General features: G+C 52.5%; 1 pseudogene; it reads left to right on the top strand.

The window, feature by feature from the left end:
- The first annotated feature begins 20,930 nt into the window (after nt 1-20,930).
- LOC148218174 (uncharacterized) lies at nt 20,931-43,886 on the top strand (annotated as a pseudogene).
- The last annotated feature ends 27,286 nt before the right edge of the window (nt 43,887-71,172 follow it).

Raw genomic sequence — 71,172 nt, 5'->3', positions numbered from 1 at the left:
GGCAGGGAGGGAGCGTGGCAGCACGCTCAGGGGCTGACATGGCAGCACTGGCAAACGGAGGCTCCTGGGACTGTCCCCCTGTCTGGCAGTCACCAGGGACAGGCTCTACAGGGTAATGGGCCAGGGAACCCTAAACCCTCAAGGCAGGTGGGGCTGCCGTACCTGTCACCTGATGGGGCCCAGCGCAGGAGAGTCATCAGCACATCGCAGGGGTATTCCCTGGTCAGCTCCAGAAGGGGCCTGTCCAGCCTGTGCCCAGCAGACTCGTTGGCCGTGAGCCACTTGTGGATGTACCTCACCATGGCTGGCACCTGCAGAAGGCCCGGGGAGACTTGGACACCTGCCCGAGCAGCAGGTTCCCCAGCTTCCCCTGAGAAGTGCTGCCCTTCCCACCCTATTGGGCTGGGCCTCAAAGACTGAAGGAACCCAGCAGAGCTGGCTTGAGGCGCCACACAATTCCTGGGGTGATCAAGCCCTGGCCACAGGCTGCTTACTTGCTTTGGATTGGAGACACCCTTCTCCACAAGCAAATCCAGCATGGCAGCCCCGGTCTCAGCAGTGAAGAGGGGAAAGTTTGCCAAGAGCCCAGTGCCCACACCGGTGGTCTCTTCCCGCCAAATGCACATGATGAATTCATAGATCATCTGCAGGAGAAGGGCAGGAAGAGAGGGAGAATCCATGGAGTGCTCCAAGCACGGTGCTGGGCTGAGCAATGACAGCAGGCCCAGCCCAGGTGGGGATGGCTGCAGTACCTGCGCTGTTCTGCGGAAGCGGCCACGGGCAGGGTCCTGCTCTTGTGTCGGGTCCATGGCGGCACCTGGCAAAGAGCGAGCGCAGCCAGGGCTGAGGGGCTGTGGGAGAGGCCAGAGAACACAGGCCAGCCCTGCATTCCCAGGCAGGGACAGCCCTGGGATGCTCCAGGGATGGGGTGTGGCTGCCTGGGGGTTCAGCCCCAGCTCCTCTTCTGTCCTATCCATGGGCATGTTGGATGGGATGGGATGGGATGGGATGGGATGGGATGGGATGGGATGGGATGGGATGGGATGGGATGGGGCTAAGCTGGCTGCAGGCACCAGCTCTGTGGCCCAGCTCTGCTACTCACCCTCCTCCAGCAGCTGGATCTGCTCCAGCTCTTCAGGCTGCTGTGCTGAGGGAGCTGCAGCCTCCTCCTCCTCCTTCACCCAGGCCAGCTTGGGCACTCTGGGTGGTGTCTGCTCCATGTCACTGTTTAGAGTTGGGACTGCTTGCAGGAGAGATGTCTTGGAAAAGCTCCAGATGAGCAAGTGCTGCAGTTGTGCCTTGTAGGCAGCTGCAACAGAGAAGCCTTGGGAAGGCTACAGGACACCGTGTCCTGCAGTCTGTCCTCGAGGCCACCTGCAGAGGAAACGCTTTGGAAAAGCTCCGGGTCAGTAGGGAACAAGCTGGCTGTGTGGGGGCTCCTCACAGCACCGCTCTCTCCGTCCTGTCCCGACGAGTGCACCGAGCACTGTGGTGTGGCCGTGTCACCGCCAGCACCTATGTCACGATGTGTCACAAAGGGTCACCCTTGTACGTTGTGTCCCTTTCCTATTGCACGGTGACCATGGTGCACTGTGTCACAAAGAGCCCTAGGACACACCTCTACGTGCCCTGGGGACACCCCCCCCCCCCCCCCAAAGTGGCCCAGCTTGCAAGGAAGACGTTCCCCCAAGGTTCGAGGACAGCCCAACAGGAATTTTAGGAATGGCTCAAACAACAAGCAGATGCTCCTCTGCTCTGCCTGCTCAGGGCAGCAGAAGGAGCCCCCACGGTTGCCGATGCAGCTGCAGCAGGAAGGGCATCGGGGCCTTCCACAGCAGCTGCCAGGGCCGCTCTGGGACAAGACCCGGTGCTGGGTGGCCGTCACACACACAGGAGTGTGACACAGACACGGGACATATGGCCCAGGGCACGAATGCTGCTCTGAGTCCTGGGAGCAGTGAAATCAGCAGGTGTGGCAGAGTCCCTGCCAAAGGAGACCTGCCGCCCCCAAGGCCTGCCAATGCTGGTGCCTGCTCCTGCCACAGAGACCTGTGTCCCCTGGGGACTTCTCTGCCAGAGGACAGCCAAAGCCCACGTGCGTTGGTGTGTGTGCTCCTTTCTGCAGGCGGCTGTTGGCAGGAGCACCTGGTGGCAACACTTGGTCTCTGTCAGAAGCTGTTACTCCTTCCTGGAATGATTTTTGCTTGGAAGTGATTATGTGCAGTGTCCACGCATCTCCCCAGCCCATCACTGCCTCACACACGAGGTGACCACCAAGCCACTCTCCGGCCATCTGACCCGCAGCTGAGCCCTTCCCAGAGTGCCCGCACCCGCAGGGAGCGCAGGGCTGGATTTGGCCGCCAGAGAGTTGGTGACCCTCGTGAGATCCTCGGTGCATTTAGTTCCTACAGGAGTGTGGGCACCGCTGGGAAATGATCTGCATGCCTTGTTAATTGGATGTTCTTCCACCGCTAGCCTGGGGCAGGATCTCTCCCGGTCCTCCTCTCAACTCCCGGGCCTCTCCTCAGCCAATCAGAGAAGGCACCAAAATAATTGAGCCAATCAGAGCGCGCGGCGCTGATGACTCCTCAGGCAGTCCCAGAGCGCCCAGAGCTCCTCACCTGGACTCCACCCGCGCCCCGCCCCCAGCGCCCCCCGCCAGGAGAATTTGGGGAGGGGAGTATCGCGTTTTGTCATCTTTTTTATTCTTCCAGAGTCGGGATTAAATGCTCGAGAGACAGAATTTCGTGTTTGGACTCAGATATTTATTAATTCTTATCAATATTCCAGTGAGTTCTACAGCACTTACAGCTAACAGGCTAAAAATGGTGACGTACCTCTCTCTACAAGGCCTTTTAAGGGCCAATGAGTCCAATTAAAAAAAGACACCATAATAGCCCAAGAACCAATCACCCGTGACCTGCAATGTGGAATTTTCTATCTAATTACAAAAGTACCACCTAGACCCATGAAGAAATGAAGAAGAAAGAAACCTCCGCCCTAAAATCTCCATCTTGTTTAATATGTATTACTACATTCTAAAATCACAAATCACTACTTGGCACTGCAAATTTCTATTCAAACCACACACCAGTGATCCCAGTTCTATCACACAATTCTGGAAACCTTCTTCACAGCCTCTGGTAAAAAGCAGTGTTTTCCTGGGGGTCAGTTCCTGCCAGCACAGAAAGCCCAAACCCCTCAGTTTCCAGGGTTCCAACAGGGGGGAGGTGTCAGACCCTGCCCGGCGCTGGCCATGGGGCGTGTGGGGCAGCTGGGGCCCTACTGGTGCCACTGGGAGCCCCCTTGGCTGGGGGCGCGGAGCTCTCGGGTGAGCGGGAGGGGCGGGAAGGGAAGTGGTGGGAACGGTGGGGAGAGAAAGGGAAATGGGGAGGTGGGACCCCCAAACAGATGTTGGGGGGGGGCTGGAGACTGGGGAGTGTTGGGAAAGGGGGAGGAAAAGACAGAGAAGGGTGGAAAAGAGGAACTGGGACTGCGGGAAGAAGGGTCCCATGGCAGCCGTGGGGCACTGAGGGTGCAGAGTCGGGGTTGCCCTGCAGCTCTTGGCTACTGTGGGCTGCTGGGGGGCTGCTGGGGGGACACCCCCGGACCTGTGTCCTGCACACACAGCGCTGTTCCAGGAGATGGTTTAGTCCGAGTGTCACTTCATTCACGGCACCGACCGGCTGAGGTTCGTGGAGAGGAACATCTCCAACCGGGAGCAGTTCCTGCACTTGGGCAGCGATGTGGGGCTGCACGTGGGGACACCTCCTTTGGGGACAAGGCTGCCAGGCACTGGAACAGCGACCCGCAATGGATGGAGTACAGACGGGCTGCGGTGGACAGGCACTGCCGGCACAACTACGAGTTGTCCAGCCCGTTCCTCGTGGAGCGCAGAGGTGAGCGTGGGGCAGAGCGTGTCCCCTCGGGCCCTGCCCTGGGAATGACCCTGGAGCCCCTCAAAACCTCCCTGGGAATCACCCGAGACACGTCAGCCCTTCTTGTGCCCATCCCCGGGGCCTCCTGCCCCCTCACCCCAAGTGACTCCAGTGGCTCTTCCAGTCCATCCCAGTCTCTCCTAGTATCCTCATAGTCCTTCCCAGTGTCACCAGAGTCCCTCCAAATTCTTCTCAGTCCACAGCCATTCCATTCCATTTCCAAGTCCTTTTTTAGTCCAATCACCACCCTATCACCCATTGCCCCAATCCACTCCACTCTCTCTCGATGTTTCCCCATTCTCTCCAGTTTCATTCCCAGTCCCTCTCAGTGCCACACCAGCCCTCTCCCAGTTCCCCCCAGCTGATCCCAGTGTGTCCTCACTCTCTCCTAGTGTCCCCCCGTGTATCCATCTCACCATGGCATTCGATCTCCCAGCCCGGCCCCGGCTGTCTGCTCTGCTCCCTGATGGATTTCTACCCTGTCGAGATCCAGCTGAGATGGTTCCAGGTGGCTCCAGCAGGAGCTCTCAGGGCATGTGGTGGCCACCAACCTGGTCCCCAATTGGGACTGGATTTCTACCAGCTCCTGGTGCTGCTGGAAACCCCCCCGGCACGGGGTCAGCTCCAGCTCCAGGTGGAGCACGTCAGCCTGGAGCACCCCCTGAGCCGGCACTGGGGCACGGCCCGGACCCCACAGTGTGGGGGGAGTGAGGAAGGTATTGGGCGGGCTGGTAGGGGAATTGAGGTGTGCTGGGAGTAACTGGGAGAGAGTTTGAGATAGCCTGGTTTAAACTGGGAGTAAGGCTGGGGGTTCTAGAATGGCTAAGGAGTCTGAAGGATGTTGGGGAGGGAGGGGTGGGGTTCCGGGGGTCCTGGTGGGCACTGGGAGGGAGTCGGGGGTTGCTGGGTGTAACTGGGAGGGATTTGAGTGAGCCTGGAGGCGATGGAAGAAGATCAGGGATGGAAAAGCAGAGGCTGGTTGTGCTGGAAAGTGACTGGGAGAAGATTTTAAGGGGTCCTGCTTGGGCTGGAGGCAATTGGGAGGGTGCTTAGAGGGGTTTCGGGTATCTGTGACAGATTTTGGGGGGTTCTGACCCTTGTGAACCCCCAGAGATGTTGCCAGACACCGTCGACACCAAGGTGCTGATGGGGACTGGGGACTCCGTGCTGGGCTTCATCTTCCTGGCACTGGAGTTCGGCTTCTACCTGTGCAAGAAGGTGAGAGGGGGTCCTAGCGAGTCGTGTGCCCCCTCCTCCAGAGCCTGTGTGCTCCCCCTGGGGAACCCTGGCTCAGTGTTACCCCCTTTTCTCTGCCCACAAAGCTCCTGTCCCAGCAGCCGCTGCAGACCCTGCCCAGGTGGGGAACACTGGGTGCTGCGGGTCTGCCCGGCAACCGCTGAGTCATCATAGCTGCTCTCTCTCATTGGCTGAATTTCTCCATCGCATTCTCTGATTGGATGAGGAGAGGCCCGGGAGCTGAGAGAAGGAACAGGAGAGATCCCGCCCCGAGCACCGGCACGGGAACAACAGAGCCAGCCTGGGCACAGCGAGGGAATTTATTACCAACCACATCACAGCAGCACAAGGAGAAGGGAAAGAAATCTCTCCAACACCTTCCCTCCACCCAACAGGGATCACCAGGACCACGGATCACCAGGGCTCTGCCCAACGGGGGTCACTGGGGATCATCCAACACCGATCCTCCCATGGGGATGGAGCTGGAGCAGAGCACGAAGCTCTTCCCACACACAGGAAACTCACAGGGCTTCCCTTAGTGGAGACTCCGTTGGTGTTTGGTCAAGGTTGAGCTGTGTGAGAAGCTCTTCCCACACTCACGACACTCGTAGGGCCTCTCCCCAGTGTGGATGCGCCGGTGGGCAGTGAGGGTGCCATTTTGCTTGAAACCTTTCCTGCAGTCGGGACAGCGGAAGGGCCTCTCCTCTGTGTGAATCCGCTCATGTAAAAGGACATGGGAGCTTGTCTGAAACCTCTTCCCGCACTTGGGACACTCGTAGGGCCTCTCTCCAGTGTGGATGCGCTGGTGTCTTCTCAGGTGAGAACTCCACCCAAAGCTCTTCCCACATTCCAAGCAGGTGTAGGGCCGGTCTCCAGCATGGATCCTCTGGTGCGAGATCAGGCTAGAGCTATGGCTGAAACCCTTCCCACATTCTCCACACTTGTGGGGCTTTTCCCCAGTGTGGATCCTCTGGTGTTCGATCAGCCTGCACCTGTAGCTGAAACCCTTCCCACATTCCAAGCACTTGTGGGGCTTCTCCCCTCCAGGAGGCTTCTCCACCAGCTCTGAGCTCTGCCTGGATCTCCGGCCACCTTCCCGGCTCAGGGAGGGTCTTTCCTCCTCGCAGCTCCCTGGGCTCAGTTTGCAGCCCCTCCTCAAGAGAGATCTCCGGGGCTTTTCCTCCTCCTCCATCTGCCAACGCCTTGGGAATGAAAAATTCTGGTTTGGGGAAAAAACAAGAGCCAAGTGCCTTGAGCTGGCTGTTCCCCCTTGCCCAAGTTCATCCCAGAAAATTATTGGCCATATTGTGTCTGTAAGAACCTCTGAAACACCAAGATTCAGCCCCAAAATCCTCCAAACCTCAAGATACACATCAAAAACGCCCCACAAAGCAAGATTCAGCCAAAATCCCCTGAAATACAAAGATTCAGTCCCAGCAAAAGAAATAAAGCACCAACTTTTACCCCAATGAAGCTTTCAAACACCAAGATTGACCCTTCAGAAAATCATAGATCCCCCTCTCTGGTCACCTGCTGCATTTGGAGGGGGACACTGAACTTGGGGCTGCAGGGGTGAGGCTGTAGATAGAGGGAGGGATGGAAACTTCTGTTGCTTCTCTTTTCTGCTCCTCCTTCTCCTGTGTCCCTGCTTTTCCTCACATTTCTCTTCCTCCTACTATTCCTCCTCATGCACAATCCCACCTGCTCCTCCCATATGCATTATTTGACCATTTTGTTCTTCAACCCTGCTTCTCCTTCCCTTCTCCTGCTGCCCCCAGGCCCAGCACCCACTGCCGGCTCCCTCTTCCCCCCAAACCCACAGCATCCCAGCGCAGGGGCAGCGATGGAGCTGGGGCAGCTCGGGCTGGGGCAGCGCTGGGCTCTCGGCCGCTCCCGCCCGCACTCGCTCCCCACTGCAGCCGCTGCCGCCACCACAGCGCGGGGGGGCCCGGCCTTGGCGCTCCCCCCCTCCCACCTCCCCAAATTCCCCTGCCGGGGGGCGCTGGGGCCAGGAGACAGACGAGTGACAGATCAGGGGGGCTGGGAAGAGTCGGCAGCCAGAGAGCACTGAAAATCTCAGCAGTGACTACAGTGGGATCCTCGGGGACTAAACATGGCTGGGCACCCATTGAAGATAGAAAGGGAAAGCCAGGAAGGGATCCCGGAAAAAGGGATGATGATCCCAAAATATCTCTGAAGGGGCCCTTGGAAGCATGTTGAGGAAGTTTGCCCATTCTCCCAGAGGTAATCAAGGACAGGGAGACACAGGGGAGCAATAAGGGAAGTCCAGAAGGGATTTAGACAACAGGGGATGGATGCTGTTGGTGTGATGAGAAGTGCAGGGAATATGGTTCAGGCAAGAAGCAGCAGCAGCAGGAATCTATGTGGGAAGACAAAGAATGATGGAAAAGAGGAGGAAGAGAAAAATACTGAGGATGGGGATGTTTTCCAGCGGGCTCTTATCCTCAAAAGCTGCCAGCTGATGCAGATCCTTTGTATCCCCGGTTGCCAGGACAGGCACACAAGGAGGTCAGGATTGCAGGGGGTTTCTCTGTGCTGGGCAGCGGCAGGAGCGGGCGCAGAGGGGCGGCACCGGGAGCACGGGCTGGGGGCCTGTGGGGAGCTGCGGGGCCGGGCCGGGGCTGTGGGGCAGCCGGGGCTCAGCGCCGGGCGCTGCCTGAGCCCAGCACCCCCCGGCAATTGCAGGCCCGGCAGTGGCCCCCGGCCCCCAGGAGGCTGCGGGACGCCCCGGCCGCTGCCCGGCCCCGTGGAGCTGCCGGCCCTGCCCGCCGGGGGGGCCGCGTTTGGACACTGCGGCAGGACAGGCACCGGCTCTGGGATACGGGCTGGCCACGGCAGCCACAGCACAAGGAGCAGCACGAAGGAACAGCTGGGAAATGGGCATTGGACGTGCAAGGATCCAGATCAGCTTTTAAGCATTTTCCTTGGGTTACTGCAGAAAGGAATGATTTAGCAGAAAGCTCAGCAGCTGTCAGAGGATGAGCACCCCCAGGCACTGAGGGGGCTGCAGGAGGGGCAGAAGAAGCCCCTGGAGCAGTTGGTCACAAAGGCACAGCAGGGGAATGCAAGAAGGGAGGAGGAAAAGGCCAAGGGGAAGGCAAAGGCCATGGCAGAGTTTCTACAGCCCCTGAGGGATGAACCCCAGGGCCCAAGGCGTCACTGTTTTCCCAGGGAAAATGGAAAAGACATGGACGGTCCTTCTGCAGGGATGCAGGGAAGCACCAGCCTTATTGGGGCAAGACTTGCAGAAAATATCACAAGAATTTACCCCATCCCCAGGGATTGGGTTAATGCAGGATGTGGATGACTTGCTCCAATAAGAAGGACAAGAAGTGGTAGAAGAAGCCTCTGTGAATTGGCTGAATGTTCAGGCTAAATAGCATCTTTGATTATTTGAAAAAAAAGTGCAAATGCTGGAGAAAAAGATTATATATTTGGGACATACTTTGACTGAAGGTTTGTGGTGTATTGACCCAGGGAGGGACCAGGCAACCTCAGAACTAACATTACCCATCACTAAAATGGAGCTGGGACAATTCAGGGGATTAAGAGTGAATTGCAGGACCTGCATTGAGGATTCTCTGTTCCAGCCTGAATATTGTATGACTTTTTAACCCCAGACAGCCTTAATATTATGCTCTGGACATAAGAAAAAGTACAAAACTTGAGAAAATGAAAAAACAAAGTGATTGAACCCCTGCCATGGCTCTACCCGAGTCAGAAAAGAAATTGGAATGGGATGTGGATGTTAAACAGGGCCATGCCAAAGTAATTTGGAATTCCCGGCTGCAGGAGCAGCATGGGAGGGCACCACTGACCCTGCACTGAAGGCAACGCAGCAGCAGCCAGGGCTCCACATCGGGCCAAGCCCCTGGGCCTGCCCACAGATCCTCTGCTGAAATCCTCTGCCTGGGCACCCTCCTTTGGCATCTCCACACACTGGGGCCAATCCTTGCTGCCACTGCTGGAGCTTCGCTGCTTTCTGTGCCTGCACTGCCACAGCTGCTGGGGAAGACAACGGCACAATTCCACTCTGCCCCTCAGTTACACTCACACACTGGGCTGACGGGGATTCCATGGTCGGAAAATATACCTAGTTTTAAACTGTTTTAAAAATTATTTCTCTAGTCAGGCTTGATTTGCCTTTGTCCTCAAAAAAGGGATTTTTAAGTGGTTTTCTAAGAGATGTTACACTCAGTGGAGATGAGTTTAACATCTCAACAGACTGGGAATAGCCCAAAAGATAACACACATCAACAAAACATCAAGGAAACAGAAGCAAACGACAAGAAAGACCCATCCCAGACACTGCACCCGGCATAGATGGAGACACCTGGTCTGTAAAAGGCTGAGAAGGAAATCCAGGAGTGGGACCTAATTAACATCACAGGAGGAGAAATCCGGGTACAATAGGAAATTAAATACTAAGAACTACACAACTTGGAAGCAATGAACATTAAACCAATGGATTTCTATGGGTTCAAACTGCAAAAAGTTAAGGGAAAATCTAGTAAAACTCACATATCATGGAATGATTTTCTCTGCACACCCGGGCTATTTGTGGATGAAATGATTTCTGCTGCACATCCTGGCCAGAATCAAGCAATTCGTTGATTCTCTAACAGTAGAAATGCTGTTGAAGAGTTTTAGTTCTTCCCGCAGTTTTGGTGACAAGACTACACCATTAAAAGGTTTTTTCTTAATAATCCTACTTTTATAAGATTCATTCCAGGCAGAGTCAGGAGAGCAGCTTTAGAAATGCAAATTAACTCTGCTGAAGAAATGTATGGACAATTTACCAAACTATTCTTGCCTGGGGGAGGAATTTTGCAGATTTCCTCTGTCCCCCACTCCAAGCTCTGCCTCCCTGCACAGATGGAATTTGCACAACTAAAGGCAGAGCCCACAGTGAGGATATCTGACTGCAACAGAAATTGGTTAAGCTGCAAAGGGAAACAGCAAACGCAGAATTTTGTGCAACCTTCATGAAAAATAGTGGGGTGGGGGGGGAAATCATCCCTCTCTCCAGAGCACTGGGGTGTTTTTGCTAATCCAGAGAAACCAGTTGGGGATCCAAGTATTTGATGATTTCATAAGATTAACGTGGTCAATTGATGCAGCCCTGGCTGCAGGGAGCACCCCAAAACTGGGAAAAAGATGAACAGACACCAGAACAAATCCTACACCACCATGGACCAGCCCCTAGGAGCCCTAACGAATTCATATCAGGAGACAGAGAAGTCATTTATCATTTCAATGGCATAATTAGATAACACAATGTCCTCGAAATAACACCCAACCAGACAGCTCCAGCTCCTCACCTTCTTCCCGACCAATCCACTCAGATAAGGAATGCAACGTTTCCCGATGGAATGGAATCAGATGATCTATTAACAGAAAGTGGAGAAGTTTGTGGAAAATTAAATGACTCAAACTGCTGTTTGCAAACAGATCACAAAGGAAAAGTGGTTAAACAGATAACAAAGGAAGTGAGAAAGTAGATCATGTACCAGACCAAATAAGGAAACGATGGGAATGGGACACGTTTTCGTGGTTCCCTGGCAGACCATGGGTTAAACGAATGCTGCTCCTCCTCTGACGTGCTGCAGCAACTCTCAGCTTTTTACCATGCACGACACCTTGCGCCAAAGAGGATGCAGGAAAAGAGATTGAGTCAATGGAAATTAAAAGTTTATAAAGGCAATTCCTGAGAAAATGAGAAAAGGAGGGATTGCAAGCAGCAAGATTAATATCGTAGTAGGAGTGCATATTAACGAGGACATGCAGTAGGTGGATCGGGAAGTCTGAACCTTCAAAAAACGTCAGCCAGAGGGGAATGGGAGAGGGAGGTGCAAACGGGAAAATGAGGATAAAAAGGAGGCTGCGTTTTAGAGACCGCATGGCAAATGCCGCATGGGGTCTCTCTTTGTTCATCAATAAAGTCACTTTTACAGGACTCCTCCGTCTCCTTTGCGCACACAAACCTCTGGCCACGGGAATTTTCCCGCACAGCCCCGGGCACAGGGCAGACACCTCTGTGCCACCCACAGCAACCGGGACGAGCCAGCGCTGCTCCGGCACCGGCTCCTGCCGAGGCCCCAGCGGGAAGGAGACCGCGGGCAGCCGCTCCCGCAGAGCCCTCAGCCCAGCGCCAACACGGGCCGGCACCGGCACAACCAACCCGCCAGAGCCCCCTGCCGCCCCCTCGGCCCGCAGCGAGCCCCGAGCCCCCGCACAACCGAGCGCGGCTCCCACCTGCGCTGGGGCCGCCTCCGAGCTCCGCCGCCGCCTCCCCGGGCTCCGGCCGCTGCCGCCGCTGCCGGGCCCGCACAGACGCTGCCACAATGGCGCCTTTGCTGCTCTGCCCAATCAGCGCGCGACAACCAGGAGTGACATTGGCACAATCAGCCAATGGCAGCGAGGGCCGGGCTCTGCACACGGCCCAGCCTCGGCCCGCGCTCTCAGGGCCCCCCGGGCTGTGGGAGGGCAAAGGCGGAGATGAGGAACAGCCCTGGAACGGGCCCGGGCCCGAGCCGCCATTGGCCTGGAAACACAAACAAAGTTCTCCGCAGCTCCCGGCACGCCTTTCCCAGCCCTGCGTGTTCGCTGGCTCCGGCTCAGCGGGAAGCCCTGGAGCCTCACTGCTGCTACCTCTTAATTAGGCGCGTCTGTGCTTGGCTTTAATTTCCCCCAAAACGGGAAAACTGCCCCAAACCCCTGTGGATGAGTAGGAGAGGGGAGAGATTTCTGGCAGAAAACTCCAAAACCTCAGAGCAGGATAATGAGAAGTAAATGAAGAGCCTTCAATCCCGCTTTCCACACGGCTCCCTCCTTCCAGCTGCACCTCCTACCCCGGCAGTGCAGGGCTGGAGAAACGACGCTCACTTTATAAAATTATAAAGGTTTATTAAACCTTAGCAAAAAAAAATACAACAAAAGACTGAATTAGGAGAAAAATCAGCGCTGGTAGCACAGGACTAAAGCAGCAGACCTGGGTGTGATTTGGGGGCCCCGGGCCGCCCCCGCCCCCCCCCTTCGATCTCGGCCAACGGGTGCGAGCGGCGCGGCCCCGCTGCTGAGCACTGACCCCGCCCCGGGGGCCGCCGGGATCCCCCCGGAAAAAACCCCACACCTGCACCCCCCCTTCCGTCCCTCCGACCTTCCCAGTCCTGGGGGAAAAGGGGGAAAGGGAAGGACATGGGGCGGGATCACCCGGAGACCCCCGGGGTGAGGAGCAGGAGGAGGGGGTTGGGCTCGCGCTGAGTGGGGGGTCCCGCGTGAGGATTTCGGGGGGGTTCGCTCGAGGAATTTTGGGGATCCTCGTGCGACGGATCCTCGTGCATAGGGCTCCTCTCGTGCCACCGTCTCCTCATGTCACCCAGACGAGTTTGGGGAGCTTTTTCTGTCACCCAGAGGAATCTGGGGGATCCTAGTGTCACTGAGAGCCCCGCGAGTGTCACCAAGAGCTCCTCGAGTGCCACCAGGAGGAACGGGGGGATTCCTCGTGTCACCGAGAGGCCTGCGAGTGACATTGAGAGCCCTGTGTCACCAAGAGCCCCTCAAGTGCCCCCAGCTCTTTGTGCCACCAGGAGCCCCTGGAGTGCCACCAGCTCCTCGTGTCACCGAGAGCCCCTCGTGCCACCAGGACCTCGTGCCAGAGAATTTGGGCAGAGTCTCTGTGCCACCCGGAGCCCCTGAGTGTCACCAGCCCCGTGCCAGGGTCCCCATTTTCACCGCGGTCTCTCTCTGTGTCACACACCAGACCCCCCCTCCGAGCACCAGGACCCCCGAATTTAACCGTCCTCGTGCACCGGGACCCCCTCAGGACCCTCGAGTTTCCTCTCTCCCCTCCTCGTGCACCGGCATCACCGGACCGCCCCCCCTTTCCCGAGGAATCGCCGGAGACCCCCTCCATCAATCACTGGGCACCGGGACCACCAGAGGACCTCCCCCATCAATCAGCACCGTCACCGTGCACCGGGACTCCCCCCCCCATCGAGCAGTGACACCCCCTCATCGTGCACCGGGACCGCCGGACCCCCCCTCAAACATCGCCAGCCTCGGGCACCGAGATCACCGGAGACCCCTCCATGAGTCACCGGGACCCCCCGTCATGCACCAGGACCACCGGAGACCTCCCCAGGAATCACCGGACACCCCCTCACGAATCACCGGGTACCGGGACGCCCCCTCGGGCACCGGGACTGGAACCCCCCTCGTGTACCGACCACCCTCCGGTGCACAGGGCCCGGACCCCCCTTTGTGCCCCCCCTGCCCATCCCGGGGATTCCGCCCCTCCCCTTTGACTTCCCCCGGGAACAGGAGCGGGAATGGGGGGGCCGTGCGCTGGGGGGGCACTGGGGTGTCCCCAGCATCGGGGGGCGTCCCTTGGGGCTCGCTCCTTTCCCCCCTCTCCTCCTCTGGTTATCATCAGGGACCCCCCTAATTTACCGGGGCTCCCCCTATTCACTGCCCCCCCGTTCACCGACCGCCCCAAAGCGCTGGGACCCCCCCGGCTACTTGGGACCACCCCAGGGCGCCAGGACCCCCCCCTCACTCACCGCCCCTCCCCCATCCATGGGACACCCCCCACTCACCGCTCCCCCCCCGTCACCAGGACCCCAAAATCCATGGGACTCCCCCCACACTCATCAAGATTCCCCCCAAATCCATGGGACCCCTCCCTCCCCCCCACTCCCCACCCCCTTCTCAGCACTCCCCGGGCCCTCCCCATTGATCGAACGCCCCCATGGCCCCCCCAGCCCTTCGCCCTCGCATTGGGCCCCCCCGGGGCCGAGGCAGAGCCCTCCCTGAGGGACACCCCTCATCCCCGGCCTGCAGCCGCCCATGGAGCCGCTGACCACAACTCCCTGCCTGCGTCCATCCGGCCAATTCCTCTGGCCCCGCACAGCCCAGCCTGCAAAGCCAGGCCTGGCACTGTGGGGCTCGGGGGGGTCTGTCCTGGGCCACTGGGCCTCACAGGGCTCTGGGCACAGCAGCGGTGTCACACACTGAAATGTTATGGGGAATGGCTTAAACGCTGCCAGGAAGGAGATTTGCACATTATGGCTAAACTGAATAAAGAGGCTGAGACCACCCCAGCCCAGCCCTCCTTCACCTGACTGCAGCTTTGGCCTGGGACTTGAGCGGCCTAACAGCACCTGAGGTACCATCAAGGTGACACCATTGATCAATTGCCTCTGGTCTAGGGACAAGGACACGAGACTGAGGCAGGAGAATGTATCCAAAGCAAGGCAAAGCCAGCAGCTGTCCTGAAAATCAGCTTGGGCCAGGCTGGGGCTGGGGGAGGCCGTAGCCCACAGGCTCATCTGCTGAGGCCACGTTTGCACACACTGCCCACAGCCAGCCAGGGAGGAGGAGAGTTCTGGGGCTGTGGGGGAACCTCTGCCCACAGGCACTGAACACCCATCCTCCCTCACACAAACTGGCTCCGCTGGAAAATCCCCAGCCCGGGAAGGCCACATCCACGGCACATTGCCGTGAGGGGCAGCTGAGGAGGTGCCAGAATCCATCCAAGAGCCCCAAAGCGCTGCCCAGACTCACTGCTGAGGCCTTGCAGCAGAGCACTGCTCCTGATGCAAAGGGATGCAGCAGAGCCAGAGGCTGCTGCCAGAGCCTGTGTCAGACTTGTCCCTGCCAGGGGAGGAACCTGGGCCTTCCCACCTGCCCCCAGTGTGTATGGACCCCCTGAACTCCGTGTTTGTGGGGGACCCTGAGCACCAAGAAGACAGAGATGTAGAGCATCCACAGGACGCCATTGGGATCCACAGAGTGGTGAGGTTTTCTACTTAATCTGTCTCTGTCACTCTCTTTCTCATCCCCCACCTCTATTCCATTTCTATTTTTCTCTCTTTGTCATTCTCTCTGCCTCTCATTTACTCTTCTTTAAACCCAGACTATTGACTTTGGCACATGCTCTCATTTGTGATAGAAACAGATTCTGCCCCCACTTGCCTTGATGGAATCAATGTGCACTGTGAGCCAGGGTTGACCAAGGCCTCATATTTTCGTGGTTCTGATGTGCCAGGCCAACGAATCCACACAGTCCAAAAAACCTGGATTTCCCCAGCCTCTACCTGGCTAGAGGCAGGGCCCCTCTAAGCCTGGTTATTCTTCTTTCCGGAGCTATGTCTTGGAGGTTCCTTCAAGGGGATTGGACATGTCATCATCATCATCATCATACCTGGCAGTTTGACTACCGGCAACTGGAGCTGCTTCCTTTTTGGTGAAGTTTGGTGAAGTTCCACCTTTTTTTGTGGAAATCCCTCTCTGCATCTCACTGTCCTGCAATTCAAGCACCAGTTTTACCAGAGCAACAGTAGATTTTCCATCCCTCTTCTTCATGTTTTCTCCAGAATCCAGCTCAGCTCGTGAGAAGGGTCTTCTCTCCCCATCTGGGGAACGTTTACGTTTGGGGCCAGAACTTTTGATCTGTACAGCCAAGATTTGGAGAAATCCCTCTTTCATCTCCTCCCTGAGTTTCCTGTGGTTCTCCTCTATCTTATCTTCTCATTTCTGTAGAAGTGTTTCCACAGCTGAGATTCTGGCATGTGTTGGGCCATGCACAGCATCTGCATATGCTCGGAGCTTCTTCTCCATATCGAGCACGGTCTCCTCCCTTTCCTCCAGCTTCATTATTGCTAAAGCAGAAGCGTATTCTTGTGGCCCAAGTCGTACAAATTTTCGCCACATCACGGATGTACATGGTACCAAGTCTGGATTCTTAGTTGTTAGATGATCTGAAAAAACAATCTCTGCCACTGCCATTTCTCTCAAGCGTTGAGCCCCTTGTTCTATGGTCTCCCACTGGGTTTGCTGCATACAGAGATCATCTGCACACAGATATCTGTATGCCACACTTCCCAGGACCTGTGCCCAGAGACTCTGAGGATTAGCCCCCCTCATCATTCCTTGGTCAATAACGGGATCATGTGACAGGGACCCCAAATTCCTGGCTTCAGTGCCATCCAGAATTGTGGCCTCGCCTGCAGCATCCCAGAGACGGACCAGCCAGCTAATTATAGATTCATCAGGTCATCAGCTGTGATCCTTTCTCAGGCCACGAAGGTCTTTCAGGGATAAGGACTCAATATTGGCTTCTGATCCTGTCTCAGTTGCTCTGACTTCTGATTTTGTACCAGGAGCTCACTTTGAGGATCCTTCCCCTGGATCATCATCACCCACTGGCCGATCAGTTTTGCTGCTGTGCTTCCTCCCCACAGCAACTGCCAGTGGCTTAGGCTCACTGTCTGGTTTAGCTACAGCCTGAGTGACTGGGGTATTGGCTGATTTATCTCCCTGCCCCCCTGCCTCTCTCTGCTGCCCTACAGTATCTAGCAGTGTGCAATAACCATATGCTAGGGCCCAGCTTATTGCAATGATCTTTTTCTCATTAGAATCATCATGGCACTTCTCTTCCAGATATTTCCCCACCTCATCTGGGTTCTGAATTTGTTCACGTGAAAATTCCCAGGCTGGGCGATCAGAAAATTTCTTCAGGGTTCTGCCCATTCTCTCCCATTCCCCATCCCACTCAGAATTTTCCATGCCTGGGCCTACTCCTGGATCAGGGGTCCCATCAGCTCCTCTGGACATCTCAGCCCTCATTCTAGAGAGGCTGCAGACTGTGCAGAGGAAGCTTACCAGATGAAATACCAGGACAGTGGTATCCTTGACATTCAGGGGAAACTGAACATTCTCAACAAATGTCTAAACATATTCAAGGGAGAAGAAAAGGCTAAAAAGCCTCATCCCGTGCTCCTCCTCTAACAAACTGGATGCAATTACTAATGAACTCCCAAAACATGCTATTGGAAATGGGATGCAGGGTAGGACGAAGAAACCATAAACCATAAATACTTGGAACAAACTCCAGTAGCTTTATAAACTTTCTATAAATCATAATCACTAAGCCCAGCACAACAGCTATTCTAATTCGTGCTCCTCTACTGAAAAAGTTGCATGTTAATGACACTACTGGAGCCATCTCCAGATAAGAAAATAAGCCTAGGGACCAGAAAGGTATTAAAACCTCAAAAAAGCCTGGGGACCCGAGACACATAAAGGCCTCCACCCCTCCAACCAAAATGCAATCAGAACAGGTTTTCTTTTCCACTTTCTTGCAACGCATTGGGTGCCAAAAAAGTATTTGTGCTCATTTAGGGCAAATTTGGTAGGAAACCTCTGAATGGGGTCCCTCTATGAAACAGATTCAAGCCGTCCCTCCCCCAGCCGGCTCAGGAAAAAAATATTCCCTCGGAGAGAAGTGGAAAGAGAAAATACTGTTTATTCAACAGGCAATACACCTCCCAGCACAAAAATGAACAAAACCAAACAGCAAAACCCCTCGCTGTTCCCAAGAGATGACAGATTTAGAAGAGTTCTTTCCCTGGGCTGCCCGGCTCACTCAGTCTGTTCTCAGTCCCTCCTGTGCTGGGAAATGCCATGGCCCAGGCCAGGCCTGGTGGGCCACAGGTGTGAGCTCCCGGTGCCCTTCTGGGTTTTCAGTCCAGAGCAGGTTCAAACAGTTCCAGGAAAAAGGAAAAAAACCCAAAACACACAGTCCAGGGAGATTCTCTGCCTCAGCTAGGCAGAAAAATTAACCAAAAGCAAAAAAAGAGAGCTCTCTCTGGCTGTCCACTGCAGACAACACAGTCTGTGAGCAGGAATGTGGGGGAGCCTGTGCAGTCTCTGATAACAAACTCTGCATTTCTTCTTTCCCACCCTTCACTCCTGGAACCAGTCTTAAAACTGCACAATTCAATATCCAACACCAGCAGAACAGACGATTTGTGGGTACAGGCATCATACAGTCACCCCAAGACAGGGGTCCCCACTATGAGGTTCTGGGGGTCCCCCTTGTCCTGAATGCCGTGGATCCTGCATATATTTGGAGTTCCCCCCTCTGCAGGGTGTCCCCCTGCTCCAGGCTTCCCGGGAATCCCAGGGATCCCCCCTCTTTGATCTCCCCACTTTGGGATTCTGGGGTTCCCTCTTCTCTGGGCTGCTGAGGGTCCCATGGGTGCCCCTCTCTGGGTGGCACTAAGGGATGCCGAGAGTTATGGGCTCCCAGGGGCGCCTCCTCACCTGACTCCCTGCTCCGGCCTGCCGGGGCTCACAGGGGTCCCCCTCTCTGGGGTCCCCACTTTGGTGTCCTAGGGGCTCCCCGTCTCCAGGCTCATCCCTTCTCCGGGCTGCCCCTTCTCCAGGCTCCCCTCACTCCCGGCTCTCGGGGTCCCCCCTCTCCAGGCCCCCATTTCAGGCTCCGGCACTCCCGGGGCTCTCCCCTTTTCGCTTTCCCCCCCTCAAGGCTGCTCCCCTCGCCCTGCCAGTCCCGGGCGATCGCCACGGGGCTCCGGGGACCTCCATCCCCCACCCACCGCCGGGGCTCTGTCTGCAGCCGCCACCCAGACATCCCCAAAAAACCACCCGGGGACCCAAAAGGGGATTTCGGGACAGCTTTGGAGCCCTGCAAGATACAAACATCGCTCCGCCTGCCTCCTCCCGAAAAAAACAAACAGGGAGACCCAAAGATACTTCGGGTGAGCTCCAAATATCCCTCTCCTGTTCAAAAAAAACCCTGCCAGGACCGCCCAAGATATTGGGGGCGAGGTCCCTCTCCCCGGTCACCTACACAATACGGGGGGGCCGATACTGCGGGCGCGAAGGGGCTGCAGATCCAGAGAGCGATGGACGCACGGGCTGCCGCCTCTCGCTGCTCCTCCTCCTCTTCTTGCTCCTCCTCTACCCCTCCTCTTCCTCCTGATCCTCCCTCTCCTGCTCCTTCTCCTCCATCCCGAGGCTGCCGGCGAGGAGCTCTCTCGGGTGAGCGCGAAGGGAACGGGACTGGTGGGAAAGGGGTGGGAGAGGGGGTATAAAGGGAGATGGGACAGCGGGAAGAGGGTTCCCAGGGAGGGTGTCCACGTTAAGCCCAGGACCCCCAATCCCCTCCGTGTCCTGCCAGCCCCTCCCGGCGCTGTGGGGTCCGGGCCGTGCCCCAGTGCCGGCTCAGGGGGTGCTCCAGGCTGACGTGCTCCACCTGGAGCTGGAGCTGACCCCGTGCCGGGGGGTTTCCAGCAGCACCAGGAGGTGGTAGAAATCCAGTCCCCACTGGGGACCAGGTCGGTGGCCACCACGTGTCCCGAGAGCTCCTGCTGGCCCTGGAACCAGCTCAGCTGGATGTGGGCAGGGTAGAAATCCATCAGGGAGCAGAGCAGGCAGCCGGGGCCGGGCTGGGAGCTCGAGGGAAGCAGCGAGATGGACACACTGGGATGGGCAGGGGGCCCCTCCAGTGCGGATCTGCCCCCCCATCCAATCCGCAGATAATCGCTCCAGGGATCGAGTGCTAAGGGACAGGGAACCACCTTTCCTCCATCCCAACTCCACCTTTCCCTCCCCTCTCCCCCCCTTTCTCATCATTCCCCAAATCTACTGACCCCTCGCGACTCAATGTGGGTTTCCCCGCCCCCTCCCCCAATCTTTGGGCGTCCCAGCTCCCTCTTTTCCCCCATTCTTTGGCCCATTCCCAATCATCACTCCAACATCAAACCCCCTGCCCCGTGCTTGCTTTTGGGGGTTCCAGGCCTCTCCTGCTCAATCTCGGGTTCCCAACCCCCTCTTTCACTCCCTTTGGACAGCTCCTGGTGGCTTTTTTCTGGGAGGACTCCCTGATTTTCAGTATTTTTGGGGTGTAGTTTCAAAGCGGACAGCTCCAGGTCCCTCCTGCTACCTCTGGGGATCCAACCCCCTTTTCCCCAATTCAAGCACCTCTCGAAAGCCCATCAGGTGACTCACATATTCTCTCCCTCCTCTCTCTCCTCCCCCCTCCCGCTGATTTTATTTTTCGGTCTCTTTTTAAAACAAGATTCTATTAAATATTACAGGGCTTCTTGTTTTGCCAAATGCAGCCTAAAGGAGAACAGTGAACATTACAAATTCCATACCAAAATTTTGCCATCACTAACAGCCACTCATAAACATACACAAAAAATCCCCAAAGGAATAAAGATTTTTTCTGCTTATTCCCCTAAGACTAAAATGTGGTTCCCACACCCTTGGCCCAATCTTAACTGAAAATATAAAAGTAGGATTATTAAGAAAAAACATTCTAATGGTGTAATCTTGTCACCAAAACTGAGGGAGGACCCAAAACTCTTCAACACCATTTCTACTGTTAGAGAATCAAGGCATTACTTGATTCTGGCCAGGATGTGCAACAGAAATAATTTCAGCCATACATAGCCCGGGTGTGCAGAGAAAATCATTCCATGATATGTGAGTTTTACAGGATTTTCCCTTAACTTTTTACAGTCCAAAACCTATAGAAATCCATTGGTTTTATGTTCATTGCTTCCTAGTTGTGCACTTCTAAGTATTTAATTTCCTATCGGGCCTGGATTTCTTCCCCTCTATATTAATTAGGTCCGCACTCCTGGATTTCCTTCTCAGCCTTTTGCAGACCAGGCATCTCCAACTATGCCAGGGGCAGTGTCTGGGGTGGGTGTTCCTTGATGTTTGCTGATGGGCCTTAATGGTCGTTATCTTTGTGAGTATCTTTTGGGCTATTCCCAGTCTGTTGAGATGTTAAACTCATCTCTGTTTAGTAGTGGAAAATTCCTTAGAAATCTCTTTCAAATTCGTTTCCCCGATGCAAAGCACATGAAGCCTGAGTATAGAAATAGATTTTTAAAATTACACTCGTTGTATTTTCCGAGCATGGAATCCCGGGCAGCCCAGTGTGTGAGTGTAACTGAGGGGCAGAGTGGAATTGTGCCGTTGTCTTCCCCAGCAGCTGTGGCAGTGCAGGCACAGAAAGCAGCGAAGCTGCAGCAGTGGCAGCAAGGATTGGCCCCAGTGTGTGGAGATGCCAAAGGAGGGTGCCCAGGCAGAGGATTTCAGCAGAGGATCTGTGGGCAGGCCCAGGGGCTTGGCCCGATGTGGAGCCCTGGCTGCTGCTGCGTTGCCTTCAGTGCAGGGTCAGTGGTGCCCTCCCATGCTGCTCCTGCAGACGGGAAGTCCAAATTCCTTTGGCATGGCCCTATGTAACATCCACATCCCATTCCAATTTCTTTTCTGACTCGGGTAGAGCCATGGCTGTGGCGTCAATCACTTTGTTTTTTCATTTTGTCAAGTTTTGTTCTTTTTCTTATGTCCATACCATAATACTAGGGCTGTCTGTGGTTAAAAAGTCGTACAATATTCGGGCTGGAACAGAGAATCCTCAATGCAGGTTCTGCAAATCCCTGTTAATCCTCAGAATTGTCCCAGCTGCTTTTTAGTGCTGGGTAATATTGCTTCTGAGATTCCCTGGTCCCTCCCTGGGTTAATACACCACAAACCTTGAGTCAAAATATGTCTGAAATATTTTACTTTTTTCTCCACCATTTGCGCTGTTTTTTCAAATAATCAAAAATATTTTTTAGCCTGAGCATTCAGCCATTTCACAGAGGCTTCTTCTGCCGCTTCTTGTCCTCCTGATTGCAGCAAGTCATCCCCATCCTGCATTAACCCAATCCCTGGGGTGGGGTAAATTCTTGTGATATTTTCTGCAAGGCTTGCCCCAATAAGGCTGGTGCTTCCGTGCATCCCTGCAGAAGGACCGTCCATGTCTTTTCCATTTTCCCTTCAACCTCTTGTTCCCACTCAAAGGCAAAATCCAGTTTACCATCCTGTGTGAGTGGGCATCCCCAGAAAGCATCTTTGCCATCAAGGACTGAATGGTGTCAGTGTGAGGAGGGCACCTGGTTGAAGATGGTGTAAGGATGTGAGAGCCCCTGGGTGCTGGGGCCCCCTTGGGCCCTGGGGTTCATCCCTCAGGGGCTGTAGAAACTCTGCCATGGCCTCTGCCTTCCCCTTGGCCTTTTCCTCCTCCCTTCTTGCATTCCCCTGCTGTGCCTTTGTGACCAAGTGCTCCAGGGGCTTCTTCTGCCCCTCCTGCAGCCCCCTCAGTGCCTGGGGGTGCTCATCCTCTGACAGCTGCTGAGCTTTCTGCTAAATCATTCCTTTCTGCAGTGACCCAAGGAAAATGCTTAAAAGCTGATCTCGATCCTTGCACGTCCAATGCCCATTTCCCAGCTGTTCCTTTGTGCTGCTGCTCCTTGTGCTGTGGCTGCCGTGGCCAGCCCGTATCCCAGAGCCGGTGCCTGTCCTGCCGCAGTGTCCAAACGCGGCCCCCCCGGCGGGCAGGGCCGGCAGCTCCACGGGGCCGGGCAGCGGCCGGGGCGTCCCGCAGCCTCCTGGGGGCCGGGGGCCACTGCCGGGCCTGCAATTGCCGGGGGGTGCTGGGCTCAGGCAGCGCCCGGCGCTGAGCCCCGGCTGCCCCACAGCCCCGGCCCGGCCCCGCAGCTCCCCACAGGCCCCCAGCCCGTGCTCCCGGTGCCGCCCCTCTGCGCCCGCTCCTGCCGCTGCCCAGCACAGAGAAACCCCCTGCAATCCTGACCTCCTTGTGTGCCTGTCCTGGCAACCGGGGATACAAAGGATCTGAAGCAGCTGGCAACTTCTGAGGATAAGAGCCTGCTGAAAAACATCCCCATCCTCAGTATTTTTCTCTTCCTCCTCTTTTCCATCATTCTTTTTCTTCCCACATAGATTGCTCCTGCTGCTTCTTTCCTGAACCATATTCCTGCACGCTGCCCTTCACACAATCCTTTCCCAGCACACCAACAGCATCCATCCCTTGTTGTATCAATCTGTTCTGGACTTTCCTGATTGCCCCCCTGAGTGTCCGTGTCCTTGATTACCTCTGGGAGAGTGTGCAAACTCGCTCAAGATGCTCCCATGGGACCCTTCAGAGATATTTTGGGATCATCATCCCTTTGGCCAGGAGACCTTCCCTTTCTCCCCTGCATGGGTGCCCTGCCATGTTTAGTCCCCGAAGATGCCACTGTAGTCCCTGCTGAGATTTTCAGTGCTCTCTGGCTGCCGACTCTTCCCAGCCCCCCTGATCTGTCACTCGTCTGTCTCCTGGTCCCAGCGCCCCCCGGCAGGGGAATTTGGGGAGGTGGGAGGGGGGGAGCGCCAAGGCCGGGCCCCCCCGCGCTGTGGTGGCGGCAGCGGCTGCAGTGGGGAGCGAGTGCGGGCGGGAGCGGCCGAGAGCCCAGCGCTGCCCCAGCCCGAGCTGCCCCAGCTCCATCGCTGCCCCTGCGCTGGGATGCTGTGGGTTTGGGGGGAAGAGGGAGCCGGCAGTGGGTGCTGGGCCTGGGGGCAGCAGGAGAAGGGAAGGAGAAGCAGGGTTGAATAACAAAATGGTCAAATAATGCATATGGGAGGAGAAGGTGGGATTGTGCAGGAAGTAGAGGAATAATAGAAGGAAAAGGAATGTGAGGGAGAGCAGGAACACAGGAGGAGGAGGAGGAGTAGAAACGGGAAGTAGCACAAGATTCCAAACCTCCCTATATCTACAGAGTCCCTCCAGTCCCAGGGTGTTGGTCCCCCCCTCCCAGCATTCAGCAGGTGACTGGAGAGGAGGATCCACGATTTTCAGAGGGGTGAATCTTGGTGTTTCTGAGCTTTTTTGGGCTAAAAGTTGGTTCTTTTTTTTTTTTGCTGGGCCTGAACCCTTACATTTTTCAGGGGGTTTTGGCTGAATCTTGATGTTTGGAGGATTTTGTGCTGAATCTTGATGTTTTGGAGGTTCTTACAGACACAAGATGCACAGTGACTTTGTGAGTTGCACTTGGGCAAGGAGGAACTCCCAGTCCAAGGTGCTATCTTGTCTTGTTCTTTCCCCAAACTAGGATTTTTCATTCCCATTGCGTGGGTAGATGGAGGAGGAAAAGCCCCGGAGATCCCTCACAAGGAGGGGCTGCAAACCCAGCCCAGGGAGCTGCGAGGAGGAAAGACCCTCCCTGAGGCGGGAAGGCGGCCGGAGATCCAGGCAGAGCTCAGAGCTGGTGGAGAAGTCTCCTGGAGGGGAGAAGCCCCACAAGTGCTTGGAATGTGGGAAGGGTTTCAGGCGGAGCTCCAACCTGATCCAGCACCAGAGGACCCATACTGGGGAGAAGCCCTATGAGTGTGGGCAATGTGGGAAGAGCTTCAGCATGATCTCTGGTCTGATGCAGCACCAGAAGATCCACACAGGGGAGAAGCCCTATGAGTGTGGGAAATGTGGGAAAAGTTTCAGGGACAGCAACTACCTAATGCAGCACCAAGTGATCCACACAGGGGAACGGCCCTACACCTGCTTGGAATGTGGGAAGAGCTTTCAGTGGAGCTGCAACCTGAGAAGCCACCAGCGCATCCACACTGGAGAGAGACCCTATGAGTGTCCCAAGTGTTTGAAGAGGTTTCAGAGAAGCTCCAATCTCCTCATGCATGAGCGGATTCACACAGAGGAGAGGCCCTTCCGCTGCCCCGACTGCGGGAAGGGATTCAAACAAAACTCCAATCTCAACAGGCACCGGCGCATCCACACTGGGGAGAGGCCCTACGAGTGTCCTGAGTGTGGGAAGAGCTTCTCCAGGAGCTCTCACTTGACCAAACACCAACGGAGGCTCCACTAAGGGAAGCCCTGTGAGTGCCCCGAGCGTGGGAAGAGCTTCGTGTTCTGCTCCAGCTCCATCTCCCATGGGAGCATCGGTGTTGGATGATCCCCAGTGACCCCCGTTGGGCAGAGCCCTGGTGATCCGTGGTCCTGGTGATCTCCGTGGGGTGGGGGAAAGGTGTTGGAGAGATTTCTCTCCCTTTTCCTTGTCCCGCTGTGATGTGGTTGGTAATAAATTCCCTCGCTGTGCCCAGGCTGGCTCTGTTGTTCCCGTGCCGGTGCTCGGGGCGGGATCTCTCCTGTTCCTTCTCTCAACTCCCGGGCCTGCCCTCAGCCAATCAGAGAATGCGATGAGGAAGATTCAGCCAATCAGAGAGAGCAGCTGTGATGACTCACCGGTTGCCGGGCAGACCCGCAGCACCCAGTGTTCCCCACCTGGACCCGCCCTCCCCCCCTGAACACGATCCCCCCGCGGGGTCCCCCCAAGTCCCGCCCCCAAGTCAATGGAACTGGGTATAACTGGGAAGCTTTATTGGGAGCGCTGGGAGCAGCTTGGTAACACAGGGTTGGAGGGGACACACTCCCCTCCGAAAATCAGCGTGGGGACTGAGCGTGGGATCCTGGCTGGGTCCGAGGCCACGGGGAGGGGCTGTAGGCACTGCTGGCTCAGGAGTTCTGTGGGCAGAGAAAAGGTGGTGACCCCCGGCTGGCGGTCCCTAGGAGGAGCACACACACTGGGGGAGGGGGAACACGACCCCCGGGACCCCCCCTCTCCTTGCACAGTTAGTAGCTGAGCCCCAGTGCCACGAAGACGAAGCCCAACACAGAGCCCCCATCCCCATCAGCACTTTACTGTGGGCAGCGTTGGGCGACATCTCTAGGGGACCACAGGGGTCAGGACCAACCAAAACCTCTCATGGACATTCCAAGCCACTCGAAGAATCCTCCCAATCTCCCCCAGCCCACCTAGAGCTCCCTAAAACATTCTCCTGTCTTCCCAGCTTCCTTGGGATGCACCAAAGCCCTTCCTGTCCTTCTCAAAATGCCATAACTCCCTCCCATTTGCTCCCCGCTGCCCCAGGACCCCCAAACCTTCTACCAGTCCCTTCACAACCCCACCAGGACTCATCCAGACCCCTCCAGATCTCTTCCCAGCACAACCAACCTAATTCCAACCCCTGCTTTCCAATTCCTGATCTTTTTCCAGCTCCTCCAGGTTCACTCAAATCCCTCCCAGTTACACCCAGCACCCTCAGACTCCCTCCCAGTGCCCTCCAGGATCCCCGGAACCCCATCCCACCCTCCTAACATCCTTCAAACTCCTCAGCCACTCTAGACCCCCAATCCATTCTCCCAGTTTAAACCAGGCTATCTCAAACTCTCTCCCAGTTACCCCAGCACAGCCCAATCCCTCTCCCAGCTCCCCCAGCGCCTCCCCCACTCCCCCACACTGTGGGGTCCGGGCCGTGCCCCAGTGCCGGCTCAGGGGGTGCTCCAGGCTGACGAGCTCCACCTGGAGCTGGAGCTGACCCCGTGCCGGGGGGGTTTCCAGCAGCACCAGGAGCTGGTAGAAATCCAGTCCCCATTGGGGACCAGGTCGGTGGCCACCACGTGTCCCGAGAGCTCCTGCTGGCCCTGGAACCAGCTCAGCTGGATGTCGGCAGGGTAGAAATCCATCAGGGAGCAGAGCAGGCAGCCGGGGCCGGGCTGGGAGCTCGAGGGAAGCAGCGAGATGGACACACTGGGAGAGAGTGGGGACACACTGGGATCAGCTGGGGGGGACTGGGAGAGATGGGAGAGGGCTGGTGTGGCACTGAGAGCGACTGGGAATGAAATTGGAGAGAGTAGGGGAACACTGGGAGAGAGTGGAGTGGATTGGGGCAATGGGAGAAAGACTGGAGGTTTGGGATTTGACTGAAAAGGATTTGAGAGGGCACTTGGATAGAGGGGAGAGATTTGGGGAGGCACTGGGATGGCAGTGGGAGAGAGGCTGGAGGTCTGGGAGTGGACTGGGAATGGAATGTCTGTGGACTAAAAGGAATTGGGAAGGACTCTGGTGACACTGGGAGGGACTGTGAGGACACTGGGAGAGACTGGGATGGACTGGGAGAGCAACCGGAGTCCCTTGGGGTGAGTGGACAGGAGGCCACAGGGATGGGTATCTTAGTTTGAGAGACGATTTTAAAAAGTACACTCTGGAGTGAGTGCTGTCTTCTCTGCAGGGTTCCAATAGTCCCTTTCCACCAATGGGAAATAAATATTAATAGATGAAAGAGGAAAATTTCCAACAGTTTATTAACAAACAATAAGCCTACAGAGCAAAAAAACCTCCCAGACTTCTGGATATTAAATTATCAGACCTTTCCCCACACTCACCAGGGAAAATGACCCAAAATGCCAGAGAAATCCCTGCTCACAACACTCGGTACAGGTGGCGCCGACTTCTTCCCCAGGGGAAAAACCAACCAGGGGCTGTCCCGAAGGAGAGGAAAGCCCGGGGCTCGCCTGCCCTTGAACTCCTCCCCAGCCGGGCTCCGCGGGCACGGTCCCGGCAGGCGAAGCAGCGGGGCTGAAGCCTCGGGCTCTTTTCTCTCCCGGCTCGGCCCGGCTCGCAGCGGCTTTGGGCTGCAGCGGCGCCGCTCGGCTCCTGCCGGCGCGGAGCCCCCGGGCTGCGACACAGCAGCTGCTCAGTTCGCCTCCAGGCACGGCAAGGCTGCACCTGCAGCCTCTCCGAGCCAAGAAAAAGGAAAAAATCCTTTGTTTGCTTGGGGCAAAACCGCTTCTCAGGCAAACAGAAACCCACGGTGCACAGAGAGAGCCGCGGAAAACCCGAGCAGCGAGGCTTCAAAACGCCCGCGGAATGAACAAGGAGCCTCTCCCCGCCCCGGCCCCGCACACATCCCCTCCCGGGCTGCCGGGGTTTAGATACAATAACCATTCTTTGGGCACAAAGCAGAGGATCATGGAATTACCATCACAGTAACGCACTGCAAGAGAATCGTGTACACAATAATCACATGTATCTATCTGTAAAAGCACGTACTGAACTCTGGGTACAGCAATGTGCTCTAGGACAGGAGTGGAGCGGCTGAACGGACACCAGGGGAGATGGGGAATGTACGGACACAGCAAAGCCTCCAAGGGCTTCAACCTCATTCCCAGCTTTTCCGTGCTTCCAGGGCTTTGACTGCTGGATTTGAATGAACTGAGATGTCACTGTGAAAAGCAGAGCAGTCTGGAACCAGAACTGGAGTTTGGAACTGCTGCTGGAGTTAAAGTCTGGACTTGTCACATCTCAGATTTGAAAATACATTGAATAAAAAACTCCAGTACCCACAACCTTTCCCAGCACATCCCGCCTCGCACATTACAAAATACAACGGAATTATTTCTATAGGGTAAAAAATAAAGTAAAATGAGCATTGAAAATATTACCTGATAAAAAGTGACGTTGAGAAAATAAAAAATAATGAAGTGTGTTTAGAAAAGCAAGCTGTGATTTCTCAGGTATTGGGCTCAGTGTCAGCTCCGAGCCGGGCTCTGTCTCCCAGGTGCCCAAGTGCCCGGGCCAGCTCTGAGCAGCCTCTCCCGGCTCTCCAGCCCGGCTTTGCCCCGGCTCTGCCCCGGGCAGGCACTCGGTGTTTCCGTGGTGCCCCTGCCCCGCTCAGCTCCCCGTGCCCTGCAAAGGCGCCGAGGCTGCGCTCGGTGCCCCTGGGTGTCACTGAGCGAGGCACTGACGAGCCCCGGTGCCCGGGCACAGCCCTGAGGGACACCCCTCGTCCCCGGCCTCCCGCGGGACACGGAGCCACTGCCCACAAGGCCCTGGCACGTCCGGCCCGGCCAATTCCTCCTGCCTCGGCCAGCCCGGGCTGCAGCCCCAGGGCTCTGCAGGCCGGGGCTGGGGCTGCCGGCTCCCACCGTGGCCAAAGCCTCCCAGGGCTCTGGCCACGCCAGGGGCTACAAGGCCACGAGGCCGGGGCTGCTCCGGGCCGCTTCCAGGCTGTCCCTCTGCTCTTGGGTGCCGGGGGTGGCCCTTTGTGACACGGGCGTGTGTCAGGGCCCTCGGTGATGCGGGACATTGTGGTGCTGTCATGAATGAGATTGAAATCCATTGAAATCCATTTATCCATTCATCATTAATGAGAGTATTTAAGATCGCTTAAAAATTGGTGACAAGGGCATGAACAAAAGTCAGATTTAATATTAAATGACAAAGCACATGTTTGTTGGCAAGATTCACTCTACTGCCTACAGGACAGCTGAGGCACAACAAGGGAAAACAAGCAACAACAAAACCAAACAAAATCCAGGCAACCAAAACAGAAATGAACTGAGAACTCTCTAGGGGAGTGTGGGTGGGTGTGTGCTGTGTTCAGGTGCATGGGACAAAAGAGAGTGCAGGCAAGGATTAAAAGGAACACGGCCTAAAACCTAATCAACACTAAGCAGCACTTTAACTTCTCCCTTAATTTATCACTTATACCTTAGCCCCAGCAATTCAACAGAGGTACAACAATGAACTAATACCTAACTAAACTTATAACTTAACGTTAACAATTCAACAGAGCAGTAACACTTAACAGCATTTAACCTAACTTATAGCTATAACTTCCGTGTTGTACTTAGCAACTTAATAGAAAAACAACACTTAGCTTATGACTTACATTTAACAACCTAGCAATAGAATAACAAAAGTATTTAAGTAAGTTCATAACTATAACTAAACCTGGCATACAGGCCTTAGATATCCAAGGTACTTCCACATCTAGGAAAGCTGTATTTCTCCCAGATTTGCTATAGCATATGTGCAGGGGCACACACACAGACAGGAACAGTCAGTACAGGCAATTCCCCCGAGAGCTCAGTGAAATCCTCCCTTCAGATGTTTTTGCATCTCCCACTGACCAAAGGATGGGGCCTTGAGCAGTGAGGGTATGGGCCCAGGACACGTCGTGTTTCAGTGATCCTCCAGGCACAGCAAAGCCGAGGGTTTCCTGGCTCTGAGAGGCTCCCTCAGAGGGAGACTGCTGGTCACAGCCCACGGTGGCCCAGGAGAGCTCAAAGGTCTCCTTTTGGATTTCTGCTGGCAGGGTCACAAGAGAGTGGGCTCCAGTCATAACCATGTTTCATCCTGGCCTCAGTCTGGGTGGGCACTTTCTCTAGGAGTGGGGGAATGCATCACCACACTGGGATCTCAGGGGTGCCCATGGGCTGGGTGATGCTGGCCCAATGCCAGGCACCCACCAAAGCCACTCTGACTCTGCCCCTCCAGCTGCAAAGGAAGATAGAGTTTAACCAGGAGCTCCAGGATCAGATTAAGACGGGACAAGCAAAGACACCAAACAGCAAAATGGGCAACACAGACACAGCGTGGGCACAGCGAGGGAATTTATTCCCAATCAAATCATAGCAACAGAAGGAAAAGAGAGAGAAATCTCTCCAAACACTTCCCCCCACACAATGGGGATCATCAGGACCACGGACCACCAGGGCTCTGCCCAACGGGGGATGGAGCTGGAGCAGACCACGAAGCTCTTCCCACACTCAGGGCACTCACAGGGCTTCCCTTAGTGGTGATTCCGTTGGTGTCGGGTCAAGTTAGAGCTCTGTGAGAAGCTCTTCCCACACTCAGGACACTCGTAGGGCCTCTCCCCAGTGTGGATGGGCCGGTGCCTGATGAGAGTGGAGTTGCGGTTGAATCCCTTCCCGCAGTCGGGGCAGCGGAAGGGCCTCTCCTCTGTGTGAATCCGCTCATGTACAAGGAGATTGGAGCTGGTCTGAAACCTCTTCCCACACTTGGGACACTCGTAGGGCCTCTCCCCAGTGTGGATGCGCTGGTGTTTTCTCAGGTCAGAGCTCCACCCAAAGCTCTTCCCACATTCCAAGCAGGTGTAGGGCCGTTCCCTTGTGTGGATCACCTGGTGCTCCATCAGGTGAGAAATCGTTGTGAAGCTCTTCCCACATTTCCCACACTCGTAGGGCTTTTCCCCAGTGTGGATCCTTTGGTGCCGGATCAGATGGGACCTGTCTCTGAAGCTCTTCCCACATTGTCCACACTCATAGGGCTTCTCCCCAGTGTGGACCACCTGGTGCTGGATCAGATGGGAGCTCCACCGGAAACCCTTCCCACATTCCAAGCACCTGTGGGGCTTCTCCCCTCCATGAGGCTTCTCCACCAGCTCTGAGCTCTGCCTGGATCTCCGGCCGCCTTCCCAGCTCAGGGAGGGTCTTTCCTCCTCGCAGCTCCCTGGGCTGGGTTTGCAGCCCCTCCTCCTGAGAGATCTCTGGGGCTTTTCTGCCTCCTCCATCTGCGCACACCTGGGGAATGAAAATTCCTGGTTTAGGGGGAAATAACAAGAAGAGAGCTCCATAAACTGTGTGCTCCTCCTTGACCAAGTCATTGAGCATCTTGTGTCTGTAATAACCTCCCAAACAACAAGATTCCCATCCAAAATCCTCCAAACTTTAACACACGGATCAAAAACTCCCCAAATATCAAGTTTCAGCCAAAATCCCCTCCAAAATTGTGCTTGTTTGAAAGCAAAACCAGTGAGAGACTCCAAGTCAGAAATACAATTTTATAGGAAAAAAGAGAAGAGAATTAAAATACATGCAACAGTAGAAAAGAAAACAACTGACAGAATCAGAATACAACCTGACACCCCGCTAGTTAGGGTGGTGGTAGCAGTCCCGATGAAGTGGTCTTCTTGAAGCAGTGATGCTGTAGAAAGGTCTGGTAGCTCTTGTCCTCTGGAAACCAGTGGGTAAGGGCTGCCTTGGTGTTCCAAATCTCAGATTTTATCTAGGTAGGAAAGGCTTGGCTCCTCCCCCTGGCTGGAGCATCTCCCAATGGGATGATGGAATTTTATCAGTCATGCAGTGGGACTCAATGGCCCATTAACAGAAGATATCTTCCTGGAGGAAGGATGGGTTGTGGAAATGATAAAGAACACTGCCCCACCTGGTTTTAACAGATGGCCCATTAGCAGAGGATATCTCCCACAGAGATAAGGATCACTGCTCCACCTGTTTTTTTCCACCACTCTTTGTTCTTTTGTTTCTTCCTGGGACCTCTGACTGGTTACTTCATGTTTGCTGCTGATTTCCTCTCCCTTTTGAAGATGAAAATGGTAAAAGTGTCTTTGACCTGCCTTGCTGGATATTGTGAAGAGGAACAGTCATCTACTGCAAGTGGAAGTGTCACAGGTGGAGCAGAGTTCTGTGAGTGCTGTATCAAACCAGACCTCGTCAGACCTGCCAGAACAACTGGTCCATGCTGCCCTTCACTGCTCTGCCTGTTCCCCACTGTTTCATGCCAGAGTAATTTAACTGCTGTTAATTGGGTGTGTGTTTCACTCGAGCCAGTCCAGCAGAACCAGCAGAAAGCAGCCCCAGAATGAATGGGGCTCTGCAGAGGAGCCCCAGACTATTCATCAGCCTGCCCGCAGAACTGGCTCCAACTCTGAACCCTTGTGACCACACTCTGAAGAAGACACACTTCTGATATTTCTGAGGCACTTATGACTGAGGCACTGCACGTGCTTGTGCAGGTAAGAATCCCCAAGTTCTTTCTGTCAGGAAAATTAATCCACAAACACCAGAGGTTTATGTCCAAAAAGGAGACAGAGGAGTCCTTTTTGCTTTATTCGAATAAAGGGAGAGGCCATGGGACATTCCCCTGCGATCTCTCAAATTTTTGGAGGACGCAGCCTCCTTTTTATCCTATTTTCCCGGCCGCATTTCCCTCTCTCTTTCCCCAATGGCTGAGGTACTTGAGAGGCACAGACTTCCCGGAACGCCTGATACCTGAAATTCCCCTCTAATGTATAACCCTCCCTTTTCATTTTTAATTCTTACAGAATTCATAGTTTTCCCCCCCGTTGCTTCTTTCATCTTTCAATATCCAATTTCATTTATCAGCAGCCCTACAGTTTGTTTGTAAAGGCAAATATCTCTTTCCATTCATCAATCAGTGGAATCCATCCCATTGTTTCTTTTATCTCTCAGTGCTAGCCTTATCTACAGGGTGATCCACAGCTCATTTGTAAAGACTAATTCAACAGTCCTCTCAACCCCTCCTCTTTTATTTTTTAATAATTATCTTTACACACTTTAGCTCTCATTGACTTAATTTCTTGTTCCTGAGTCTTTTTTGGTTTTGTAATTATTTGGAGTGACATCAATTTCTGTCCTTTTGTAACCATCTCTGGATCAGTAGGCGTGGCTCTTACCTGCATCCCTTTGATCACATGTTGAATAAGTTGTACTAAGCAAGGGAACATGCCTGGCAAAAAGATTAGAGTTGCTACAGCACGTAAGAGGAAAAAAAGCAGTTGTTTAACTTATAGTCCACCAGGTAGCCAAGAAAACATGTCCCATTCCCATCCTTTTCATGTTTGGACTGGTACATGAGCTAATTTTTTAAATTCATTTTGCAATTTGTTTCACCACTTTTCCATTGTCATCTACTTGTCTATTTAGGCAATAAGTGTCATTTTCAGAAGAATGAAGCTGCCATGGACTTCCTTCTTCATCCCAAAATCCTGTTCCATTACGGACTTTACTCAGGGTGCTAATCTACTGTTGATGTTCAACTGGGCTGGCCACCCATGGCCCGTTTTCAGATTCTCCTGGACCTCCACAGACCCAACAATTGCTAAGTTTAAAGGTTTTTGCTACTTTTTCTCCTAAGGTCAAAAAATTATTTTCCCATTCTTGGCCCTAACCTAACTGATAATGTAAAGGGAACATTATTAAGAGAAACATTCTGATTGTGTAATCTAATTTCCTAACTTCATTTTTACTATCACGTTGTCTTCCACACCACCTGTGGCGAGTGAAGGCACAGAAAGAGCTCAACATAAAGAAAACAATGACAGCAAGGGTTGGCCCCCAGTGCCTGGAGATCTGAGAGGAGGGATGCCCACACAGACTATTTCAGCAGGCACTCTGTGGGTGGGCACACGAGGCTTCCCCCGATGTCGACGCCCTGGCTGCTGCTCCAGTCCCCTCCTGCCGAGTGTCAGTCGCGGCTTCCCATCCTTCTCCTCCAGCTGAGATGTCCAAATCTCTGGGGCTGCAGAGACCTTGGCCCGAGTGTGATGGGTCCAGCCGTGTTCAGCTGTCTTGACGGCTGTGTCTGTGCTCAGCAACACCTGGAAAGGTCCACGCCACTTGGCCACCAGTGGTGCTTCTTCCCACTCCTTAACCAGGACCCAGTGTCCCGGTTGGATGTTGTGAACAGCAAAGTCCAAAGGCAGGGTCTGTGCCAGCTGAGCTTCCTGTCGAAGAGATTTCACAAGAGACAGTATCCGAGCCACATATTGTTTCAAATACACATCACTTATCTCTATCCCCCCACTAGGCTGAGAATTACAAGGGGAAGGAATTCCAAACATCAGTTCAAAGGGAGATAATTGAATATCTCCCCTGGGTCTGGCTCTTATTCTTGCTAAATCCAGGGGCAGGAGCCGTACCCACGGCATTTTAGTTTCTATCACCAGCTTCAGGAGATGTTTCTTTATTTCTCCATTCATCCTCTCAACCTGACCCGAACTCTGTGGGTGCCAGGGGGTATGGAGGTTCCACTGTATCCCTAAAGCAGTCATAACTCCTTGAAAAATTTTTCCTGTAAAATGAGTTCCCCTATCTGAATCTATTGCTTCCACCATCCCATATCTTGGAATTATTTGTTCCAAAAATATTTTCACAACTGATCCTGTAGTTGCTGACACAGTTGGAAATGCTTCTGGCCACCCGGTTAATTGACATACTATTACCAGAAGATATTTAAATCTTGCCACTCGAGGCATTTCAGTAAAATCCACCTGGCATCTCTGGAAGGGACATACTGCCCAACGCCTCCCTCCCCTGGCCAGTTTCTTTGTAACTTTGTTGTTGGTTTTAGCACAAGTCAAACAACATTCAATAGCTCGCTTTGCCAGGCTAAAGAGACCAACAGCAGTGTTCATTTTGAGGAAGGCGTCTGCCAGTCCTCGGGAGCCCCAGTGACTCCCTTCATGAAGTTGTTTTAACAATTGTAGGGCTCGAGCTTTTGGTATCCACTGCTTACCATCCTTTGTAAAACAATTATTTTCTTCTTTCCTCTGCAGCTTAATAAACCTCTTTTTTTTTTCCCATAGTTTTCTAAATGCATGTATCACCCCATATGCATATTTAGAATCAGTAAAGATATTTACTGTCTTGTCCTGGTATAATTCACAGGCTCTCACAAGCCCGTACAGCTCTGCTGTCTGAGCTGACCAGGTGTGTGGTAACCTCCCCCCTTCCTTTAATTGCTTTCCATTCACGATAGAGTATCCTGTAAATCGTTTCCCTTCTACCACCTTGGAGGACCCATCAATGAACACATTTTCTCCCTCAGGCCAGGGAATATCCCGTAGATCTTCCCTAGCCCGTGTCTGGAGGTCTATAACCTGGATACCATCATGGATTTCTTCCTGGCCCCCCTTTTCTCTAGGGCCATTTAAATAAGAGGCTGGATTAAAAATTTCCCCACCTTTAAATTCTAAATCCTCCTGTTCCATTAAACAAGATTCCTACTGTAATAATCGAGCACTCGTCATCCACTTAGAGGCTCTCTCAGTTAACAAAGCTTTAATCTGATGTGGGACTTTAACAATGAGATGCCCTCCCCTTGTCAGCTTTCGGGCCTCAGCCACCATCAGAGCTGTGGCTGCACAGTTCTGCAGACAATGGGGCCGCCTCTGGCCACCGGGTCTAACAACTTAGAAAAACAGGCAACAGGCCTCCGTGTTCCCCCATGCTCTTGCACCAAAATTCCTTTAGCATGACCCTCTTTCACATCCACATATAGCTGAAATTCTTTTTTCTGCGTCTGGAAGAGCCAAGACTGGGGCCTTAACCAATTTGTCTTTTAATTTCTTAAAGCTTTTCTCTCCTCCTGGTGTCCATACCACGACATTAGGACTGTTTTGAGTTAAAAAGTTATATAAAGGTCTGGCCACCACAGAAAAATCCTCGATCCATGCTCTGCAGTACCCCACCAACCCTAAAAACTGCCGTAACTCCTTTTTATTCTGGGGTAATGGTACCTGTAAAATCCCTTGTATACTTTCGGGATCAATACACCGTAACCCTTCAGACAGAATGTGTCCCAAATATTTCACCTTCTTTTCAACTAACTGTGCTTTTTTTTTGGATACTCTAAGTCCCTTTTTTGCAAGAAAATTAAGCAGCTTTACAGTAGCCTCTTCAACCACCTTTTCCTGTTCCCCTGATAAGAGTAAATCATTTACATACTGCAACATCTTGACTTCTGAGGGTGGAGTAAACTCTCTTAATATTTTCTGCAAAGCTTGCCCAAACAGAACTGGTGACTCTGTATATCCTTGAGGGAGTACTGTCCATGGCAATTGTTGTTTTATCATTTTCCCTCCTTCCTCCTGTTCCCACTCAAAAGCAAAATACTGTTTACTATCTTCTGTGATTGGACACCCCCAGAAAGCATCCTTCAAATCCAGTACAGAATAATACTGATGTGAAGAAGGGATTTGATTTAGGATTGTGTATGGATCTGGAACTGTGGGATGCCTTGGTTTGACAATCTCATTTATTATTCTTAAATCCTGCACCATTCTGTAGGTTCCATCTGGTTTCTTAACCGGCAGGATAGGAGTGTTATAGGGAGACATACACGGCTCTAAAAGACCTGCTTTTAGCAGGGACTCAATAACAGGCTGTAACCCCTTCTTTCCCTCCCTTGAAAGAGGGCATTGCTTTTTAGACACCACTTGTCCTGGTTGCTTCAAAGTAATTTGGAGAGGCTCTATGTCCAGTTTCCCATATTTCCCTGGAGCTGCCCATACTTCTGGATTTATTTTAGCATAAGCCTTCTCAGACATTTTACACAAAGATATCACAGTTTCGGACTCCGTGTCACTTCGTACAATACTAATTTGCATTCCCATTCTAGCCATCAAATCTCTTCCCAGTAAATTACAATCACAATTAGGAACAAACAAGAATTCATGCAGTTCAAATCTGTCCCCCACATTCATTAACAGCGGTTGAATAAAATGCACTCGCTCATCCTTCCCGCTTACTCCTTGAATAACCAAGGATCTTTTTGACAATTCCCCCCCCTTAGGTATAAAATTTAAGGTGGACCGAGACGCCCCCGTGTCTACCAAAAAACACACCTCCTCTCGATCCGGACCCACCTTAAAAGTTATCAAGGGCTCCTGAGTGGTGGGTCTTTGGTATAATAGGAGTCCCTGACACCCCTAACAATCCATTTCTATTATTCTCTGGACTTCCTCCTCCTGAGGGTCCAGTTGTTTCTGCAGACACTCGTTTTTCCAATGCCCTTCTGCCCTGCAGACAGCACACTGGTTCTTCCCCAGCCGCTGTTTGGGTCGGCTGTCCCCTGCCGAGGAGGGAATCCCTCTGCCCCTTCCTTGTGGCCGACCCCGTCCCCTCTGTCCCTGGGGACCCCTTGGACCCTGCGGTTTATTCCTCTGGGGCTGCAAAAACTCTGCCATCATCCTTGCTTTAGCTTTTGCCTTTTCCTCATCCCTTCTTACATATATCTGCTGTGGTTTTCTATCCAATTCCTCTAGAGGCTTATTTTGCCACTCTTCATCCTTCTGTACTCCTTTCCTTATATCAGGCCAGGCCTTAGTAACAAATTGTACCTTAAGCAATGTGTTGAAGGTTGGCCCCTCAGGATCCATCCCCCCGTGCTTCCTCAAGGCATCCCTAATCCTCTCCAACCAATGAGGGCTTTCCTGTTTCTCCTGTTCTAACGACATAGCCTTAGCTATGTTGTTAGTTCTGGGAGCCGCTGACTTGATTGCCCTGATCAAATAAGCACGGCAATCACGGTGAGCCAGACTGGCCTGGTTATTTGGGTCCCACTGGGGGTCTGCCTGGGGGATGGCATCACCCACCGTAGGTGCATTGGGTCCAGCCCCCCCTGCTGCTTGTGGGTGTTCATCCTCCCACAGCTGCTGAGCTTTCTGCAAAATCATTCGTTTCTCTGATGACTCAAACAAAATTCCCAAAAGAAAATCCCCATCCTTCCATGTATAATCCTCATTTCCCAAATATTCCTCTATCTTTTCCCCCACCCCTATGGGATCATCCAAATATGGGGGTAATTCTTTTTTCAACCCTCTTATATCCTGGGTAGTAAGTGGTACAATTACAAACCCAAATCCTCCCCCTTGACCCCCCCAAAGGAACTTGACAGAGTGGCATCTGGTGTACCCCTGTCTCTTGGGGGGCTTCTGATGCCCTAAACTGAGTTCCTCTTCTAGTTCTGGGGGGTGATACAACATGCTGCTCCCCTCCCCCTACACCATTATCCTTCTCAGGTGGGGCTGTAGGAATAACATTTCCCTGATCCCCTTGCTCTGGAAGTTGAGGATACAGACGACCTGCAGCTGGTCCTGGGTCAGCTGGCAACACTGGAGGACAAGATGGGGGAAGGAGCTGAAAAACATCCCAATCCTCACCACTTTCCTCTTCCTCCTCTTTTTTCTTAACATATACATTTCTCTTGTTTCTTGTCTGACCCATATTAATCCACATTCCCTTTCAATCCATCCTTTCCAATTCTCCTCTAGATACCTCCACAAAATTCGACACAAATGAATTTTATCTGTTCCATAAGGTGGCCATATAAGTCCCCTTGCCAGCTTATACTCTGGCCACACAAAATAACAATATTTTACCATCATTTCCACAGTTACTTCTGGGTGAATATACAATCTGTCCCAAGACCTCAGCATTCACCCCAAGGGACTCTCCAGGGGTATTATGGGATCGTCATCCCTTTTGCCAGGGCCCCTTCGCGGCTTCACTTTTCCAACCCTCTCTGGGTGCCCCGTTTTACCTGTGCTACCCTCCATGGGTGCCCTCCCAGGGTTGCTCCCCGAAGATCCCATTTTACTCACCGGTGAGATTTTCAGTGGTCCTTCCCTGTGGAATCTTCACGGACCCCCCTGGTCCGCCACTCGTCTGTCTCCTGGACAGTCTCGGGAACCCAATGGATCGCCCGGTACCGGCCGGCACCAAGGGGAGCTGATCACCCAAACTGGGTGAGGCGCCTTCAGCTCCACTCGCTGCCCGGGACAGTGGAAAGATCCCGGACGAGCCCCCAAATTGTCAGGAAAATTAATCCACGAACACCAGAGGTTTATGTCCAAAAAGGAGACAGAGGAGTCCTTTTTGCTTTATTCGAGTAAAGGGAGAGGCCATGGGACATTCCCCTGGGATCTCTCCAATTTTTGGAGGACGCAGCCTCCTTTTTATCCTATTTTCCCGGCCGCATTTCCCTCTCTCTTTCCCCATTGGCTTAGGTACTTGAGAGGCACAGACTTCCCGGAATGCCTGATACCTGAAATTCCCCTCTAATGTATAACCCTCCCTTTTCATTTGTATTTTTTATATAATTCATAGTTCCCCCCTCCCCTTGCTTCTTTCATCTTTTGATATCCAACTTGATTTATCAGCAGCCCTACAGTTTATTTGTAAAGGCAAACATCTTTTTCCATTCATCAATCAGTGGAATCCATCCCATTGTTTCTTTTATCTCTCAGTGCTAGCCTTATCTACAGGCAGATCCAGAGCTCATTTGTAAAGACAAATTCAACATTCCTCTCAGCCCAGAGGAGAATCTAGCACAAAATATTCTCCCTGTGTACTGCACGACAAAAAATATTCAGGGGAAAATACAGTGGCATCTGAGGCTTGTGGAACTCCCAGAATACTGAGCCTGCAGAGGAGGCAAATAGCCCTGGCAGTGCCTGAGGGGACTTCTCACAGACTCCTCTCAAAGTGTGTCACTTCAGCACGGGAAGGCTTTCAAACCTTTGCCTGTCCTTCCTCCTGTGCTAAAATTTAAGGCTCCTCCTGAGAAAATACTGAGCTACAAATAATTCTCCATTCCTCAACAAAGCTACTCAGGTGCTCAACTTAAGAAAGAGCAAAACAAAAGGTATTCAGTAATTTCCCATCAAGGCCTATTTGCAGAGAAACCCCATCATATGGGACCGAATATTTATTAACACCAGTTCACTCAAAAGAAACCCAACCCTGTATTAAGCAGCGTTTTAAACGAACTTGAATTCTTTTTCCTCACATATCAACTGGACTGGTTTGTTCCTTTTTTGTCCTAGAGAGAATATTAGAACGATTTGCTCTTGACAGGACTCCTTGGGTGGCCCCCAGGCCTGGCTCCTCACCACGCCTTGCCTGGGCTGTTAACGCAGCCTGTCAGCACCACCTGACTTTGGCAGCCTGTTCAGACCTCGGGCACGGCTGGTGCCACGGTCCCCTCTGGTGCCACGGTCCCCTCTGGCTCCTGGCGTGTCCCTGCTGCTGGAGGAGCCCTGCTCGTGCTGCTGCCTGCGTTCAATAACGCCGGTCCTACTGCCCAGGCAAAGAGAGACCAAAATCACTGCTTTGGGCAGCTCGTTTGAACGAGTTGAACACTTACTCATCTCTAACACAGACCTCTTAACATCCACACACCAACACCTGGAAGTCACCTCATCTACAGAGGTGAGGAAGCCTGAGAGAACAGAAGGTCGACGTTCAAGCACATTTGTGGGACACATATTGAGAAAGTAAGAAAATTACAGCCTGAATAATATTCCAGGCTGGAGCTTTTCAGCTCTGTTCCCAGCTGATAAGCTGGTCCAGCTCAAGGCTAGGGAGAATTTCTCCCAGGCTGATAATTTGGTCAAAATAAAAAGGAATTAGTAACAAAGATAGAACAGCTGTTGTGGTGTGTGACCAGGCCCTGGGAATGGGGTGTCTTCTCTCTGAACCAATCACCTTTTCTCTACTCTGGGAATTACGAGTCATGCTATAAACCGAGTGTATTTCTGAATAAACTTGTCTCTTTCTTCCTGTCATGAAAGATGACCATGTAGCTGTGCATCTTATTTCCACCGCACTTAAAGGGTTAAAACCCGATTCCACGGCTACACACATTGGGTTTTTAATTTAGTGGAAGCGCTCACTGGTTCACAAGCCTTACTTGTCAAACTGGATTGTGCGATGCAATTGTCTTGCTTGTGTCAGAGAGAAAGCAGGGAGAAATTAGCTAAGAAATAAGAACCACACTTGGGGCTCGGGCTTGGCAGACAAAGGGATCAGGGCGGCACCTGCCCGCTTTGCCCGAGTCCCTGCTCCTGCCGGACAAAGGCGGACGCGGCTCCGTGCGGGGCGAGCCGGGCGCTCCGTGCCGGGGCCGGGGCCGAGCGCTCGGGCGGGCGGCGCTCAGGATGCTCGGGCAGCGCCGCGGGCCGGGCGGGCGCGATGGAGCCGCCTGAGGGCTGGGACCCCTCCGGGCGGCCGGCCCGGCGCACGCAGTGGCTGCTCAGCGCCCTCGCCCACCGCTAGGGGCTGGAGCGCGGCGTGGAGAACGAGATGGTCGTGCTGGCCAGCGGCCCGGAGCAGTCCCTGCAGGAGATCTTCCAGCAGCGGGACTGCGCCGGGCCGGGCCGCATCCCCGGCGAGGAGTCCCACACGCTGTGCCGGGCGCTGGGGCCGGAGGAGGCGGCGGAGCCCGAGGAGTGCGCGGGGCTGTGGGACGGGCTCTGGGCCGAGCTCACCTTCCACCAGCTCCACGCGCGACTCTGCGGCCACTTCAGCACCCGCGCGGGGCCGCGGCTGCCGCTGGGCCGGGAGGGCGAGCACATCGAGAGCCACATCCGCCCGTGCAGCCCCCGCCGAGCCCGAGCGGCGGCCGCCGGGGCCCTGCTCCCGAGAGCGCTGCGAGGAGATGGTGGCGCTGGAGCGGGCCGAGGAGCGCATGGCCGAGCTGCAGCAGGAGAAGGGCAGCCTGCGGCAGCTGCTGGAGGACGTGCGGGCCGCCCTGCAGAGCAGCGATGCGCGGTGCCCGGCGCTGCGGCTGAGTCCGGGCCGGCTTCTGCACCGCGCTCCCGGCGGCGGCTCGGGTGGCCCCGAGCGCTTCAGGAGAGATGCTGCTCTCGGAAAGTCAGTGTTTAGAACCCCTCCACCTCCGCACTGAGACCGAAGTTGCTCGTTCATCCTCGGTATTAACTTTCCAGTAAAGTTTAGTTACAAGGGAGGCTTTTAGGAGAAATGTATGGCACCGGTGTGCCATTAAATATGTTTGTGATGAGCACTGTTCAAAGTGTAGGGGAGTTCAGCTTAACAAACCCACGTGTCCAATGCTGCTGCTGCTTCTCCTGCACGTGCAGCCAGGATGTGCTGATAGCAGATGCTGGGTATGCACTGCTGCAGGGTTTTTCCTGAAGTAAGAAAGACCTTTGGGATTCTTCCCTGCACAAGCACATGCAGTGCCTCAGTCATAAGTGCCTCAGAAATATCAGAAGTCTGTCTTCTTCAGAGTTGGAGCCAGTTCTGCGGGCAGGCTGATGAATAGTCTGGGGCTCCTCTGCAGAGCCCCATTCATTCTGGGGCTGCTTTCTGCTGGTTCTGCTGGACTGGCTCGAGTGAAACACACACCCAATTAACAGCAGTTAAATTACTCTGGCATGGAACAGTGGGGAACAGGCAGAGCAGTGAAGGGCAGCATGGACCAGTTGTTCTGGCAGGTCTGACGAGGTCTGGTTTGATACAGCACTCACAGAACTCTGCTCCACCCGTGACACTTCCACTTGCAGTAGATGACTGTTCCTCTTTACAATATCCAGCAAGGCAGGTCAAAGACACTTTTACCATTTTCATCTTCAAAAGGGAGAGGAAATCAGCAGCAAACATGAAGTAACCAGTCAGAGCTCCTGGGCAGAAACAAAAGAACAAAGAGTGATGGAAAAAAACAGGTGGAGCAGGGATCCTTATCTCTGTGAGAGATATCCTCTGCTAATGGGCCATCTGTTAAAACCAGGTGGGGCAGTGTTCTTTATCATTTCCACAACCCATCCTTCCTCCAGGTAGATATCTTCTGTTAATGGGCCATTGAGTGCCACTGCATGACTGATAAAATTCCATCATCCCATTGGGAGATGCTCCAGCCAGGGGGAGGAGCCAAGCCTTTCCTACCTAGATAAAATCTGAGATTGGGAACACCAAGGCAGCCCTTACCCACTGGTTTCCAGAGGACAAGAGCTACCAGACCTTTCTACAGCATCACTACTACAACAAGACCACTTCATCTGGACTGCTACCACCACCCTAACTAGCGGGGTGTCAGGTTGTATTCTGATTCTGTCAGTTGTTTTCTTTTCTACTATTGCATGGATTTTATTTCTCTTATCTTTTTTCCTATCAAATTGTATTTCTGACTTGGAGTCTCTCACTGGCTTTGCTTTCAAACCAGCATAATTTTGGAGGGGATTTTGGCAGACTATCCATATTTGGGTGTTTTTCATCTGTGTGTTAAAGTTTGGAGGATTTTGGGTGGGAATCTTGGTGTTTGGGAGGTTATTACAGACACAAGATACTCAGTGTTTTCAGAGATTAACTTTGTCAAGGAGGAACACCCAGTTTATGGAGCTCTCTTCCTGTTATTTCCCCCTAAACCAGGATTTTTCATTCCCAGGTGTGCGGGGATGGAAGAGGCAGAAAAGCCCCAGAGATCTCTCACGAGGAGGGGCTGCAAACCCAGCCCAGGGAGCTGCGAGGAGGAAAGACCCTCCCTGAGCCGGGAAGGCGGCCGGAGATCCAGGCAGAGCTCAGAGCTGGTGGAGAAGCCTCCTGGAGGGGAGAAGCCCCACAAGTGCTTGGAATGTGGGAAGGGTTTCAGCTACAGGTGCAGGCTGATCTGGCACCAGAGGATCCACACTGGGGAGAAGCCCTACGAGTGTGGGAAATGTGGGAAAAGCTTCAGGGATAGCAACTACCTTATGCAGCACCAAGTGATCCACACTGGGGAACGGCCCTACACCTGCTTGGAATGTGGGAAGAGCTTTGGATGGAGCTCTGACCTGAGAAAACACCAGCGCATTCACACTGGGGAGAGGCCCTACGAGTGTCCCAAGTGTGGGAAGAGGTTTCAGACCAGCTCCAATCTCCTCCTACATGAGCGGATTCACACAGAGGAGAGGCCCTTCCGCTGCCCCGACTGCGGGAAGGGATTCAACCGCAACTCCCATCTCACTGTCCACCGGCGCATCCACACTGGGGAGAGGCCCTACGAGTGTCCTGAGTGTGGGAAGAGCTTCTCCAGGAGCTCAACCTTGACCCAACACCAACGGAGTCACCACTAAGGGAAGCCCTGTGAGTGCCCCGAGTGTGGGAAGAGCTTCATGTTCTGCTCCAGCTCCATCCCCCATGGGAGGATCGGTGTTGGATGATCCCCAGTGACCCCCATTGGGCAGAGCCCTGGTGATCCATGTTTGGTGGGGGGACATTGGAGTGACATTGGCACAATCAGCCAATGGCAGCGAGGGCCGGGCTCTGCACACGGCCCAGCCTCGGCCCGCGCTCTCAGGGCCCCCCGGGCTGTGGGAGGGCAAAGGCAGAGATGAGGAACAGCCCTGGAACGGGCCCGGGCCCGAGCCGCCATTGGCCTGGAAACACAAACAAAGTTCTCCGCAGCTCCCGGCACGCCTTTCCCAGCCCTGCGTGTTCGCTGCCTCCGGCTCTGCGGGAAGCCCTGGAGTCTCACTTCTGCTACCCCCTAATCAGGAGTGTCTATGCATGGCTTCGATTTCCCCCAAAACAGAAAACTGACCCAAATTCATGGGAATGAATGGAGGAGGGGAGAGATTTCTGGCAGAAAACTCCAAAACCTCAGCTCAGGATAATGAGAAGTAAATAGAGACCCTTCAATCCAGCTTTCCACACTCCTCCCTCCTTCCCTCTGCACCTCCTACCCCGGCAGTACAGGGTGTAAGAAACGACGCTCACTTTTAAAATTTTAAAGGTATATGAAATCTTAAAAAAAATTGGACTTGTTAGAAGCGACAGGTGTTGGAAATGTTATGAATGAGAGACAAAAGTCTCGATATTCAGCAAAATTTAGATTGCTTTATTTGATATCGACAGAGCAAGCAGCTCCCTGGGGAATGTGAGGGGTCACCGCCCACTCCACGCTCCACCGCACCTTGGTTTGCAGCCTCTTCTTATACTGTTGTCACGACAATTAATGAACAAACACCAGAGGTTTATGTCCAAAAAGGAGACAGAGGAGTCCTTTTTGCTTTTTTCGAATAAAGGGAGAGGCCATGGGACATTCCCCTGCGATCTCTCAAATTTTTGGAGGATGCAGCCTCCTTTTTATCCTATTTTCCCGGCCGCATTTCCCTCTCTCTTTCCCCATTGGCTGAGGTACTTGAGAGGCACAGACTTCCCGGAACGCCTGATACCTGAAATTCCCCTCTAATGTATAACCCTCCCTTTTAATTTTTAATTCTTAGAAAATTCATAGTTTTCTCCCCGTTGCTTCTTTCATCTTTCGATATCCAATTTCATTTATCAGCAGCCCTACAGTTTGTTTGTAAAGGCAAATATCTCTTTCCATTCATCAATCAGTGGAATCCATCCCATTGTTTCTTTTATCTCTCAGTGCTAGCCTTATCTACAGGCAGATCCAGAGCTCATTTGTAAAGACAAATTCAACATTCCTCTTAATCCCTCCTCTTTTATTTTTCAATAATTGTCTTTACACACTTTAGCTATCATTGACTTAATTTTTTTTGTTCCTGAGTCTTTTTTGGTTTTGTAATTATTTTGTAATTATTTTTGTAATTATTTGGAGTGACATCAATTTCTGTCCTTTTGTAACCATCTCTGGATCAGTAGGCGTGGCTCTTACCTGCATCCCTTTGATCACATGTTGAATAAGTTGTACTAAGCAAGGGAACATGCCTGGCAAAAAGATTAGAGTTGCTACAGCACATAAGAGGAAAAAAAGTAGTTGTTTAACCCATAGTCCACCAGGTAGCCAAGAAAACATGTCCCATTCCCATCGTTTCCATGTTTGGACTGGCACATGAGCTAATTTTCTTATTCCTTTTGCTATTTGCTTCACCACCTTTCCATTGTCCTCTATTTGCAAACAGCAGTTTGAGTCATTAAATTTGCCACACACTCCCCCTTCTTCTGCTAATAAATAGTCTAATACCATCCGGTGTTGAAATATTGCAGTTCTCATCTGAGTAGACTGGTCAGCAAGAAGGTCAAGAGCTGTAGCTGTCTGGTTACTTACTATTTCAAAGACAGCTTGTAACCTAATTATCCGGTTTAGATTATAAATGGGTTCTCTGGCACCTGATATGAATTCATTAGGATTCCAAGTGGCTGGTCCATAGTGTTGTATGATTCGTTCAGGTGGCCATTCATCTTCACCCCATCTTTGGGTGCTCCCTCCAGCCAGGGACACATCAATTGACTGCTTTTCTCTAATTAGATCATCATGTACCTTGATTCCTAAGTGATTTCCCTGAACCTGTGGTAGCAGAAAGAGCAGTGTCTGATATACCCCACATAACATATTCCTGACCAGTTTGGGGGTAACCTGTGATGTGCATGTTGGCCACAAATCCAGTAATGCCCCTTTAAAGCCCAGGTCCCATTGACAAAGGGACCTTCCCAATGTTCATGGTCAATTGGAGAGTCAAAATACAGCTTACTCCCTGGGCCCAGTGGTCCCCCAACAATGGTTGCCCCACCATAAGAATCACAGTAGTTGCATTTCCAAGCTCCCACATGAGGTTTCCACCTGCAGTTTCATCCCAGATCTGTTTTGTTAGATTTGGACCAGAACCTATTAAAAAGGGTTCGAGTTCCATTTCGATGTTGCCATTTCCATTGGTAGTCACGGATAACATGTGTCCTACTTGTGGAATTATCTCGGGGGCAGCTTAAAAATAAGGGGTCAAAAAACTTATCCTTCCCCACTGCTTTACAGCCTTTTAAATCTTTCTGGTAATTATGGTAGGAGCACTTTACCCAGCTACCATTTGTGAGCTTAACATGTGTTTGATTCCATCTGCCTTGATATCTGGAACAATCATAAGGAAGGCAGTTGGGGGTCCAACAATCTAAACCCAAAGATAAAGTCCAGTCACAAACGCTTTTTCCCATGTATATGCTTCTTGTCCTAAGTGCCTCTTTCAGAAGAATGAAGCAGCCATGGACTTCCTTCTTCATCCCAAACTCCTGTTCCATTACGGACCTCACTCAGGGTGCTAATCTACTATTTAGGTTTTACTGGGCTGGCCACCCATGGCCAGTTTTCAGATCCCCCTGGCCCTCCACAGACCCAACAATTGCTAAAGTTAAAGGTTTTTGCTACTTCTTCTCCTAAGGTCAAAAATTATTTTCCCATTCTTGGCCCCAACCTAACCAATAATATAAAGGTAACATTATTAAGAGAAACATTCTGATTGTGTAATCTAATCTCCTAACTTAATTTTTTACTTTCACATTGTCTTCCACACCACCTGTGGCGAGTGAAGGCACAGAAACAGCTTAACATAAAGAAAACAATGACAGCAAGGGTTGGCCCCCAGTGCCTGGAGATCTGAGAGGAGGGATGCCCACACAGACTATTTCAGCAGGCACTCTGTGGGTGGGCACACGAGGCTTCCCCCGATGTCGACGCCCTGGCTGCTGCTCCAGTCCCCTCCTGCCGAGTGTCAGTCGCGGCTTCCCGTCCTTCTCCTCCAGCTGAGATGTCCAAATCTCTGGGGCTGCAGAGACCTTGGCCCGAGTGTGATGGGTCCAGCCGTGTTCAGCTGTCTTGACGGCTGTGTCTGTGCTCAGCAACACCTGGAAAGGTCCACGCCACTTGGCCACCAGTGGTGCTTCTTCCCACTCCTTAACCAGGACCCAGTGTCCCGGTTGGATGTTGTGAACAGCAAAGTCCAAAGGCAGGGTCTGTGCCAGCTGAGCTTCCTGTCGAAGAGATTTCACAAGAGACAGTATCCGAGCCACATATTGTTTTAAATACACATCACTTATCTCTATCCCCCCACTAGGCTGAGAATTACAAGGCTGAAGAATTCCAAACATCAATTGAAAGGGAGATAATTGAATATTTCCCCTGGGTCTGGCTCTTATTCTTGCTAAAGCCAGGGGCAGGAGCCATACCCATGGCATTTTAGTTTCTATCACCAGCTCCAGGAGATGTTTCTTTATTTCTCCATTCATCCTCTCAACCTGACCCGAACTCTGTGGGTGCCAGGGGGTATGGAGGTTCCACTGTATCCCTAAAGCAGTCATAACTCCTTGAAGAATTTTTCCTGTAAAATGAGTTTCCCTATTTGAATCTATTGCTTCCACCATCCCATATCTTGGAATTATTTGTTCCAAAAATACTTTAACAACTGATCCTGTTGCTGACACAGTTGGAAATGCTTCTGGCCACCCGGTTAATTGACATACTATTACCAGAATATATTTAAATCTTGTCACTCGAGGCATTTCAGTAAAATCCACCTGGCATCTCTGGAAGGGACATACTGCCCAACGCCTCCCTCCCCTGGCCAGTTTCTTTGTAACTTTGTTGTTGGTTTTAGCACAAGTCAAACAGCCTTCAGTGGCTCGCTTTGCCAGGCTAAAGAGACCAACAGCAGTGTTCATTTTGAGGAAGGCTTCTGCCAGTCCTCGGGAGCCCCAATGACTCCCTTCATGAAGTTGTTTTAACAATTGTAAGGCTAGAGCTTTTGGTATCCACTGCTTACCATCCCTTGTAAACCAATTATTTTCTCTTTTCTCTGCCCCACTCTTTTTAATTATCTCAAGTTCCTCTGGTGGAAAAGAGAGTTTCTCTGGCAGCGGTGCAGTTACTGGGAGCAAAGGCAGGATCTTAGAGACTTCTGGCAACAATGCAGCTTTCCGAGCTTCTTCATCAGCCAGTCGGTTTCCTATTGCCTCCTCCGACCATCCTGCCTGATGCCCCTTAACGTGGATTATCGCCACCTTTTTTGGTAAATTCACTGCCTCCAATAGGCGAGAGATTAAGTTCTCGTGAGCTAATGTCTTTCCTCTGCAGCTTAATAAACCTCTTTCTTTCCATAGTTTTCCAAATGCATGTATCACCCCATATGCATATTTAGAATCAGTAAAGATATTTACTGTCTTGTCCTGGTATAATTCACAGGCTCTCACAAGCCCGTACAGCTCTGCTGTCTGAGCTGACCAGGTGTGTGGTAACCTCCCCCCTTCCTTTAATTGCTTCCCATTCACGATAGAGTATCCTGTAAATCGTTTCCCTTCTACCACCTTGGAGGACCCATCAATGAACACATTCTCTCCCTCAGGCCAGGGAATATCCCGTAGATCTTCCCTAGCCCGTGTCTGGAGGTCTATAACCTGGATACCATCATGGATTTCTTCCTGGCCCCCCTTTTCTCCAGGGTCATTTAAATAAGAGGCTGGATTAAAATCTTCTCCACTGTTGAATTTTAAATCCTCCTGTTCCATTAAACAAGATTCCTACTGTAATAATCGAGCACTCGTCATCCACTTAGAGGCTCTCTCAGTTAACAAAGCTTTAATCTGATGTGGGACTTTAACAATGAGATCCCCTCCCCTTGTCAGCTTTCGGGCCTCAGCCACCATCAGAGCTGTGGCTGCACAGTTCTGCAGACAATGGGGCCGCCTCTGGCCACCGGGTCTAACAACTTAGAAAAACAGGCAACAGGCCTCCGTGTTCCCCCATGCTCTTGCACCAAAATTCCTTTAGCATGACCCTGTTTGACATCCACATATAGCTGAAATTCTTTTTCTGCATTTGGAAGAGCTAAGACTGGGGCCTTAACCAATTTGGTTTTTTTAATTTCTTAAAGCTTTTCTCTCCTTCTGGTGTCCATACCACGACATTAGGACTGTTTTGGGTTAAAAAGTTATATAAAGGTCTGGCCACCACAGAAAAATCCTCGATCCATGCTCTGCAGTACCCCACCAACCCTAAAAACTGCCGTAACTCCTTTTTAGTCTGGGGTAATGGTACCTGTAAAATCCCTTGTATCCTTTCTGGATCAATACACCATAACCCTTCGGACAGAATGTGTCCCAAATATTTGACCTTCTTTTCTACTAACTGTGCTTTCTTTTTGGATACTCTAAGTCCCTTTTTTGCAAGAAAATTAAGCAGCTTTACAGTAGCCTCTTCAACCACCTTTTCCTGTTCCCCTGATAAGAGTAAATCATTTACATACTGCAACAACTTGACTCCTAAGGGTGGAGTAAACTCTCTTAATATTTTCTGCAAAGCTTGCCCAAACAGAACTGGTGACTGTATATCCTTGAGGGAGTACTGTCCATGGCAATTGTTGTTTTATCATTTGCTCTCCTTCCTCCTGTTCCCACTCAAAAGCAAAATACTGTTTACTATCTTCTGTGATTGGACACCCCCAGAAAGCATCCTTCAAATCCAGTACAGAATAATATTGATGTGAAGAAGGGATTTGATTCAGGATTGTGTATGGATCTGGAACTGTGGGATGCCTTGGTTTGACAATCTCATTTATTATTCTTAAATCCTGCACCATTCTGTAGGTTCCATCTGGTTTCTTAACCGGCAGGATAGGAGTGTTACAGGGAGACACACACGGCTCTAAAAGACCTGCTTTTAGCAGGGACTTGTCAGGAAAATTAATCCACAAATACCAGAGGTTTATGTCCAAAAAGGAGACAGAGGAGTCCTTTTTGCTTTATTCCAATAAAGGGAGAGGCCATGGGACATTCCCCTGGGATCTCTCAAATTTTCGGAGGACGCAGCCTCCTTTTTATCCTATTTTCCCGGCCGCATTTCCCTCTCTCTTTCCCCATTGGCTGAGGTACTTGAGAGGCACAGACTTCCCGGAACGCCTGATACCTGAAATTCCCCTCTAATATATAACCCTCCCTTTTAATTTTTAATTCTTATGGAATTCATAGTTTTCCCCCCGTTGCTTCTTTCATCTTTCGATATCCAATTCCATTTATCAGCAGCCCTACAGTTTGTTTGTAAAGGCAAATATCTCTTTCCATTCATCAATCAGTGGAATCCATCCCATTGTTTCTTTTATCTCTCAGTGCTAGCCTTATCTACAGGCTGATCCACAACTCATTTGTAAAAGACAAATTCAACATTCCTCTCAATTCTGTAGGGGAGCACGTTGGGGTTTAGTCCTGTGCTCCCAGGGCTGATTTTTCTCATTCTAGTCTTTTCTTGTATTTTTATGGTAAGCTTTAATAAACCTCTGAAATTTTTAAAAAAGTGAGCGTTGTTTCTCACACCCTACACTGCTGGGGTAGGAGGGAACAATGGGGGAAACCTGGTTTGAAGGGTCTTCATTTACTTCTCATTGTCCTGCTTTGAGTTTTTGGAGTTTTCTGCCAGAAATCTCTCCCCTCCCCCACTCATCCACTGGGGTTTGGGGCAGTTTTCCCTTTCTGGGGGAAATCAAAGCCAAGCACAGACGCGCCTAATTAGGGGGTAGCAGCAGTGAGGGTCCAGGGATTCCCGCTGAGCCGGAGGCAGCGAACACACAGGGCTGGGAAAGGCGTGCCGGGAGCTGCGGAGAACTTTGTTTGTGTTTCCAGGCCAATGGCGGCTCGGGCCCGGGCCCGCTCCAGGGCTGTTCCTCATCTCCGCCTTTGCCCTCCCACAGCCCGGGGGGCCCTGAGAGCGCGGGCCGAGGCTGGGCCGTGTGCAGAGCCCGGCCCTCGCTGCCATTGGCTGATTGTGCCAATGGCACTCCTGGTTGTCGCGCGCTGATTGGGCAGAGCAGCAAAGGCGCCATTGTGGCAGCGTCTGTGCGGGCCCGGCAGCGGCGACAGCGGCCGGAGCCCGGGGAGGCGGCGGCGGAGCTCGGAGGCGGCCCCAGCGCAGGTGGGAGCCGCGCTCGGTTGTGCGGGGGCTCGGGGCTCGCTGCGGGCCGAGGGGGCGGCAGGGGGCTCTGGCGGGTTGGTTGTGCCGGTGCCGGCCCGTGTTTGCGCTGGGCTGAGGGCGCTGCGGGAGCGGCTGCCCGCGGTCTCCTTCCCGCTGGGGTCTCGGCAGGAGCCGGTGCCGGAGCAGCGCTGGCTCGTCCCGGTTGCTGTGGGTGGCACAGAGGTGTCTGCCCTGTGCCCGGGGCTGTGCGGGAAAATTCCCGTGGCCAGAGGTTTGTGTGCCCGCAGGAGACAGAGGAGTCCTGTAAAAGTGACTTTATTGATGAACAAAGAGAGAGGCCATGCGGCATTTGCCATGCGGTCTCTAAAACGCAGCCTCCTTTTTATCCTCATTTTCCCTTGGCATCTCCCTCTCCCCTTCCTTACTGGCTGAGGTACTTGGAAGGTTCAGACTTCCCGATCCTCCTACTGCATGTCCCTCTTAATATGCACTCCTACTACCATATTAATGTTACTGCTTTCAATCCGTCCTTATCTCATTCTCTCAAGAATTTCCTTTACAAACTTTTAATTACCATTGACTCAATCTCTGTTCCTGCATCCTCTTTGGCGCAAGGTGTCGTGCATGGTAAAAAGCTGAGAGTTGCTGCAGCACGTCAGAGGAGGAGCAGCATTCGTTTAAGCCATGGTCTACCAGGGAACCCCGAAAACGTGTCCCATTCCCATCCTCTCCCTCTTTGCACTGGTACATGAGCTACTTTCTTATTTCCTTTGTTATCTCTTTCACCACTTTTCGGTTATCATCTGTTTGCAAACCGCCGTTTGCATCATTTAATTTTCCACAAACTCCTCCTTCTTCTGTAAGTAGATAATCTGATTCCATCCCATGGTGAAATGTCTCGTTCCTCATTTCAGCGGCTTGGTCAGCAGGAAGGTCAGGAGCTGGAGCTGTCTGCTTGGTTATTATTTCAAGGACACTTTTTAACCTAATTATGCCACTCAAATTATGGATGGGTTTTCTGTCTTCTGATATGAATTCGTTAGGGTTCCCAGGGGTTTTTCCATGGTGTTGTAGAATTTGTTCTGGTGGCCGTTCATATTTTTCCCTTTTTTGGGTGCTCTTTCCAGCCAGGGCTGCACGAATTGACCACTTTTCTCTGATTAAATCATCAAATGTTTGGATTCCCAAGTGATTTCTCTGGACTAGCAAAAACACCTCATTGCTTTGGGGAGAGGGATGATTTCCCCCCACACTTTTTTTTCATGAAGTTTTCCCAATATTCTCCGTTTGCTATTTCCCTTTGCAGCTTAACCAGTTTCTGTTGCACTCAGATATCCTCACTATGGGCTCTGCCTTTAGTTGTGCAAATTCCATCTGTGCAAGCAGGCAGAGCTGGGGGTGAGGGGCAGATGGACTCAGGGAAATTCCTCCCCCTGGCAAGAAGGCCCTTGGGCATTGTCCACACTTCTCCAGAGCAATGTTAATTTGCATTTCTAAAACTCCTCTCCTGGCTGCCTGGAACTAGGATTTTCTTCCAGAGCAGCCTTTAGGTGATTCACACGTCCACCCTCACAACCTGCTTTATTTTTCTTTATTATTTTTTTAACGCTTTTTTATTAACAGTTTATGCGTTAAAGCCTCACCATTAATACTCTTCTAGGTTTGCAAAATGCAACTTAAAGGTGAGCTTCTAAAGATCCATTCCGATATTCTCCCGTCATTAAGAGCCACCACAAATATATAGAAAAATATTCCAATGCCATCAAGTCTTTTCTGCCTCTTCTCCTAGGAGTAAAATTGCTTGTCACACCCCTGGCCCAAACCTAACTGACAATCTAAAATAGGATTAATGTGAAAATTTTTTCTCATGGTGTAATCTTGTCACTGAAACTGCAGGGACCATAAAAATCTCCCCAACAATATCTTTAGTGTTAGAGAGTTAAGGCATTACTTGATCCTGGTCAGGATGAGCAACAGAAACAATTTCATCCACACATAGCCCGGGTGTGCAGAGAAAATCATTCCATGAGATGTGAATTTTACTAGATTTTTCCTAACCTTTTTACTGTCCGAACCCAATGAAATTCATTGGTTTAGTGTTCATTGCTTCAAAGTTGTGTAGTTCTTAGTGTTTGGTTTCCTATTGCAAATGGATTTCTCCTCTTCTGATGTTAATTAGATCCGCATTCCTGGATTTCCTTCTCAGTCTTTTCCAGACCAGGTGTCTCCATCTGGGCCAGGGGCAGTGTCTGGGGTGGGTGTTCCTTGATGTTTGCTGATGTTTCCTTGATGTTTTGTTGAATGTCGTTCTCTTTGTTGGTATCTTTTGGGCTATTCCCAGTCTGTTGAGATGTTAAACTCATCTCTGTTGAGTGGTGCCACATCCCTTAAAAAAACCTTTTAAAATTTCTTTCCTGAGAGAAAGGCAAACCGAGCCTGACTAGTAAAATGAAATGTAAAAAATTTTAAATTTGGTATACTTTCCAACAATGGAATCCCGGACAGCCCAGTGTGTGAGTGTAATTGAGAGGCAGAGTCCTGGGTGGATGCTGTGAACAGCAAAGTGCCAAGGCAGGCTCTGTGCCAGCCCAGCTTCCTGTGGCAGAGATTTCACAAGAGACAGGATTCTGGCCACAGACTGCTTGAAATATCCATCCCTTATCTCCAGCCCGCACTAGGTGGAGAATTCCCAGGGTAAGGAATTGCAAAGATCAATTCCAAGGGAGATAATTGAATATCTGCCCTGGCTCTGGCCCAGGGTTATAATGGCCGGATGCTTGGCCTTCAGCCAAGGGCACACACCAACTCAGAAAACACTTCCTAAATGCAGCAACATGTTGCATATTCATAGACCTTCATGCATTATTCAGAATCATTCCCCTCCAACCTGTAAATCATTATTTTTCCTTCCCTGGAATTCTGGTGTCCCATAATCCAAGAATCTGAATAATTTTCTGATTATCTTTTTTACGATTCTCTGAGTTAGTTACATGAACAAAAGCTTTTTACATCAAAATGTTATAGTCCAAAAAATATATTTATCACTACTACTTATAAGTTCTGTTAATCGCAGAACTAAAACTATATTCATACAGCAAAGTTCTCCAACATAGAGCATTCATTTAATTATTTGAAAAAGCCAATAATGTAATATACTATGTTCTTAAAACACACATACAATTCAAATTTCATTTCTGAGACTTGAAGAGCCTTAGTTAGGGCACCAGTTGTTTTGTTATTTTTCACTTTCTCAGCTTTTCTTTCTTTTCTCTTGTCCATAGTACAACATTGAAGCTATTGGGCTTTAAAAAGTCATACAATATTCTGGCTAGAACAGGGAATCCCCAATCCAGGTCCTGCAATATCCTATTAATCCTCAGAATTCTTGCACCTCCTTTTCAGTCCTGGATTGCTTCTGAGATTCCCCAGATCCTCTCTAGATCAATACACCACAAACCTTCAGTCAAATTACCTCCTGAATATTTAACTCTTTTCTCCACCATTTCCTCTTTTTCTTTTTCAAATACTCAAAGATGCTATTTAGCCTGAACATTCAGCCATTTCACAGAGGCTTCTTCTACCACTTCTTGTCCTCCTGATTGCAGCAAGTCATCCCCATCCTGCATTAACCCAATCCCTGGGGGTGGGGTAAATTCTTGTGATATTTTCTGCAAGGCTTGCCCCAATAAGGCTGGTGCTTCCGTGCATCCCTGCAGAAGGACCGTCCATGTCTTTCCCATTTTCTTTTCTACCTCTTGTTCCCACTCAAAGGCAAAATCCAGTTTACCATCCTGTGTAAGTGGGCATCCCCAGAAAGCATCTTTGCCATCAAGGACTGAATGGTGTCAGTGTGAGGAGGGCACCTGGTTGAAGATGGTGTAAGGATGTGAGAGCCCCTGGGTGCTGGGGCCCCCTTGGGCCCTGGGGTTCATCCCTGAGGGGCTGTAGAAACTCTGCCATGGCCTTTGCCTTCCCCTTGGCCTTTTCCTCCTCCCTTCTTGCATTCCCCTGCTGTGCCTTTGTGACCAAGTGCTCCAGGGGCTTCTTCTGCCCCTCCTGCAGCCCCCTCAGTGCCTGGGGGTGCTCATCCTCTGACAGCTGCTGAGCTTTCTGCTAAATCATTCCTTTCTGCAGTGACCCAAGGGAAATGCTTAAAAGCGAATCTGGATGCTTGCACGTCCAATGCCCATTTCCCAGCTGTTCCTTCGTGCTGCTCCTTGTGCTGTGGCTGCCGTGGCCAGCCCGTATCCCAGAGCCGGTGCCTGTCCTGCCGCAGTGTCCAAACGCGGCCCCCCCGGCGGGCAGGGCCGGCAGCTCCACGGGGCCGGGCAGCGGCCGGGGCGTCCCGCAGCCTCCTGGGGGCCGGGGGCCACTGCCGGGCCTGCAATTGCCGGGGGGTGCTGGGCTCAGGCAGCGCCCGGCGCTGAGCCCCGGCTGCCCCACAGCCCCGGCCCGGCCCCGCAGCTCCCCACAGGCCCCCAGCCCGTGCTCCCGGTGCCGCCCCTCTGCGCCCGCTCCTGCCGCTGCCCAGCACAGAGAAACCCCCTGCAATCCTGACCTCCTTGTGTGCCTGTCCTGGCAACCGGGGATACAAAGGATCTGCAGCAGCTGGCAACTTTTGAGGATGAGAGCTTGCTGAAAAACATCCCCATCCTCAGAATTTTTCTCTTCCTCCTCTTTTCCATCACCCTTTTTCTTCCCACGTAGATTGCTCCTGCTGCATCTTGACTGAACCATATTCCTGCACACTCCCCTTCACCCAATCCCTTCCTAGCACAGCGACACCTTCCATCCCTTCTCGACTTTCCTTATTGCCTCCCAGGTGTCCATGTCTTTGATTACCTCTGGGAGAATGTGCAAACTCCCTCAATATATTCCGAAGGGACGCTTCAGAGATATTTTGGGATCATCATCCCTTTTGCTGGGATCCCTTCCTGGCCTTCCCTTCCTACCTTCCACGGGTGCCCTGCCATGTTTAGTCCCCGAAGATGCCACTGTAGTCCCTGCTGAGATTTTCAGTGCTCTCTGGCTGCCGACTCTTCCCAGCCCCCCTGATCTGTCACTCGTCTGTCTCCTGGCCCCAGCGCCCCCCGGCAGGGGAATTTGGGGAGGTGGGAGTGGGGGAGCGCCAAGGCCGGGCCCCCCCGCGCTGTGGTGGCGGCAGCGGCTGCAGTGGGGAGCGAGTGCGGGCGGGAGCGGCCGAGAGCCCAGCGCTGCCCCAGCCCGAGCTGCCCCAGCTCCATCGCTGCCCCTGCGCTGGGATGCTGTGGGTTTGGGGGGAAGAGGGAGCCGGCAGTGGGTGCTGGGCCTGGGGGCAGCAGGAGAAGGGAAGGAGAAGCAGGGTTGAAGAACAAAATGGTCAAAGATGCATATGGGAGGAGCAGGTGGGATTGTGCAGGAGAAGGAGGAATAGTAGGAGGAAGAGGAATGTGAGGAAAAGCAGAGACACAGGAGGGTCAGAAATGGGAAGCAGCACAAGATTCCAAACCTACAGCGTCCCTCCAGTCCCAGTGTGTTGGCCCTCCCCTCCACATTCAGCAGGTGACTGGAGAGGGGGATCCACCATTTTCAGAGGGGTGAACCTTGTTGTTTCTGAGCTTTATTGGGATAAATGTTGGTGCTTTGTTTTTGTGCTGGGCCTGAATCTTTATATTTTGCAGGGGGTTTTGGCTGAATCTTGGTTTTTTGGGAGTTTTTGATCTGCGTCTTGATATTTGGAGGATTTTTGTGATCAGTCTGGGTGTTTGGGAGGTCCTTACAAACACAGGATGCCCAGTGTCTTCCTCAGCTGCACATCGGTTGGAAGAACCTCTAGCTCAAGGCAGTCCCCTCTTGTTTTTTCCCCAAACCAGGATTCTTCATTCCCATGGGGTGGGCAGATGGCGGAGGAGGAAAATTTCCTGGGATCCCTCAGGAGGAGGGGCTGGAAACCCGGCCCAGTGAGCTGTGAGGAGGAAAGACCCTCCCTGAGCCGGGAAGGCGGCCGGAGATCCAGGCAGAGCTCAGAGCTGGTGGAGAAGCCTCCTGGAGGGGAGAAGCCCCACAAGTGCTTGAAATGTGGGAAGGGTTTCAGCTACAGCTCTCATCTGATCCGGCACCAGATGATCCACACTGGGGAAAAGCCCTACGAGTGTGGGAAATGTGGGAAGAGCTTCAGAGACATCTCTGGTCTAATGCAGCACCAGGTGATCCACACAGGAGAACGGCCCTACACCTGCCTGGAATGTGGGAAGAGCTTTGGACAGATCTCCAACCTGAGATACCACCAGCGCATCCACACCGGGGAGAGGCTCTACGAGTGTCCCAAGTGTGGGAAGAGGTTTCAGAGCAGCTCCAATCTCCTTGTACATGAGCGGATTCACACAGAGGAGAGGCCCTTCCGCTGCCCCGACTGCAGGAAGGGCTTCAGGCACAGCTCCCATCTCACTGTCCACCGGCGCATCCACACTGGGGAGAGGCCCTACGAGTGTCCTGAGTGTGGGAAGAGCTTCGTGCTCTGCTCCAGCTCCATCCCCCATGGGAGGATCGCTGTTGGATGATCCCCAGTGACCCCCATTGGGCAGAGCCCTGGTGATCTGTGTTGGGAAGACACCTGGCTGGGGGGGCTCTGCATCATCCTGTCTCCCTGGATGAATGCAGGGACAGGAACGTCCATTGGGATGGAAACCAACATTGGGAATTCCTTGGGGAGAGTGAATTTGTTGATGTTCAACCCCAGAAAATCTTCTGTTTTCAGTCCTATCTTCTGGTGGCTTCAAGGAATACTGAATGGTCTTGGTGGTCTTTTCCATCCTCAGAGATTCCAGGATTTTGATTTTGATTTTTGATTTTTTGATTGTCCGAGGGTGTCTTCCACAGCAAAATGGTGATGAACTGGGGCAAAGACCAAGATTTTGGAGACAGTGGGGTGGAAAACCCTCCAAAAATATTCTTCCCTCACTCCTTCCCTGCTGGATTCTCAGCCAGCATGGACACAGAAGTCCTTTAATTTTGGGCTGCATTTGCTTTTCATTTCTCTTCATCCCTTTAAAACATCAAACTTTGGGATAAAAATAAAGACACTGAACTGTGACTTGGGTAGGGACATGGGGGACAAAGACACGGTAGTACACAGACACAGAGAGTGACATGGGGACACATGGACATGGAGGGGGATGTGGCCATTCGTGGGGACATGGGGGGACACAGGCATGGATGGAGATGTGGGGGACAGTGACAGGGATGGAAACATGGTGGGGACACAGCCATGGGTGAGGACATGGTGGGACATGGCCAGTGACATGTGGGGACACGGCCACGGCCGGTGCCATGGGGGGAACTCGCAGGGGCTGTGGAGGATGCTGGCTTGGAGGGAGTTGAGGGTTCCTGGCAGGGACTTGGGGCTCGCTGAGGCCTTTGGGGACCCCAGGCCGAGCGGCTCCGGCTGCGCTGGGAGACCCTGGCGGAGGTTCTGGGGCAGCTGCTCAAGGACCCCCTGCCCTGGAGCCCCAGCCGGGCATTGGGCTCCTGGAAGGGAATGAACGTCCTTGTCCCCAGCACGACAGATTTCTTATTTCTTGCAGGTACAAATGGTTCTCTTACCAGAATAGCTTGTTGTGTTAATTGTTTTCAGGTTTAAGATTGTTTTCACCTGGGAACAAGCAAGTAACTTAGCTGCACATAGAAGAAGTGACAGGCTAGCTATTAATTAGCAGAGAGCAAGACCTGATTTTATGAAGCCTTTTATAATTTGTCTACCTGACTGCAACATCTCACCCTTTTTTGTTAATTCAAAAAAGGCTCATATGTTCTGATGTTAAAATAGCTCTCTCTTGTGAGGGTGTTATCTCATTAAGGTTATCACTGGTTATCTCTTAGATATGGGATAAGATACATAAAAGACAGATTACAATCAACAAAACTTAGCAAATTCTATCATGTCATTGACACAGGGTTTCACAGCATGCGAAAACAAAAGAATAATGTCCAGTGTGTCCTAGGGAAATGGGAATAAATGACCATTGTTTTAAAGTCCAAATAGTCCATTAGCTGGAAATGTTGATCTTTGACATCACTGAATGTGCTCTTGGATCCTGGAACAGGGAATAACTGAAGAAGGTTAGTAGGAACACTATTCCATGATGTTGACACAAGGCTTTTGTTGGCAATTTGCCTGTAAATTTCCAGACACAGCCATGTCTTGGCAGTCCTGCTTCTGGTTTTGTTCTGGCCACGAAGGCTGCATGGTGATTAGGTTCTTTTTCTTCTCACTGGGCTGCATTTTCTTGGAGGCAATTGATGTTTGGCTGAATGAACAGGTGACTACTTTGAACTTGTTGATGATAAAAACACATGCATACCTTCTCCTTAAGTTAATGAATTGATTTGACTTTGTCATTGTACATTCAATTGAAGAGCCTTACAAAAAAACTTTTACTTTTTTTTGGCGTAAATATTGCAAAAAAATTTTTATAATTATATAAATTTAGGAGCTAATTCCCCCTTCCGTGTTTTAAAAACAGCATGCATGACTCTTGCCATGAACATGAAGGGAAGTTCAAAACAAAACAATACATTGTAGTAAAACAAAAACTAAGAGTAACTGGGAATAATTCTGCTACAACAATCCAAACCATTTCCGATAAGAGATATAATTAAAAACACTTGTGAAATTAGATTATTACCAAACATTAAAACATTGTACCATCATCCCAGTGTCTGCAACAGCTGATAAACCTCAAATCAGTGAAGAACTGGATAAGCGTCTGTTGGGGGTTGTTTTTTCCTTTCCTCTCTGCCTGTGGAATTTTTTTCCCATTGACATGCTAAGAAGCACTGATGGTTGGGTCCCAGCACCAGGGAGAGCCTCCCTGGTTTTTTGGGAGTTTCTCTCGGAGGGCGGGGGGAGGGAAAGGGGGAACACGGTGAGATTGGAAGCAGGTAAAGGAGGGTGGGGGGCAGTTGCTGGCTCTCGCTCGCTTTTGGCTCTCGGAGCAGAAAGGTCATTGCTACCCCCCCACCATCCCAACGCCGGGAGCTGCCTCTCTGTTTTGGACCCCGCAGCCCTGCTTGGACGCCCTCCTGCTTCAGCTTGCTGTTTTCCCAGCATCCTGCCTCTCCTCCATCCCTTCCCATCTGGGACACAGCTGCCATCACCCCCAGCCCCTGCAGGTGCCGGGATCGTCACATCTGCCCCGTCCACCGGGAATCTGCCAGCGCTCACTGCCAGCGGTGACGGTGACTGCAGCACAGGGGAAAAGAGCCTGAGGCCGAGAAGGACTGGAACTGGGTTCCTGTTCTTCTTCTTGTTAATTCCAGAGTTGTTGTTCTGTTTGCCTTCTTAGATATACTAGTAAAGAACTGTCATTCCTATCCCCATATCTTGGCCTGAGAGTCCTTTAATTTCAAAATTGTTCTCATTCATAGGGAGGGATTTACTTCCTCCATTTCAAGGGAAGGCCCTGCTTTCCCTAGCACACACCTGTCTTTTATTCAAACCAGGAGTGATTTTGGCACCCAACGGTGGAACCTGTGGACATTGAGTGGAAAGGCTGGAAAAGCAATAACAGTTCTTGAGTGACCTGATTTTGTGTTTTAGGTGACACCATGTTGTCCAGCTTACCCTGGTTTGGGCTGCACGTGGTCACTGCTACATCTCTCCCATTTGCAGGCCCTTATTTGAACATGGGTCCTATCACTAAGGGTACTGTGACTATTATCCAGTTCATTCTGTGGGTTGATAAGGTGAAGAATTCATGGGTTTTTAACTTCCTCTGGAAGATGGCAACGTGGGTTCAGAGCTATTGCACTCTAACTTTGTGGTTTTGGGGTTTAATTCCATAATGGTACTTATTGTGATGAAATGACAGAAGGGGAAATTTTTTCACTTCCCTTCATCCAGTCCACCGTTTAGGTCCACCCCACCAGTTTTCAAAGGCTTCAAAGGGTTCAAATCTTCTTTAAATATTAATGCATTTACAGTGGCTGGTGTTGCTGATATGCCTGTTAAACCTGTTCTATTTAACATTCAGAGATAAGGGGAGATTGATTTGGATAACAACCCTGATACCTACCCCAGGAAATTGGGATGCTGCTGCAGAGACTGACCCTGCCCCACAGCCCACTTCAGAAATGAAACACCCGGATTGGGTGGGTGTTTTAGTGAAGGAGATGTGTGAGATGGGCCAGATGCTGAAGGAGTACCTTTCCACAGCTGATGAGAAACCCTCCCCCTGCCTTAAAAAGGGAGACTCTGATGGTGCAGCAGTGGAACCCACAGACATTACATCTGTCCAGGTTCCAGCTGAACTGCAAGGGCACTTGAGCCAGCAATAGTCACCCCTGTGGAAACAAAGAAGTCTAAGATGAAAACAAAGCACCTACTTAATAAGGATGAGAAAGGAGGGCCCTCACAACCAGCAGAGGAGCCAGAGGTTGAGATCATCACCAAGTCCCTGTCATACAAAAGTCTCCATACTCTGCAAAAAGACATTGAGTGACGAGGCCGTGAGGCTTTTACCACCTGGTTACTGCAGGTGTGAGACCTTATGGGTACAGGTGTGCAACTGGATGGTCCTGAGGCCAGGAATTTGGGACCCTTGACCCAGGACTCAGGTGTGGACCAGGTATTTGTAAGGGAGCCAGGCCTCCTTTCCCTCTGGGAGTGCCTTTTAATGAGTGTAAGAGAGAGGTTTGTCCACAGAGAGAGAATGCAGGAGCACCACCATAGAATGTGCTGGAAGACCCTTGAGGAAGGGATCCAAGAGCTGAGAGAAGTGGCAGTGCTGGAGGTGCTCTTTGGGAGGGATGGACAGCATGACAATGACCCTGACAAGGTCAGGTGCACAGGGCAGGTGTTGTGCAATCTGGCAGACCCGGGGCCATCTCAATACACCACCTTCATTGCAACAATTAATGCTGATAATAACAGAGACAGTGGGTTCTGTTGCTAACAAGCTTAGAAATTTTGAGAGTATGAGCAATGGCCCGGTGCAGGCTCATGTCTCTGCTGTAATTGTGAGCCTCCAAGAGGAGATGAGGGAGATGAGGGAGGAGGGGAGGAGGAACAGTTCCCAAGCAGCACCAGTGCGAGTCACAGACCCCAAAGTTAGAGTACACTCTGAGTATTTTATTGATAACTTACATCTTGCACTTCATGACAGTAAATTGTGTTAATCTGACCCTCTCATATCACGAGTTCCTGGAACACATTTTTAAGCCCTTCCAGCTGTAGCCCAAGGGAAGCTGTTTCTGTCTTGCATCACAAAATTGGCAGGTGTTTTGCAAAGACAGCCCTTTAAAAAGGACTTGTTACATGCAATAACATCCAAGGGGTTGCTTTCAAAGACAGACAAAAAACCCATTAACAAACAGAAACCAACCAAACAACACACTAAAAACAAGTACTTTATTTTTAGCTCTTGCTTTTAATATTTTCCAAGCTGGCCTCCTCTAACACTGCAGTGTTTTTCTTTGGACAGAAAAACACCCTTGCCAGAGGATGTGACTTAACAAAGCACACAGAACTTACACACAATGGATAGATTAAAGCTAAACAGGCAGAGTCCCATTTCACAATCATCACCATTTATTTTCTGTTTATTTTGTTTTCAGAAGGGTGAGAATTGTATCTCAGATCCCTTGGTTAGTTTGGTGCCATAGCCACTGATTACCTGTCCTTTCTAATTATCTGTCCTTTCTGTAGTTCCTCTGGCCATTTGTTGCTCTTTGATCGCTGCCTCCTTCACCTGATGTTTATATTTTTCTGTATTTATGGGAGTTTTTATATGGGTTTTGATTTTTTCTTGGTGGTTGTTTTGTTTGCCTGTTTTGTTGGGTCACAGTTTTGGTTCTGTTATTTGGTTGGGTTTTTTTCCAGTTACCAGTAGGAATCAGCTTGTGATTTGGATTGTAAAGTTTTGAAGACAGGTGTTGCACATAAAGGTTGGTTTTGTTTTTAAAGCCATCTCACACACAGCTCTGCAAGGCCCTGTGACTTTGAGGACTGTGGGCTCTCAAACAGCAAATTGTGCATGAATAGGAAACTTGTAGTTCCTATCTGCATTACACACAGCAAAATGTAAAGTGTTTGGAATGAAATAAATTCTAACCTTTATTTTGCCTTCGTTTTGTTTTTTTTTTTTCTGCCATGCCATAAATTGTGTCAGATTCATCAATGAACTCGGTTCTTCCAGGATGGAGTGTGCAAGGATAATCCCTTAGCTCCTGTGTGGAGCTGGTGTGCACCAGGCCAGACACAGCACTGTCACCCATAGCCAGCCTCTGTCTGCACAGAGAGCAGGGAGCTGCAGCTCTGAGGAACTCAGGGCTTGGTGAGCAAACACACCAAACCCCTCATTTAGATCTGTTACTTTACTGGACTATTTGTTGCTATGTATTTAGTATATATTTATTTATAGTATATGCTGCTGGTATATTTTTATATCCCCACCCAAAGCTGAAAAAAAAGAACCCTGGCAGTTTGCTTTAGCTGTGAAGTCAAGAGACTCATTTCAACAGGTTCCAGCTTTGCTCCTTGTTTGAATTCAAAGCAAGCAAAAACCTCTTCTGTTGGTCACATCAAACCAGCATAAGTCTGTGAAAGACAGAAGAGTGTAAAAATTAGTTCATTTTCTAGTACTTACAGTCTTCTAATTCAGCCATGGGATAATTATGCCATAATTCACTAGATCAAATAACTGGTAAAAGCAATAGAAAAGAAATTTTTTTAAAGCAAGGTTTAAAAAAAGTGGATTAATTTCATAAACAAAACCATGTAGTAAAAATACAGTAATTTAAACTTCTCAAAGCCCTTTGATAATGGAGCCCTGCACCCCAGTCATGTGCAGTGCAGCCTCAGCTGTCCCTTTGAGCCCAGAGCTGCCAAGGGTCAGGGCTGGGATGAGCCTTCACCCAAAAGTGAATCCAAAATCAGTCGAGAACAGGGCTCACACACAAAGTCTCAAGACCAAAGCCAAACCTCCATCGGGTTGGATTTGTTTAAACACTCGATTGTAGAAAATTTGCTCATCCTGTAACATCATTATTACCATGAAACTTTACATGAGCTGCTAAATAACCACATTCCCATCCTGAAATGCATTCCCAAATATTGTTGTGAACTTGCTCTGCCTCTGCCGCTGCTCCTGGGGCTGCTCTTGGCCACGCAGCCTCAGTGGGAGCCAGCACTGGCTGCAGCCCCAGCGGGCTCCCCAGGACAAGGCCCAGCAATTAAGAGGCCAATTAAAGCACTGGGCAGCAGCAGAACCCTTATCAGAGTTATTTGGACAACAGGGACTTGCCACAGCTCCACAGCAGCATGACCATGAGCCAGGCTACCAATGCAATGAGCAGAGTTTTAATAAAACTGCAGAGAAAAATCAGCAACTTACCGTCCTATCTGATAGAGCTTCCGAATGCCAAAATAGCAGCAGAGCAGGACAAGTGGCACAGTGAACATTGTCACTACTGTGCCGATCATGCAGGACCAGCGCACATCCTGGGGGCAGACAATTCTTGGAAGGCGCTCTGGATCCTGAGCATCTATTCCTGTTTCAGGGATAACATCTGTGGGAGCAATGGGGAGCGTGAGCCCGTGCTGGGCTCCACTGCTGAGCTGGCAGCTCGCTGCATACGGCCAGGACGTTCTCTGTTTGCCCCAGAGCTGGGGCATGCAGGCACCTTGGCACCCCTTGGCACAGGCTCTGCCACCCAACAAAGCCCAGGAGGCCGGGAGGAGAGCCCGGGGCCAGCGCAGCTGCTTGGGCAGTCGCTGCTTCCAGGGAGCCGCGCCCAACCCATCCCTGAGCAGCCACTGCCAGCCCCGACCCTCCCTGCCCCGTGACAGCTCCCCCAGCCCAAGGGGACAGAGCCAGGCCCTGTCAGGACACACTGGAGCCCTGCTCTCCCCCTCTGCCCTTTCCCCACCATGGTCACCCCTTGCAGCCCCTCCCAGGTTTCGGGCGGTGTCTCCCACGGAGGGATCCCAGCAGGATTGCTCAGCCTGGCTGAGCCTGGCACAGCAATCACCTTCTGTGGCTCTGCCTGGCATCTCCTCCCTTTGTGTCCCAGGGGCTGGCACGGAGCCATTGCTTCCTCCAGGAAGCGCTGCCTTCACCAAGGCCTTTTGCTCCACCTCTGGAGAAGGGAAGAGGCGCAGCTGGATCAGATGGAACCATTCCCCATTGGGGAGGGGGCATCTTCAGTAAGTAATATTTGTCAAAGACATGGATAAGGATCAGGAAAAGGCCCAGCCTATAGGGGTTGCCACTGGGCCCTCCCTCCTCCAAACAGCCACCCCTCCTGATCTACCCTGAGACCAGGAAATTTCAGGGATCTCAGGGTGTGCATGGCCTGTGGGACACTTTGGACTCCCTGTCAGATGATGCCAAAGGCCTTCCTGCAGAGGCTCGGGAGAAGCTGCAGCCAGGCCAGGCTGGGAAACAGCCCTGCAGGCTGTGACAGCAGCAGTGGGACAGCGAGGCTGCCATGGATCCCTTCCCGCTGTGCCGGGCACGGCGTGTCCAGATGTGCAGAGAAAGCCCCCGGCTGCTGAGTGTCAGGAGAAGGCTGAGGGAAATGCACCCACCACGGTGTCTCTGCAGATCACTCAGCATCTGGTCCAGCAGTTTGGCTGCCTCGAGGGATTTCTTGTTTCCTGTTTCTTGGGCCTTGCCTGTTGGTGGATCTTAGAGCAAAGTAATTCAACTTCATGTGGATGGATTCCACAAAAGCAGTGCTCAGCTTGTGGGGTCAGCAGGTACACACTACTCACTCCTGCTATGGGAATTGGATTTGGACACAGCATCCAGCCCTGGAGCTGCCAAAGTGCTCCCTGCAGACACACCTGTAACTCAACAGCCACACAAGCTTCTGTCACCTGGTTTCTGCCAGGTTGTCAATGATTGTGCTGTGAGGGGAAGTTAAGAACTTACCTGCAGAAGCTCCCAAGAGTTCCAAATCATCTTCCACCCAACTTCCTTGAGAAGCCTTCCCAGGAACCTCACCTAGAAGGGAGCACAGATCAGAAGCATTTCCATGGTGTGCTGGGATCCCCTTCTGCCTTAGGGAACTGGGCAGTGCAAGGAAGGGAAATGCAACCACCACGGTGTCTCTCCAGATCACTTAGCATCTGGTCCAGATGTTTGGCTGCCTCCAGAGATTTCTGGTCTCCTGTGTCTTGCCTCTTGGATTTTGGAAGACCTTAGAGCAAAATAGTTGCACTTCAAGTGTATGCATAGGGTGAGGCTGTGGGAACCAGATGTGAATGGACATGGCCAAAGCTGCAGAGGGGCCTGGGGGTCTCTATGGTAGCTCTGGTCACTCTGCACACTCTTTCCATGCCCTGTTCAACATCCCTGGAGGGGAAACCAGGCCAGCCCAGGGCCCGTGTGGGCTCTGCCTCCCACAGAGGAAAGCCTCCCTAAAGCCCTATGGAAAACCATCCCAACGCTCCCTGGGGAGAAGGGAGCGCTGTCCCAGGAAAGGGGAGCCAGGCCCCCAGCTCACCTGCTCCCTGTGCTCTCCACGGAGCTGCCTGGGCAGCCCTGGCAGGCAGGGCCAGTGCCAGGAGGAGCAGGAGGAAGAGGCGCAGAGCCAGGGCCATGGTGCCTTGCCCTGTGCCAGTCCCGCAGCTCTTGCTGCCCCCGCTGTCCTGACACCGCTGTCCCAATGTCAGCACCACTGCCGCCGCCGCCGCTGCTGCCGCAGCAGTTGTGCTCAAGGCCTGACTGCTCGGTGCCTGTGGTGCTGTGCAACCACGGGGCTCTGGCATCTCTGGGACCTCAGAGCCTGGTGTGACTCCAGCCTGCTGCGACCCCAGAGCCTGCTGTGACCTCATGTCCAGCGTGGAATTTTGTGGGGAGTGGGATCTATGTTCTTTGGGAGGGAGCTCATCCTGCCCAGCAGCTCTGTCCAAGGGCTGTGACACAGTCCCAGCCCAGCTGATCTCACAGCCTGGGGGATGAAGGGATGGAGAGCAGCTCTGCCGGGAAGGGCTTGTGGGTGCTGCTAGATGAGAGGCTGGACATGAGCCAGCAATGACACATCCAAAGGAGTGAATGTTGAAGGAGGTGATTTCACCCCTCTGGTCTGATGAGACCCCACCTGGAGTACTGCATCCAGCTCTGGGTCCCAACACAGGAAGGACATGGTCCCGTTGGAGCTAGTCCAGAGGAGGGACAAAATGATCTGAGGGCTGGAGCCTCTCTGCTTTGGAAACAGGCTGGGAAGCTGGGGGTGTTCATCCTGGAAGAGAGAAGGCTCCAGGGAGACCTGATTGCTGCCTTTCAGTACGTTAAGGGGGCTTGTAAAAAAGATGGGACAGAATTTTTAGTGGGGTCTGCCTTCTCCGGGCAGGCCTTGGCAGCACCGCAGCCCTTCATGGCCTCCCACTGTCCCGTGCCCTCCACGCCTCCCCCAGGCCTGCCTGGCTGCTGAACGAGCTCCAGAGGAGCCGCATCAAGAGGCACCTCAGAGCCCTCAGCAATCCAGCCAGCAACACACGGGCAGGACACAGATGGCGCTTCCAGGCTGGCAGAGGGGTGCTGGCCATCTCCAGGGACCGGTCTCTCAGGGATCCCCGCCGCAGCTCCGGCCTCTGCCCGCCCGCTCTGTCAGAAGCCTTAAGGCTTCCACAGAACCACCAAAGGCCAAGGGCCTTTTGGCCACTTTCCCTTCCACTCCGCACGCTTGGCCCACTTGCCGAGCACAAGCACCCTTTTTGCCCTCTTCCCCATTGGCCTGAAGACTCTGGGCACCAAAAGAAAGCTCCTGCACCTCTGTGTATGACAACAGCAATTTACTAATCCTACGGTGGGGTGAAAGAACGTCCTTGAAGTGCAGAGGTGTTCCCTGCAGGCTCAGGTGGCCCCAGCAGACGCAGCCTCCCAGATCAGTTCTCCACAGTGCTCACACAGGACAACCAGCCCCTGCGACACAGGGAAGGCCGTGACTTCCAGAGCCGGCGGAATCCATCTCGCATCTGCTGGAGTCGGGAGGAGGGAATGCTCTGTACAACTCTGTTGATGTACAGAGTCTGAAGAGCCAGGCATGAGATGGCAGGGCTGGTGTCATCTGTCATGTCCTGAAGGGCTGGAAGAGAGAGGAACAGAGCCACAGTCAGAGCCTGCATCTGCAGGGACCTGGGGAGACCCTCCTGCCCCATCCCTCCCACACGGCAGCTCTTGCCATGGCCTGGAGGAAGCAGGAGACAGCAAGGATCAGCTGGAAGGCGCTGGCCACGAATGTCCCTCCCGCAGGCCCCTGAAAGGTCTCAGTCCCCGCTGACAGCCCGCTGGCCTCACTCACCCCTGCACATGAGCTGCAACTCTCGCTGCTGCTCTCTCAGGAACCGCCCGGCCATCCCTGCCAACACAGAGCCTGTCACGGCCCCAGCCGCACAGCTGCCCCGCAGCGGCGCTGCCAGCCCTGCGGCCACAGCAGCGCCTTCCCCTGCAGGGCTCAGGCCCGGCCCTCGCCGCATCCTGACGCCCAAGGACACGGCTGCGAGAGGGCGGCAGCGGCGCCGAGGGCAGGCGGGGCTCCAGAGCCCCGGCCCGGATGGCGCTGCCGGGGCAGCAGGCGGGGCTGGGGCCGAGCTGCGGCGGGGCGGGGAGGGAGCCGGGCTTGTGGCTCACCAAGAAACCTGACGGCCGCCTCTCGCAGGGGCTCCTGTGGGCTCCGCAGGTACGGCAGCGCCTGGCGCAGCAGCTCGGCCGCTCGGCTCCTGTCCTGTGCCAGCTGGAGAGAGCGGCAGGGCACGGAGGGAAGGGTTGGCGCGGGCTCTGTCCCTTGGCCCCGGCCTGCCCTGCCCGCACAGCCCTGAGCGGGGCAGAGGGCCCGGCAAGGCGCGGGCTTGATGGAGCTCGGGGCTCCATCAGCTCCGGCCCTGGGGCCAGAGGAGCCTGGAGAAGAGCCCGCGTGGGCAGCCCAGGGAAGGGAGCAGCGTTCTTACCAAGCACTCGCCAAACCTCCACATCTGATCCGCCATCAGCAGGTGCTCAAGATCTCTCCTCTTCAGGAAGGTTAGTGCTGAAAGCAGCGTTTCACAAGAGGCCTGCAGAGCAGCAGAGACCCAGAGATGGCACCGCAGCCCAGGGCACAGGACCTGCCTCCCTGTGCCAAGGCCAGGAGGAGGCTGGAGCCCATGAGGTGCCCGGGTGCAGGGAGACAGCTGAGCCCCCTGCCAGGAGGACAGCAGCGCCCAGGAGTCCTCACCTCTGCCACACGCATGTTCTCATCGTGGCAGTTGAAGAAGAGTGGCAGCAGGCTCTTGCTCACAAGCATCTTGAGGGGCTTTTTACCCTTGGCCGCTCCCAACCTCATCACCTCTTGGAAGAGGGGAATGGAGAGCAGCTGCACATGGCGGTTGTCCTGTTGGAAAGGAAGCAAAAGCCCTCCTCATCAGCTGCTCCAGGCCCCTCTGTGCACAGGCCCAAAAATCCACGGGGCTCCACACTTGGGGACAGCACCCAGTGGCCGTGGCTGGGGGCACAGAGCCTTACGTTGTCCAGCAGTGGCCAGAGCGCGCCAGCCAGCCGCAGGGCGATGGGGCTGGGTATTGCGAGGTGTCTGTGCGAGAGCAGAAAGCTGAGCACCGCGACGGTCATTTCAACGATGTCTTCATCTGCATCCCGCAACAGGTCCACAAGGCTTTCTGTCAGGCTGTACATTCTAATGTTCTGCATGGAAGACAAGGCAGGACAAGCCCACGCTGCTGCTGCTGCTGCCGTGGAGCCCAGGGGCCGAAGGGCTGTCCTGAAGCACTCGGGCAGCTGAACAGCAACGCAGGAGAGCTGGGAGCAGCTGCCACAGCTCCCAAAGCCCAGCCAAGCCCAAGGGGCTGCTTTCCCCAGCCCCACGCTGCCAGCACAGCTTCAGCCGCTGCTGTCTTCTCACCATCGAGGGGTCCTTGCTGAGCTGCACGAGGCCTCTGAGCACCAGGCGACGCATCTCCCTGGACGTGCTCTGCAGGCGCCTTGCCATGATCTCCAGGAGTCTGTCACCCCATTCTTTGATGTCCAGGAGGTCCAGGACCTGAAAGGCACAAAGCAGTGACCGGGGTGCCCAGCTGGCAGGAGCTCAGAGCTGCACAGGCCTGAGCCAAGGCAGCAGCACAGGGCACGGGCACCGTCCCAGGCAGCTGCGGCTGTGAGAGGGCAGAGAGGTGGGAGGCAGCTCAGCTGTGCTGCCCATGGGGCTCACCTCCACAAGGAACGCCATGGCGGGCAGCTGCCAGTCTGAAATGTCTTGGCTGAGGAGCTCCAAGAGGCAGGAGATGAAGCTGCAACACCAGATCATGGAGACACAGCGCATCTCCCTGGTGGGGGGGAAAAGGCATCATTGCCCCTGAGCCGAGAGGACAAAGCTGTCCCAGGAGTGACCCACGGAGCTCTGGTCTTTTCCCAAGCCCCCCGTGGGCGCTTTGGGAGGCGGCTGATCCCGGGCACCCTCCTGTGCCAGCCTTTTCCAGTCTGCTCGTCCGTCTCTTTGTGACAAAGCCCTCTCACCCATGCCCATGGGAACTGTGTGGGCACCCTGGGCACAAGTGCCGGGGGCAGCAGGGAGAAGGGGGTCTCACCTGGCCAGGAGTCCCACTGCATAGTGGTGCGTGTCAGTACAGAGCAGCGTGTCCCAGCCAGCCTTGCCTTCCATGGCTACCACAACACGCTCACACTGCACTCGGCAGAGCAGGACCTTCAGGGTCTGCACCGCAAACCTGTGTGCAGAGCAAAGCCCAGGTGATGCTG

Source organism: Sturnus vulgaris, unplaced genomic scaffold, assembly GCF_052056855.1.
Source record: "Sturnus vulgaris isolate bStuVul1 unplaced genomic scaffold, bStuVul1.hap1 Scaffold_194, whole genome shotgun sequence".
NCBI lineage: Eukaryota > Metazoa > Chordata > Aves > Passeriformes > Sturnidae > Sturnus > Sturnus vulgaris.
The sequence above is the reverse complement of the archived record's forward strand: the minus strand, read 5'-3'. Positions and strand labels throughout refer to the sequence as shown.